Source organism: Glycine soja, chromosome 9, assembly GCF_004193775.1.
Source record: "Glycine soja cultivar W05 chromosome 9, ASM419377v2, whole genome shotgun sequence".
In the NCBI taxonomy this organism is placed as follows: domain Eukaryota; kingdom Viridiplantae; phylum Streptophyta; class Magnoliopsida; order Fabales; family Fabaceae; genus Glycine; species Glycine soja.
This window is the reverse complement of record NC_041010.1, coordinates 42,887,797-42,958,569: the sequence shown is the minus strand read 5'-3', so window position 1 is coordinate 42,958,569 and position 70,773 is coordinate 42,887,797. Positions and strand designations below refer to the sequence as shown.

At 34.7% G+C, this 70,773-nt stretch overlaps 6 protein-coding genes across 10 annotated transcripts; 3 read left to right on the top strand and 3 right to left on the bottom strand.

Moving 5' to 3' along the window:
- The first annotated feature begins 16,535 nt into the window (after positions 1–16,535).
- LOC114425017 (zinc finger CCCH domain-containing protein 53-like) lies at positions 16,536–21,401 on the top strand. 3 transcript variants are annotated; one of them, XM_028391738.1, is made up of 10 exons: positions 16,536–16,815; positions 17,157–18,348; positions 18,445–18,624; positions 18,733–18,912; positions 19,037–19,128; positions 19,231–19,476; positions 19,572–19,737; positions 19,913–20,125; positions 20,229–20,307; positions 20,434–21,401. In XM_028391738.1, exons 2-9 carry the CDS (start codon positions 17,387–17,389, stop codon positions 20,290–20,292), a joined length of 2,103 nt encoding a protein of 700 aa, XP_028247539.1. In that variant the 5' UTR covers positions 16,536–16,815; positions 17,157–17,386; the 3' UTR covers positions 20,293–20,307; positions 20,434–21,401. The 3 variants fall into 3 exon arrangements, with proteins under 3 accessions (XP_028247539.1, XP_028247536.1, XP_028247537.1); XM_028391735.1 differs by having other exon boundaries at positions 18,733–18,918; XM_028391736.1 differs by lacking the exon at positions 16,536–16,815 and adding an exon at positions 16,841–17,007 and having other exon boundaries at positions 18,733–18,918.
- Positions 21,402–25,342: 3,941 nt separating this feature from the next.
- Positions 25,343–33,670, bottom strand: LOC114367567 (putative calcium-transporting ATPase 11, plasma membrane-type). Its single transcript, XM_028324763.1, has 7 exons — positions 33,335–33,670; positions 30,153–30,207; positions 28,087–30,041; positions 27,833–27,991; positions 26,806–26,977; positions 26,406–26,707; positions 25,343–26,095 (listed from the first exon to the last, which is right to left on the bottom strand). Exons 1-7 carry the CDS (start codon positions 33,506–33,508, stop codon positions 25,787–25,789), a joined length of 3,126 nt encoding a protein of 1,041 aa, XP_028180564.1. The 5' UTR covers positions 33,509–33,670; the 3' UTR covers positions 25,343–25,786.
- A 5,493-nt stretch (positions 33,671–39,163) lies between these two features.
- On the top strand, positions 39,164–40,098 carry LOC114425687 (zinc finger protein CONSTANS-LIKE 1-like). The gene is made up of 3 exons (XM_028392635.1): positions 39,164–39,411; positions 39,500–39,683; positions 39,766–40,098. The coding sequence occupies exons 1-3, from the start codon at positions 39,170–39,172 to the stop codon at positions 39,880–39,882; spliced, it is 543 nt and encodes a 180-aa protein (XP_028248436.1). The 5' UTR covers positions 39,164–39,169; the 3' UTR covers positions 39,883–40,098.
- Positions 40,099–49,397: 9,299 nt separating this feature from the next.
- On the bottom strand, positions 49,398–52,400 carry LOC114425863 (cytokinin dehydrogenase 6-like). Its single transcript, XM_028392826.1, has 6 exons — positions 51,874–52,400; positions 51,523–51,751; positions 51,253–51,380; positions 50,886–51,146; positions 50,321–50,583; positions 49,398–50,223 (listed from the first exon to the last, which is right to left on the bottom strand). Exons 1-6 carry the CDS (start codon positions 52,273–52,275, stop codon positions 49,902–49,904), a joined length of 1,605 nt encoding a protein of 534 aa, XP_028248627.1. The 5' UTR covers positions 52,276–52,400; the 3' UTR covers positions 49,398–49,901.
- A 6,551-nt stretch (positions 52,401–58,951) lies between these two features.
- On the top strand, positions 58,952–59,850 carry LOC114368518. The gene is made up of 3 exons (XM_028325751.1): positions 58,952–59,134; positions 59,410–59,555; positions 59,694–59,850. The coding sequence occupies exons 1-3, from the start codon at positions 58,952–58,954 to the stop codon at positions 59,848–59,850; spliced, it is 486 nt and encodes a 161-aa protein (XP_028181552.1).
- A 4,819-nt stretch (positions 59,851–64,669) lies between these two features.
- LOC114425756 (protein IQ-DOMAIN 14-like) lies at positions 64,670–68,305 on the bottom strand. Of its 3 annotated transcripts, none has more exons than XM_028392712.1 (6): positions 67,769–68,305; positions 67,253–67,445; positions 66,829–67,179; positions 66,121–66,339; positions 65,564–65,695; positions 64,670–65,472 (listed from the first exon to the last, which is right to left on the bottom strand). In XM_028392712.1, the coding sequence occupies exons 2-6, from the start codon at positions 67,328–67,330 to the stop codon at positions 64,843–64,845; spliced, it is 1,410 nt and encodes a 469-aa protein (XP_028248513.1). In that variant the 5' UTR covers positions 67,331–67,445; positions 67,769–68,305; the 3' UTR covers positions 64,670–64,842. The 3 variants fall into 3 exon arrangements, with proteins under 3 accessions (XP_028248513.1, XP_028248511.1, XP_028248514.1); XM_028392710.1 differs by having other exon boundaries at positions 67,253–67,371; XM_028392713.1 differs by having other exon boundaries at positions 67,256–67,371; positions 67,769–68,304.
- Positions 68,306–70,773: the final 2,468 nt, after the last annotated feature.

Genomic DNA, 70,773 nt, shown 5'->3' with positions numbered 1-70,773 from the left:
AGATCTAAAAGTAGGGTAGATGCCCACACGTATGACAAAAGTGGTCGAATCTTTTGGGTTCTGTGGCCTTATGAATGTGTGTGAGACGGGCCGTGCGAGTTACTGTGCTATGCTTTTTTTAACTTGCTCTCTTTCATGTTTTCAAGAGCCCCCTAGGTGTCTCTGAAAACTAAATATGTTAAGCTCGACGTTGAAGTATGGGTAAGGAAAAGGTTTAAAATAAGAGTGGCACCTCGTGGTTAAGCACAATCCTCATTATTGGTTGGTTGGTTGGTTTTGACTCTTAGTTGTCTTTGAATTTGATTCTACAAGCTAGCATGCAGACCAGTTAAATTTCCTCATTGGTGGAGACAACAAATTAACTACTATAGCAACTTACAACTGGTTTTATGTATTTGTATTTTTTACCCAAATAAATCTAAAATATTAGTATTATCACCTTGTTGTGTTGGTGAGGTATTTGTGAGGTTTGCCATCTCTGAATTCCATTAATTCCATGTCATGTCTTTGTTGTCACCTTTGAGTGTCTATGCCTAATGGTCGACCCTGGATAGTGTGGATCAAGAGGACATTGATGTTTTCAGTGGGTTTATTGTATAATTTTAATATGAGAATCAATTCATGGGAAAACAATCTCCATATTATCCTATATTGCATCTGTTCCTTCGAACTTCTTTTTTTCAATCTTTTTCACTGCAACGTTTTTTTTACTGGTGCATACTTTCATAATGCATACGCGTGCTCCATTAGTCTGTCATTATAGAAGTAATCTTTATGACACTGACATTTGAGTATGATTATGATGCATGGAAACTAATTAATGTCTTAAATTCCCACGTGATATTATTAAATGCTTCATTATTCCTATATTTTAAGTCTAAATTAATCTTCACCTGTCACAGTTCAGCCGAACCTTGGATTTTAAATAGACAAATTAATTTAACTGATGAATGAGAAGATTGAATAAAGTATGTGAACTTATGTCGGAGCAAATTAAACAAAAGAACAATACATGCAGGTTGTTGCTGTAGTTAATTAATATCCCTAGAATGTTAAAGCCCAAGTTGAACCCTTGATTAGTACTTGTATGAATTTGATATCTTGCTCTCACGATTTTAGCCAGCCAATATGGAACAAGAAGAATTGTTGACACGACTTCATTAAGCAATCCTGCCAGATTGTATCCACTAACATAGAATTCGTTCATAACTGAACTAGTACAGTAAGGTTCTTAAGGTCACTAGAAATAGTCAAGGATGGCTTCAATATTGTTGAAGATAGTAACACCAAAACCCAATGTTCATAAATAATGATCTTGTCAAGTCAGAAAAAATGGGCCAGAACTCGTTTGGAATGCACAGTGTAGTTAATTATTTCAAGTGGAACAAGTAACGTGGGGAGCAGAGGACTAACTGATTGCAGAAAAGTTAAATGTTTTCTTAGGCAGGCTCCATGCCGTGACTGCAACTGCAACCATCCCTACATGCTTCGTTGAATTGTACAGTTATGATTAAATGGCTTAATAAGCGATAAATATAATGGCTAATTACTGCATGCAAGTTGTAACATTTTACTAGGACCAGTAAAACTTTGCGGAAAAAAGACCAATACTATACTTTGAGGGCCGCTAGAACTAGAAATATATAATTATTATATTACAAAATTTAAACTTAATATTGTTTTCATAGATATTTTTTGTCCCGAATCAGACAAGGATGGTTTCATATCTCACTGGATTAAAAATTAATTTCACTTAAATATGTAATTACTATTAATTCAAGAAAATTTTACATATAAAAAAAAATCAAAAAAAAATTTTTCGTTAAATAAATTATTTTTTCATATATAAACGTAACATAGTCTTACATTGCTTAAATTTTGTGGGTCATATTGTATTCATAGATATAAACATTGAATGTAATTCTCGAAATGAAATAAAAACAATTTTGTTTTAGGGACTGAATTGTATGTGGGTGATAAATAACTCTGTGCCCTTTATATATGATGAAGACATGTTTGCATATGTCACAGTCATGTACGTGCATGTGGTTATATTTTAGTGGCATGGGATTCTAGAAACGTATATGGTCAATGGGGAAACAGATGGTAAACCCCACCCCGATAACAATTTCAAGTGCGGTGTTTGTGGTCGGAATCGGGTTGGATATATACCTCGTATCACAATAAAATTATATTTTAAAAGTTACTCGTGCATCTTGCTTTTCGTAAATTTTTCAAAAATATCATGTCCAGTATTACAATACAGACATCTTTGTTTTCTTCACCCAGTCTTTAAATTTGGACTCTCCAGCAGAGAGAAAGAAAGAGAGCAGAAAAGACAAGAAAAAAAAACAGTAAAATAAAATAAGACTTATACTTTTATATTTTATTTTAATTTAAAATCTCATATTTTTATTTCTTTTCACTCTACCGAGAATACTCATATCCAATCCATCACTGTCTTGCTGGTTTTGCAAGATAGAGCGCCACAACATAAGTACATAACTAGGAAAAAATGTTCATGTTTATCACTTGACGACTTAAGTTAATGACTGATCATTTACATCATGCATTTTAATATTAAGGGAAGATTATCTGTGAGTGTGTTTCAAAAAAGAAAAAAAAAACATGTATTAATCATTACAATTTTAAAAATCTCTCAAATGATTTAATTTCAATTTTTTTAGCTCGTAACATTTTTTTTCTTTCGAAATATCAATTACTTGTACTCTCAAGTTAACTACTTCAATTTTTCCTTGGTATGTTGAAATTTTCTTTCCTTTTGAATCTCAATTGCCTACACTCTCAAACTAATTATGTTTTATATAATGAATCATTTTTTTTAGAGTTTCTTATCTTTTAGTATATTGTCTCAGAGTCTTAGATAATGTCAAATATCATTTTTTAATTAATCGTTTATATTTTTCATCCTCTAGGTATGAAATAAATCATCCTTTTAAATATTTTCCTTTAATATGTATTTCTAAGATTTTATATAATATATTTAAATGCTTTATCATTTTAATTATTTTTCTTTTAATTTATTTTGTTTAAGTTTTAGACTAATATATAATTTTTGTTACCCTATTTTTTCAAATTCACAATTTTAGTTTTCTATTTTTAATTGAGACATTTTATTTTTTATCTTCAAAAATCCATAATTTTAGCTACCTATTGTTTAATTGAGACATTTTTATCTTATTTTTAAAAGATATGTGATTTTAATCACATTTATTAATTTTAGACTTTATTATGTATTTTTTAATTCTTTTTTAATAAATTAAGCGGGTTAGTAATTAAATAATTTTAAGAAAAAATTGTCAGGTAGGTAAATAATAAATAGATACATGAGTGAGTGAGCATTTTTTATCGAGTACATACTTCCTTTAAAATTGACTACGAGTATTAAAACTACGAATTTTTTAAAAGTAAAAATGAAATTTCTTAATTAAAAATAAGGACACTGAAATTATATATTTAAAAAAAATAGAAAAATGAAAATTATATTTTAGCCTTTAAATTTCTTATAATCTTTAATACAAAAAATACTTCACAACTAGATTTAAATTCCTAGTACACGTGTGTTGATTTAATTAATTTTAGAAGAAGTTTGTTTAATTGGGATTTGGATGCAGAAGCGTCGGAGCCGATCGATCCCGGCAAGGCTGTGGCGTTTTTTTTTCCTGGATTTGGATACGGATTCTTTTCTTCTCTTTTTTCAATTTTGATTCATGGCCTGGTTTGCTTGATATCGCAACGTGAAAGATATGTGATTGTGGAAGGATGAATCTGTTTCTGGGTTGATTCAAGCAGTTTTATGAAAGATGAATATATATATTATATTTAAAATAATAAAGAATATAGTGACGGTTTTTACCTGTCACGAATCATCAATATTCATAATCCTAACGATATCTATTCAATTGGTTGAAAATGATCTGATTGAGATAATTTTGAAAATTAAAAGACTTGATTGAATTTTTTTAATAAAAATATAAGCACCCATCTAAACACTTAATTATAATTAAATGACCAAATTAAATATTAAGTTTATGCATAAACTATATTATATGTACAAACTCTCAAATTTCATGCCTCAAATCATAAATCTTTTAAGAGAGTTGAGTCATACTTTAGGATTCAAACATGAAATTTAAGAAAGTAGTCCTCCATATATTATAAATAATTATAAGTAGTCTCCTAAATATTGAAAAATCTATCAAATTCATCTTTAAATATTAGTAAAATATACCAATTTAGGAAGTAAATTGATAGGTGTTCAATACTTGAAGAATCATTTATATAATTTTATTAAGCATGTGATAATGAATTTAATTTTTGTTGTATATGTGAAAAAATATATTAAAAAACTCAGCTTCTTAAATAATTTTCCGTACGTTAAAATATTAATCTTTAGTTTTTTTTGCCAAAAACATTGAACAACAAATAGGCTTAAATGTGTTTTTGGTCCCTCATAAATACCAATTTTTTGTGTTTGGTCCCCGATAAATTTTTCATTTGGATCGGATCCCTAATATGTGAAATTTTTTGTCTCAGGTCCCTCTTGTTAGTCCAAAATCGTTATCTGCCTACGTGACCATTAATTGGACATATCATGTGTCATCCCATGTAGGAAAAAGTTTTTTTTTTTTTTAATTTTTAAAAAAGTAATTTTAAAAAAATGTTAGTCTTCATCTGTACAACTCACCAACTTGGTGGTGCCGGTTCCTTTGCCCCAATCGACGGTTGCTCCGACGGTGGCGTAGCAGGTGATCCCGTTCTCAGAGTCGGAGGGGCTGAACTGCATTGGGAGCGGGAGCGACGGGACGATGTACAAGGTAGTCCACCATACTTGCAAAAGTTGTGCCCTAATTAGATTTAATTTCACCATGGCAAAGAAGCAAGAGATGCATCCTTCTCCTCTCGACGAGCCACCCATCGCTTCCTCTTTCGATTCTGAGGAAGAAGAACCACAACAACAACAACCATCCTCCCAAAAGCATGAAGAAGTTTCCTCTGGAGAAGAAGAAGAAGAAGAAGTTGTTTCCTTCGAAGAAGAGGAAGATCTCCCACCACCACCAATTTCCAAAAATCCTCCACCCCCTCCCACAAACCCTTAGCCCCAACCAACACTCTTCCTTTGAATCCGAAATGAATTAGGATCCGAGATCGAATACACGCGATGTTCTCTTTGTGCAAACCAGCATAACCTAGCCACAACCTTTGTGTCGTGCACAACCTCTTCTCCCAACACCCGGCGTTGCTCTCTCTCCCTCACTTGAATACGCGCATGACCCACCCTATAATCTTAGGGCATGCACACAACCACGAAAAACCAGATCTATGAACTGTTGCGCTACCTCCACCCTCCACCATGTATTGTTGGGGTTGGGTTTCAAGAAGTTATGGAGGGCACCAGCGAATGGTTTTCCTAGTAATTTCTGAATTTTATTCCCATTGACAAATTATTTACCCAATTTTTTCAATGCTTGTTGCAATTTAGTGAATGTTCATTGGAATTAAACATTCATTTGAGATATACGAGATTTATTGATTTTGAAGATTGTTGATGGCCATGATGGTGGGAGGTGTCTAATGAGGCTGTGATGGTCGTGGAGTTCACACCAACTCACGTGATGACGACGACTTTTTGGTCAATGATGATTTCTTTGGTGGAGTCGAGGAGGGAGAAACCGTCGATGTCGTCAAGGAGAGGGGAAGCGTTGTTTTCTTCCTCAGAGAAGAATGACGTCATAATTATTTAAAAAAAATTAAAATAAATAAAATAAAATCATGTGTGTAATCCTTCTCAAGCAACAAATACATGTGGCACAACACATGGTATGTCTGCATGTCCAGTTAACGGTCATGTAGAAAGATAACATTTCGAACTAATGGTAGGGAACCTAAGACAAAAATTGTCAAATATTAATGATTCGATCTGGAAAAAAATTTCTGAGGGACCAAACATAAGAAACTAGTATTTATCAAGGGCCAAAAACATATTTAGGCCAAAAAATATCATTGTTTTGTCTCTTGAACCTATTAGAGAATCAGTAAGACTTTTAAGGATTTGTTCAAATTAAATATTGGTATAAAATTCTCTATATTGAAAGTAATAACACATCTTTATGAGAGATCGTGAGCATATATATAAATAAGTATCTCCTTTTTAATACGATTTATATCATATCCAATGATAAATTCAAACTCTAAATCACTTGATTAAGAAATAATCTGGTACCACTTTTATCAATCTTTCTTATTATAAGATATAACAATTTGAATCTCTCTCTTTATTTATTTATTTATTATCCGCGGTGTAGGGGTTTAAAACCCATTATTTATAACAATTTGAATCTTTCTCTCTATTTATTTATTATCCACGGTGTAGGGGGGTTTAAAACCCATTATTACAAGAACAGTAGGGGGCCATGCAACCACTGTAAAGTACCTCCATAACAGAGGATTACAAAAGAATGGGATCATTAAAAAGTGTAAACCTACAGGCAAAGGATGAGAAAAAGGTGGCCAAAGTGGCAAAGTTTCAGCTACAAAATTAGTTTCTCTGAGTTAACTTGACGTTGACGGACCAATGCCTTCCCATGAGTTCTCTGGCCATCTGAATATATAAGGGAACTCATGTGATTATTAGGTCTAGTTGGCTTCAATAGCCACCTTTGAGTCGGTCTCAAATCTCAACCCAATCTTTTTATGATCTAGTTTATAGCACACTTCAACTTAAGCTTGTTCCGTCCTCCTTAAATCCATATATCTTGACAGTTTCTTTTAGGATTAGTGTCAAATCCGCTTGATAAAAAATCAGAACTCAACGAATGGCAAACATAACAATTCCAATTATTTCACCAACAATTATGAGTATGTTTGTCTACACGTCGCAAGGGATTTTCTCTCATTCTGATGCATAAAACGCAAAAGTAACATTGCGTTTTATGTGTTTAATGTATTGGAAAAATAAATAAATTATGTTGATAAAGTCTACACAAACACATATGCTATATTTTGGGGTTTTCTTTTCATTTTAGGCTTTCCCTGTTGCATTTTTCAAAAGCTAATTAAGACATAATATTTGGTTTTAAAATATATTTTTTTTTTTGAAAACAAAAAATGAAACAAGAAAATAATAATAAATTTTTTTACTATTTCTATAAACTTCTAAAAATACGAAACAAAGTAAAAATAATGTGACACTTTCGAAAATTAAAAGTGAAAGCAATTTTTTTTTCTAACCAAACAATTCCTAAATATTAATATGTGTGTTACGAGATGAACTTGATAAAAAGAAAGAAAAAAAACCATTACCTTAAAACGATGAAGAACAAGGACTTTTGAAATATTGAAAATCTGAAAAAGAAAAAAAGAGAGAATGATAAACATAGCCTTAAAAGAATAAAATGATAATTAAATTTTACTGCAAAGAATTTGTTAGGATTCACATTCTATGAATCGGTTTTGCCTTACTCGTTCTATTTAAATCAGAAATGCGGTCCCGTGCATCAAATAATTGAAATCACCAATATTGTTAAACTGAAAATAGTGATTCAAAAAGATCTTGAAAATAGAGTATTCACCAAGCAAAAGGTGATTCAAAACAATTTTATTTGAAAGGAGTAAGAAAGCGCTCAAAATATTAGGAAATTGCAAAGGTCAAAGCTCCGGTACATAATGTGCATAACATGATAATGTTGGCATATTGTTTAGCAAGAATATTGGTTCCACATGTTATAAATGGATAATGGATTAGTTTAGTTCAATTGCACATGCACTCGACATAAAAGTCTCAGCACTTCACACAGCTAAAGTTGATGATAAAAAACAATGTACTATGTTTATGTATTGTTTAGACAGGATAATTAAGAAATATTTGTAGTGCATTTCTTTAGCAGAAGAAAAAAAAAATAGCAAAGTACAACATCATTCGTGCAAAAAAGAAAAACGCAAAAATAAAGTTTCCTGTTTATCAAGGTACGTCACATGCAGAGCAACTATCAGTAGGGAAATAAAATAAAAAAGTGATTCCCCCCGGCCCCCAAATATTTCCAAGTATTGAAAATTTTAACTAAGAAAAAATAGTATTTATAAATTGTGGCGGACAAGAAAAAAAGTGTGAAAATGAATTAAATTCTCAAACTCAACCAAACAAGATTGATACCTTTGATGCGGTATTTATCCATGGAAATCAAACTAAAATAAAAAAAGATTATAATAATTAAGACATGCTATTAAATAATTGAGTTAGACTCGTTTAACATTGAAGATCATTCACTTATTAATATATAAATAATAATACTACTTATATAAATAACAACACTACTTATATGATTGAATCATTGGGAAGTGTATCAAACTATCCTATAAATAGTACAAAATGGAAAATTTGAGTGTGGTATCCACATAAACTTGTTTGTATCAAGCTATTTGTGCAAATTCAACAAATAGACAAATGATATTTTGAGTTTTGTGTAAGATGATAAAAAAAAATAAAAATGAACAAATAAAAGGTGAGCAAAAACATAAATAATTGGTTGACAAAAGGAGCCAAATGCAAATTAAATTAAGTGTTGGGGATTTTGTTACACTAATCTAACAATCGGTAGTTTATAAATGTTTGATTTATCCAATGTTCATTCTAATGCTATATTAACTTACTATAGTGCTCTAACCATGATTATTCATATGAAAAAGTCTAAGTTGCTTAACTCAACCCCTAATCCCTTAGCAAGTCAAACTAAATCTTGTGGATTCAAAAACAAAAGTTTATCAAGGCTAACAAATGTTATTTTACCCCTAGACATAACACCCCATTAGGTACCAATTTTAATTCTTAGTCAAAAAACATTTTTCAATGACAATTTAACTAAGAAACATGTTTATATGGTTGATCATCAATGATACTAACAAACATCCCTTCATTCCTAAATGAGACATTCATTAGATGCTCTATTCAAAACTTAGTTTTCAAGCATTTCCAAATGATAATGAAAACAATGAATTGAAGCTAAGGTAATCAAATCATAAAACAAGCTACCAAAATGGAAAAAATTAATGACACAAGAATAAACACTAAATAAATATAAAGATTAACTACATACACCAATTTCTCAACAAAGGATAAACTAGTCTCTCATTGTCACTAGATGCCTCAAAATTACAAATTGGAAGGGAGAAAATGAAGGGACATAGAGGTAGATGGCAGCTCTAATCACCGCACACAACCCTAGGGTTATGCCCCCTTATAATCCCAGGAGAATGTCCTTTTATATCGAGCTCAAGACCTTTGTCTTGTTATTTTAGAGTATAATTTACTTGCTGGGGAAATTCTTTAACAATTAAAATTCTAATTTTTTTTCTTCACTCAGTGACCTTTACTTGTTGGGCAAGTTCTTTTGATGAGTTGAACACTTCTTATTCTCTCTTGAGTTGCCATGTGGCCTTGTTTGCACAATTACTCTCAATGGATGAGTATAGCTTGTTGGGCAAGACATCGTGAATGCCATCTTGAATTGGTGATCTAAAACCTAAAAAAAGAGTAAAAACTAAGAGAAAATTATTAAAATTTTATTTACAAACTAAGATTTTATAAAACTCTATTTCCTAACTAAATTGAGGTTAAACTAAAGCAAAAATTCAGGAAAAGTAGATAATTGTTGTGTTATTTGTAATTCAAATTAACATATGCACAACAATTATCATATATATAATAAACAAAAATTTAAATATGTTTAAGGTCCCTGGTGAATGACCAAATTTTGTTACGAGTCCCTAACAATTTGTTGTTGTCTTGAGTCTCTGATATATTGAAAGTTTTGTTTTGAGTCCCTATCATCAATTAAGTGATGATATCTCATCTTACAAATTGATCTTCCTAACACTGTCAACAATATTGATGATGTTACGTCATTACTTAATTGACGATAGTGACTCAAAACAAAAGCTTTAATATATTAGAGACTCACAACAATGTAAATTTTTTATTAGGAATCTATAATAAAATTTGGTCATTTATTATGAACCTTAAACATATTTAAGCTTAAAAATGAGCAATATTATAAAACGAGATAAAAAAAAGAATAAATAAGTTTATTCATAAATAAACTATTAACTTTGAATAGTAATAATGTTGATCATAATAAGTGGAGGATAAGTAAGGCCTCATAACTTTACTCTCCTAGCAATTTAATGCTTTCACTACAGACAAGAATCATACTCTTGTAGAGATTTTATGAAAGGATAGAAAGGGCGAAAGAGGGGGTTAAGGAATTAGGAAGGTATCATGCTCAAGATCGAGAATGATAGTGCAAGTGTGCAACCAAAAAATTAAATAAGACAAATAGAAAAAAAAATAAAGGGAGAAAAAAAGGTGGGAAGAGTCCAAACTCTAAAGTGAAAGACAACCAACAATATCAATTGACAAGTTATATATGGTATATCTATGTTTTAAGCTTAAAGGTTTGAAAAAAAAATGAATCAAAATTGTGATCACAACTTATATATAATTTATTGAATTGTGTTATCTATCGTATTCGTGCCAACTCTAATCCACTGGGATCAACTGGAATGCAATACTTTAGGACAACACCAAGAAAATGAACTATTGTGGATTGAAATTAAGCATATCTTTGTGCCAATGGCGATTAGAAAAACCCAACTACTTAACATGCTTTGAAAAACAATCATCTTTTCCATGTCATGTCACGACTCTAATTAATGGGTAGCTTAAACCTTATTAATATTCTGTCGTTGGAAGATACAAAGCAAACAGATAATCTCAGATGAAACAATAGAAATTGAGAGCAATTAATTCCAGCTTCTAAACATATGTCTTTTACCCTAAGCCTTACTGGATCCTTGATCCCAATGATAGCTATCAACATGTATTCCTTTGTTGTTTTTTCAATTCAAATAGACCCCTTTCAATAAAAGGGAGGATGCAAAAAAAGGGAGAGAAAGGGCAATATAGGAAATTCAATAAGAAATGATGTGTAAAAATGAAAAAAGGATATAAATATCACTTTGACATATAGACCTATTTATTACTAGGAGGCCTACGCTTAAGACTTGAATCATGCACCTTATTAAGTGAAAAGACCATTATACCCTTAATGGAAATTTCACCTCCCATCTCTTAATTCTAACAACCCCCCGACGACATCTCCTTTGTCGGCCAACCCTCGCAACAACATTTTCCTCCATCGATGGCCACCACCCGTGACGATATTTCCCTCTCACTCCCTCATTCTTGTTCCTCTTCCTGAGAAGGTAAGTGGGTTCTCCTTTCTCTTTTCTTTTCTTTCTATATGAGGGGTTGGATCTTGGTGGGGGGAGGCGCGTCTACTTGAGGGAAGGGTTGTGGGTTTCGGTGGTTATGAGGGTGTGTTGTGGTGTGGATTTAGGGTGGGTTGTGGTGGGGATGGGGTAGGTTGTGGTGGGGATTGGGTGGTTATAGGGGTGGGGACTTCCTTCGATTTTTGGGGTTCTAGAATAGTTATTCCATAAGCAAAAAAACCTTCTAGAATGACCTTTCGATAAGCAAAAGAAAAAAACTTCCAAAATAGCCTTTTCGTAAGCAAGGAAAGCTTCCAAAATGGTTGTTTTGGAAGTGTATTTTATATATTTCGAAAAGGGAGTTTGGGAAATCAGTAATGGGCTTACAAAAAGCTCATTTTGGAAGTAAAAACTACAATCTGGAGTAGCTTTTTTCTGAAAGTGTATTTCGCAACTTTTGGTAAGGTTGTTCTGGAAAGTACTGTTTTGGCTTATGGAAGGACCATTCCAGAAGAAAAAATGGCAATTCATAATAGTCTTTTTGGAAGTACAATTTGTACCTTCCAGAATGATTATTCCGGATAACACTATTTTTGCTTACGAAAAATGTGTTTCATAACAATTATCTTTCTAGAAGGACCATTCTGTAAGAGTATTTATACCCTTACAAAATTCTTATTCCAGAAACTGGTCCACAACGTGAATGTGAAGGTGTTAAAATGCACTTGTGGAGTGGAAAACTGGAGATGGATAGGGACTTTTGCTGTGTTAGGTTAGACTTGCTTGGGACCATCGATGGCTTTGAGGAAAAAGAGTTGAGTTGGAGATGAAGAGAGGAACTGGAAAAAGAGGTCTAGACTTGCACTGCAGGAAGAAGAGAAGAACAAGAATAGGCTGTGATGTGGGAGAAAGAAGAGGAAGAAGATAGAAAAGGTAGGTTGGAGTTTTTTGAAAAATGGGAGGTGCATGATAAATTTAGGGAGGTGCAAAATTCAATTGCCCCTATGCTTATTCCTGATTTTTTGGACTGGACTTTATTAAATGTAGTGAGTGGTGGTAGCAAATTATAGATGTGCAAGAAGCAACAATCGTCACATAAGTAGGTTCAAGTGATTAGGCTCATCATTTGGGCCAATTGTTCTTTTTCTTCATTTTTGTTTCCTTAATGATTTCAAGACATTTATTTTATATTCTTTCATGATTTGTAAACTTTTAAAGCTAAATGGATGACAATTTTTGGGCACTCCTTTACTTAGAAATCATTGTCTCTCTTTACATGTTTGGTAATTGTTTTACTTAAAAAATACACCTTCTTTTAGAAATTAAGCTATAGAAAGTATTCAATTATTCGTGCATAACCTAGCCATACTCCAAGACCCATAATGCACTAATATGCACACATTGATGCCACAATGCACACACAATATTGCAACACAAAACTTGAACCATCTCAAGTATCACCCCCTTACCAATCATATTGGTTTGATTTTGCATCCTCTCGTATCGTTGAATAAATCAAATTTAGTGGTGCAATATCTGCGCCTTATTGTCCATGTTGCATTTAATAAGTCTTGGTGTAGTAGAACAAACTAAGAAGACCTATGGATCTTTGGGTTGAATAAGATGATTCATAATCTCTATTTCATTGGTTTGTCATGATTGAATGGGTGAATTTGGACCTATTATTTGTTCGAATTGCCAAGCATGTGAGAAAATTGGTCAGTGTGTGTGCATCGACAACATTCCTACCGGGTATATTTCCTGTAGTGCTGGATGTGTGCGTGATAGATTTTCACGGGATAGATTCGTGGATACAATGGGCAAGTAAATAGTGTTTGCACTCTTTACCATATAAACACTTTCATGGTGCTCGATCATCTTGGTGTTTTTATCCTCCTTCTTCATCTTGCCACTATATTTGCAACCTTTGCAAACCCAAATAAATTTAGAGAACCATGGACTTTTGGATAAATATCCTCAAGATATCAATCACAATTTTTTTAAAGGATATAATTTGTAATTTTTATAAGGGATAGCTTGTGAGGGATTAGTAATGGAATAATGAGTACATATCAAAGCAATAGCGAGGGAACGTTTTGTAGCTAATTGACAACTTGAATTTAGCGAGATATTAGTTCCTTGCAAATTGGTCGCCAAACATATTAGTGTGGGATTTGCGGGAATATTCCCTCATTAATATGTAATTTTCTTGTAGTGTTCATAAATGTCTTTTTTTGACCAATCTTCATAAATGTATTTAACTTTATCTGCTGTTTATTATTTTATAACATGAAGCTTTAGCTTAATATATAAAAATAGTCAATTAAATAAACTCTATATTATTATTAAAATATTAAAAAAAAGGCTGATAAGCTAACCCAATTCACATGAGCTTATACAAATTTGAGTCATTTAAGTTCGGTTCATCAAATTTGCCTGATTTTAAGATCCTATATATTGAACATACCCTTTGTCGGTCATCAGCAATATAAGCTGTGAAATGACTAAAAATCACACGAGTATTATGAAAAGATGTTGATCTAAATTTTTTAAAAGTATAAAAATGCACTTTTTAATTTTTAAACTTTACTAAATATATCCAGATACGAGTTGTGGGTGTTTGGAATCGGAGGAGAAAGAAAAAAAAAAAAACAGACGGAGAGAGGCATCAAGTCATCATTTTTATTTTGTTTGTGGGGCATCTCAAAAACGACAAGTGAGAAAGCAAGATGCAGCTATCATACTTCTTATCTCTATACAAATTCCCTAGATTAAAAAAAATAAAATGAAAATACTCTATACAAACCCCTTATATCTTTTGTGATTTTCTAGCGTCAAAAGAACCACGTCTCTCTTTCCCTTACATAATAACACATTATATTATCACGTAATCATCACAACAACAATCATAAATAAATTACATATACTTGTGATAATTGTAAAGGGTCCCTTTGAGAATAATGATACAGGAGCTAGGGAAGCAACAACTTGTGGGACATCACCAAACAAATAAGAAATAATCCAAATGGCAAATGATGTCTTTAATTAATACTACTACGTGATATAACTTGTGGGACATCACTTAATTAATTAACACACACTTAAGATATGCGATTTTTTCACCAAAAAATTCAAAAAAAATAAATATTATCCGAATAATATAATTCAAAAAATATTTATCCCAAACTGATTTCTCACTTATTTTTTTTATATAATACTTTAGAGATCGATTTCTTAGAAATCAATTTAATAACATAGGTGTTTTTTTTTTTTTTTATACATTTATGATTTTTTTTTAATAACGAACAAAGGTGTGGTGCTTGTTTGTATGCTCGTGCAATTGCAATTTTCAAGTTGGCTAAAGAGACACTGCTACTAAAACCCATAAACTGTATCTTCACCACCTTCACACACCAACCCTCAGGTAATGCCTTCTTCTCAACATTGGATGCAGCATCCACTATGTTCCCTTCTCGTTTCATCGCCCCTTTCGTATTCTTGTTTACCCACTTCCCGTGATGGGTTTGTTTGCATTTTTGAGTCTTCTTAAGAGACTATAGTTGAAGCCTGAAGGGTTTGTTCTGTACTTTCACTTTTCCATGTGCACACATCTTGCTTGATGAAATGCCAATGTGGGGGGTGGGGGGTGGGGGGTGGGGGGGTTGGTTTTGCTGTGCTTGTTGGAATGTGAAATGGGTTGGTGGGAAATCAAAAGATCAAACATTTTTTATGTGTCTTTCTAGATACATTGATGTTTCCCACCTGCATCTCATACATGAGTTTTTTTAAAAAAAACTAACTTATGAAATCAGTTTTAAGGAATCGATTTTTAAAGTATTGTAAAAAAAAAATAGGTGAGAATAAATTTGGGAGGAATCGATTTTTTATTTCCTACAATATTTTGTATTATTAGGATAATTTTTTTTTGTGTTGAATTATTTGGATAAATATATTTTTTTTGGGTGAAAAAAATCCTAAGATATGTTTGAACTCTTTAAAAAATATACAGGTTTAAATTACTATTACCTCTAAAAGTAAGTAGGTTGAGAGTACAAGTAAATTTACATTTGTAATCCAAACGTGCACTTACTTTTCTATAAAAGCGATATATCAATGAGGTTTACCTTAAATGTATTTTAAAATAATCTTAATTCTTAAATACAAACTTTTTATTAAAAAAATAGCCAGATACAAAAAATTTATTAATTTACACATATTCCTCTACAATTTATTTTTATTTCATCCGATATTCTTCTATTTTTTTATATTATTTTGAGCTTTTCTGTAACGCTCTTTACGTTTAGGAGGGAGAATCAGGCTAATGAAAGTTTAAAAATTATAATTTTTTGAATAATAATACATTAATTATTCACAATTTATATACTTTAATAATATTTTTATTTTTTTTTATTTTTCTTTATATCATATCATAAATTATTTTTTTATTAATCACATCATAAATTTTACTGTACATTTTTTTTTCCTATTTAGGTGTTAAATAGCATGAGGTGTTGTTCACCAAACATTTTCCAATCTTTTTTACAATTGAAAAACAAGATAATATCAAGCGTAATATAAACAAATCTAGTATAATTTATTTTAAATTTCTAATAATTTTTTTTATTTCCTCAAACCTCAAATATAATAAAATTAATTAATTATATTTAATTACATCAATTTTAATTAAAAATATTTTATTTTAACGTATCTGAAACTTGTGAATAAGAAAAAATTATTAAAACAAGTTTTTCAATTAAACAAACGATAATAGTATAAAATAAAATAAAATAATTGAAATATTTTAAATAGAATATTTTTTCTTACGAGACTAGAAGGAATATATTATCCCACCAAGTTAGACTGAATTAATTATAAGCAGCTAACATATATATATATTTATTGAAAAATAAATAAATACAGTATACAATAAGAAATCTGAATGAATAATAAGAGAGACAGAGAGTAGAGAGTAGGGGGGGGAGTGTTTGATTGGGGTGGCATTGACTCCACCCAACGTAAAGACATGATGAGCCTATCAAGGCAAAACCTGGAGCGTGGTGGTCACTCTCCAATGGTGAGAGGGTCCCACAGAGGCTCAGAGAGAATGAGTTGGCGCGTGAAGGCCAAACTCTGAGGGAGGAATTGGAGTGAGCAAATGATAAGCAAAGGGTGTTGACTGTTGAGTTTTGCTGTGCTCGGGAAAAAGCAATGAAAAGCTCAGAAATTTGAAAGTAAATACTAAATACTAGTAAATACAGATGAGTGTCAGAGGTTTGGGGCAAGTGGGATCTGGATCCATAGCATAGAGAGAGAGAAGAAGAAAATCTTGGCTTGATAATTCAGATTTGAAAGAGAGAGAAAGATAAAAGGGCAAAATGACAACACTCTTTGTCCAGAAACCCATAAGAGCCTTCTTCTCTTCTGCTGCAACCATTTTATTATTACTATAAACAATTACTATAAGCAAGGCGGTGGTTTGGCTTTTCTAGTAACTTTGACCATTCTCATTCTCTCTTCAAACCTTCATGGGTAAGCCCGTACTCTTCTCCTCAGATTTCGATTTGGATTTTAATTTGGAGCTGCTCAATAAGTAGGAGGAGAAAGAAAAGGAAAAGAGTTTTTTTTTTTTTTTGTTGCTTCTGCAACTTTTGCACTCAAAAGTTCTTTATAGAGAAATTCAACCACCATCTTCTTTCTCTCTCTCCTTTCCTTTTTTCAAAGGTAACTCTTGGCATCCTCCTCCTCCTCCTCCTCCATTTGTCCTCTCCCATTAATCAACCACACGGGAATACTCCTTTTAACACTAAACTTTCTTACTCTTTCTCTTCTTTAACTTGCTTTTCTTCTCCCGTTTTGCTTTTTACTTGCAGGAATATAACAAAGAAACTCACTGTGCCACCACTCATCTCAACTTGGTAGGTAGGGCTTGTGTGTGTGGTTGAGAAAGAAACTTTACTTGTTACAGGAGTGAGTGAGATACATGACCACTAGAGAATAGAGAGAGAAAGAGAGACTCAACTTGAAAAAGCAAATTTCATTTTTAGGGATAGACTAGTTTGCCGTGGAATCAAGTAGCAATATTTTTTCTTTTTGTTCACCGATGGATGGTTACGAAGCTACACGAATTGTGTTTTCAAGGATCCAAAACTTGGACCCTGAAAATGCTTCAAAAATCATGGGTGTACTTCTTCTTCAAGACCATGGTGAAAAGGAAATGATTAGATTAGCATTTGGTCCGGAAGCACTTGTTCACTCTGTGATTCTCAAAGCCCGCAAGGAGTTAGGTTTACCTTCGAACTCTCCGCCCACACCCTCTACTCCTCCTTCTCCTTCACCCTTCCTTTCCAGGCAAAACTCCACTTCTTCAAGGCTCAGTGGTATCAACATCCCTCCTGCTCTCACTATCCCAAACCCTTCATCATGGCCTACCATGTCTGATGATTTGATGAGTCCCAACCATTTGGTTGTTGGCTCTTCTACTTCTTCATCTTCCTTACCCTACTATGCTAATGGAGGGTCAGATCCAATTGATGACTTCCAACTTCAAGACCAGCTTTCTTTCCTGAATGATGGTTCTCCAACTAGTACTGCTTTTGCACACAAGACCAACCCAGATTTGTTTTACCCTACTAACAACTCAGACTTGTCTTCAAGTCCTACTACTGCTGTTGACCCTACCCTTTTTCCTTCCTATGGTTGGGGAGGGTCTATTCACCGTAGGAGTTGTTCAGTCAATGATGCTTGTTTGGGCTCTGAGGACCCTAGTTCTGGGTTGGGATGGAAGCCTTGTCTTTACTTTGCTAGAGGGTACTGTAAAAATGGGACTAGTTGCAGGTTCCTTCATGGTGGAATTGGAGATGCTGATGGTGGTGGTGCTGCTGCGATGGTTGGCTCTCCTGGCAAGATTGAGATGATGGAGCAGTGCCATGAACTCTTGCGATCCAAATCTGTTCAGCAACAAAGATTGGCTGCTGCTTCTCAGCTCATGGCCTCTTCCACTTTTCCTTACTCCCCAAAGTCCATGAACTTCCTGTTGCAGCAGCAACAAAATGATACTCAAAGGTACACAGTACTGCTATGCAATCAAGTGTTTTTATTACTATTTTCATTGTAATAGTTGGGGTGCAGAATTTTAATCATGGTTTATAATAATTGCAGAGTGGCAGCTGCAGCTCTGATGATGAGTGAGGATTTGCATAAATTTGGACGATCAAGGCTTGAAAGAAATGATTTTTCTTTGAACAGTCCTGTTATGGTAAACCCAGCTTCCAGGCAGATCTACTTGACTTTCCCAGCAGATAGCACTTTCAGAGAGGAAGATGTTTCAAACTACTTCAGGTTATTATTGCTTAGGTTTAGCTGTAACTTTAGCTTCGACTGGGATCATTGTGCATAGTTGGTCAGCGGCAGAAATATTAACTTGAGTTTTTAATTCTGTTGTTGAAGCATTTATGGCCCAGTGCAAGACGTGAGGATCCCATACCAGCAGAAGCGAATGTTTGGCTTTGTTACCTTTGTTTATCCAGAGACTGTGAAGCTTATTCTATCCAAAGGAAATCCTCATTTTGTGTGTGATGCTCGAGTGCTTGTTAAGCCTTACAAGGAGAAGGGCAAAGTCCCAGACAAGTACAGGCACCCACCCCCTCTTTCTACTCTTATGTTATCTTTTTTTTTTCTTTTCTTTTTTCTTTTTGGTTATTGTCTTGAGTTTATTTTGAATGTCCTCATTGATGTTTCTTGTGATTTGCAGGAAGCAGCAGCAGCAGGTAGATAGAGGAGATTTTTCACCATGTGGTACTCCTACTGGATTGGATGCTAGAGACCAATTTGATCTTCAACTTGGTAGGTTATGGTGGAAACTTCCATTTTATTATCTTTTCAGATTGTGTCTTTGTCAAACCTACTCTACTCAACACGTGTACTTTCTTAATTGCATGCTTTTAGGTGGCAGAATGCTCTACAATACTCAAGACATGCTGTGGAGGAGGAAGCTGGAGGAGCAAGCTGATTTGCAGCAAGCTCTTGAGCTGCAAAGTAGGAGGCTAATGGGTCTGCAACTTCTTGACATCAAGAAGCATCACCAGCGTGCACTCTCCACTGGAAGCCCAATTCCTTCCCCCACTCACTCTCCTAACATGTTCAACCAAAATATTGTTCCTTCTTTTCACATCAATTCAGAATCCCCAAAGGGTATCTCTCTCTCACATTTTTAAATGCTGCTGCTTCTTCGATTGAACTTGGTATAATGTAATTAATTGGTTTTTATTTATGCTATTTCATTCCAGAGAGTGGTTCAACTTCTGCTCCAGCTAGTACTGCATCAGTTTCTGCTGGTCAACAGCCGGTCAACATTGCTATTGGCAAGGAAGTGGTTGTCAATGGAGAGAATGGATATAACGAAGGCAATGGCAAGCAGAACTCTAGTCATGACGATTGTGATTTGCAAGAATGGTATAAAACTTGTTTCTCATTTAAAACAGCTAAAAGGGCACCGGAATAGTAAACAACTTTTTGCAGCAATTTCTTTTTCAGTCCTTGCCAAAAGAAAATTGTGCATTTATTCAGGTTTTCCCATTTTCCCTTAATTTGTTTGTCAGCATTTTAAGTGGTTTATGAATAAATGCAGTTTGGAGCATAATCTCCCTGATAGCCCTTTTGCTTCCCCAACAAAAGGTGATGGAGACTTCCTGGTTGCCTTCTCCAATGGACCTAATGAGGCCAATGATGCAGATGCCTCAGCTGCATCTGCCAACTCCAAATTTGGTACTAGCACATTACTTCCTGCAGCATCTGCTCTTGACATGGGAACTTTCAAATCCTTTAATTGCCAAATACCAAGGTACTGGCGTGTGACATCACTTTTTAGCCTATTAGTCTTCTTTCCTCATACCATGAGTTTTATTATCTATTTTATTTTTTAAATGATCTGGGTTTGGATTTAGGTTCTCTTCTGGCCATGGGACTATTGGTATGTTCGCGGGCACCGGTGGACCAATTGGCATTTAGTTTCCTGATGTTCAGGTAAAGCTAGTTCGAATGTTTATGTTGCTGAGGCTCTGTTGCATGTTGTCTTCAAGGTGGATCGGTCTGCTGTTTAGTTTGTTAAATTTTGATGTCGGTTTGGCCTTTTTTGTTCAACATTTACAGGAAGTTAAAGATGACCAAACAAACCCGGACAGATATGTAGAGAATCACAATTATCACCACCACCACCATGACGGCCATCACCATCAATCTTCAATACTATACTACTTACTACATTACAAAATGCATACGTAAAAAGCAGTTCAGTAAAGGAAGTGGGGGCAGGCATTCGCTTTCTTTAGTTAGAGCATTATTATTGTACTATTTTCTTTTATCTGTAGTAGCTGAATGAACCACAGGTTAAAATAACACACAAAGAATCATCAGAGTCAATGTGTAGTAGGAACTCCATGGCACTGTAATTTCTTCTCATTACCCTTGGATGTAGTAGTTTAGATTGTTAGTCCTATGTTGTTACAGGTATAATTTCAAGTCTTTGTACAGCTGGAGCATTACCCAGAGAGAAAGCATGCATAGATGAAGTGGTAAAACCGTAAATGCGGAGTTGTATAACTACAAGGCTGATTGAGATCCCCCCATGATGGGTAACTTGAGTTTGGAGGCCAGAAGTGAGGAGGGGAGTGTATAATTGTCAATCTTAGCTGGATTAAAGTTCAAAGTGGAGATATTTAGCTTGGATCTTTATGTTTTCATCAGTTAAGTTTGTAGTTCTACTTAGTTGTTATACACAGTTATCAACAACCCAGACAGAAAAGAGAAAACAAGAATTAGAAAGAAGAATCAAAAGTGAGTTTTTAGACTAATTGGTCTATTTGCCTCTCCTCTTGTGTTTTGCTTTTTGATTTTGAAGGAGAATTTGTCTCATTGTTCCTTCAATTATTTCCCCCTTTCAAATTGTAAATTGGTGGGGTCTTTGCCATTATTGGAGAGGAAAGAAGGGGACCCCAAGGCACACCATCACATGGGGTTGCTGACACTGCAAATGGGCCACACACACATTTATAAAATGACAGGTTGTGAATAGGTCCTACCCATGTGAGTGATGCCAGTGCCACTTTCTCTTTCATAGATATTTCTCTCTCTACCCTTTAGATTCTCTTTCATGACAGGAAAGGACATGCACAGATCTAAAAGTAGGGTAGATGCCCACACGTATGACAAAAGTGGCCAGTTACTCGAATCTTTTGGGGTCTGTGGCCTTGTGACTGAGTTACTGTGCTATACTTTTTTTTTGTATTTTTTTTTTAACTTTCCCTCTTTGAAGTTTTCAAGAACTCCTAGGTGTTTGTGGAAAACCAAATATGTTAAGTGAGAAAAAAGGTTTAAAATTTAAAATCAGAGTGGCATATCGTGGATAAGCACAAGCCGCAATGTTGGTTGGTTGGTTTTGACACGTTAGTTGCCTTTTTAATTATGATTCAACTCAAAGACCATAGGCAAACAGAACATTATCTCAATGGTGGTGACCCATGCTTGGTTTCTTGGAAGTTCACGAATTAGATTGTGTTTTGGGACTGAATTGTATGTGTGATAAATAGCCCTGTTCCCTTTATGGTGAAGACATGTTTGCACATGTCACGGTCCTATGCGTGCATGCGGTTATATTTTAGTGGCATAGGATTCTGGAAATATGGTCACTGGAGAAACAGATGGTAACTCCTGATAGCAATTTCAAGTGCAGTGTTTGTGGTCGGATTGTATAACCTCGTTTCACAGGAAAATTATTTTAAAATTATCATCATGCTTTTCGCAATATAATTTATAAAATATCATGCGCAGTACTCTCTTCTTTCTCTCTCTCTCTCTCTCTCTCTCTATATATATATATATATATATATATATATATATATATATATATATATGCATTATGTCTTACTTTACCAAATTCTTCAAATTTGGACTCTCCGTCACTGTCTTGCAAGATTGAGCAGCACAAAATATCTAGGATATTGAAACTGTTCATGATTTATCACTTAATGACTTAGGTTTATATATTGAATATGAATCAAATAAGTCATTTAACATATATAGTCCACTTAATAGTAAGTTTCTAGAAACCATGAATTTTATTGATCCAACTTTTGGTTAGACACTTCACTTAAGTACATCAAATAAAATAAATCATATATTTTTAAATTATTTGATTTTTCATTAATTTGTTTTATTTGAATGTTCAATAATTTCACATTTTATAAAAGGTTATTAAGTAAAACAAATGGAGTAAACTTGAAAAATTTATTCTTGTAAAACATTTAAAATATTTTAGATAAATTAATTAAATGTTTGTCATTTTAAATATTTTCTGTTTAAATTTATTCTGTTTAAATTTCTTGTACTCTTGTAATGCAAAAAAAATACTTGCTAACTAGCATACTTGGGAGTTTCTCCTGCAGACATGCGTGTTTGATTTAATTTATTTTAGAAAAAAGTATTTTTTTTTCATCGATTTTCTGGGAAATGTTTAAAAACTAAGCTATTATTTCTCAAAAACTAACACTTTCAAACATGTAACTAGACATATTACTTTGTAGATGAGTGTTCAAAATCTAAATCGATCCGTGAACCCCACCGGTCAACGCAATTTGAATCGAGTATAAGCTTGTGCTTCAAGCATAAAGGGAAATAATGAAATATGACACCATATTCATTTTTGTGTTAAGGTTGTTTGCATACATATATTCATAAATTCTTCACTGTATTCAGTGTATTGCATATTTGCATTGTATACACTTTAAGTTTGTTAAGTATATGTCGTACTAAATGTATCATTGCATTGTTTGCTAAAAAAATGTTTGAGCTAAAGTAACTCTCTTAAAAAGGATTTGTTCAACTTAATTAAATAATAAATATGATAATTGACTAGTTAGATAAGATACATCAATTATGATCTAGTTTACCGCGCACTTCAAGGTTAAGCTGGTTTCGTCCTGCTTAATCCGCCTGATAAAACATTAGAACCGAATAAATGACAAGCATAAGTACATGTTCTAATTCATTTCACCAACAAAATATTGTGTTTTTTCTTCTTATTTTAGGCTTCGGCTAATGCATTTATAAAAGATTAAGAGATTATTTTGTTTCAGAAAACATTTTTTGTTTTAAGTTGATATAGGAAAATTGAAACAGAAAATGAAAACAGAATATAATAAAAAATTATTTACAATATTTTAATAAGTTTTTAAAAATAAGAAATAAAGTGAAAATAATGTGACATTTTTTTAATTAAAAATGAAAATAGAATTTTTTTTAACCCAACAATCCTTAAATATTACTACGCATATTACAAGATGAACTTGGTGAAAAAAAGACAGATTACCATTTGCACAAAAAAGAATGACTTTAGAAATCTTGAAGTCTAAAAAGAAAATAATGATAAGCATAAGCTTAAAATAAAATATATAAAAAACAGAAATGCGCTCGTAAAAAAATGACAATTAAATCTACTTGAAGAGTTTGTTAGAATTCACATTCTATAAGTGAACTTTGCATTACTCGTTCTATTCAAACCAGAAATGCGCTCCACATGCATAAAATAATTGAAATCACCAATCTTAAACTGAAAAACAGGGATTCTATAAGATTTTGAAAATAGAGTATTCACCAAACAAAAGGGTGATTCAAAACAATTTTATTTGGAAGGAGTAAGAGAGTGATCAAATTAGGAGGAAATTGGAAAGGTCAAAGCTACGGTAGAATGTGCGCCATTATAATGTTGGAATGTTATTTAGCAAGAATATTGGTTCCACTTGTTATAAATGGATTAGACAACTTCAATTGCACATGCACTTACATAAAAGTCTCCGCACTTGACACAACTCAAACTCGAAGCTGAAAAACAATGTACTGTGTTGGTAGATTGTTGAGACAGAAAACGAAAGATTTTTTGTCCCCTTTTTGTAGAAGAAGATGAGAAACCAAGTACAAGACCATTCATGCAAAATTTTATGGTAAGGAAAACTGATTGCAGGAATCAAACCATTAGAAGAGTTCTCTTCAATATATTCAGCTAATAGATCATTTGTTTAAAATGTGATATAAAGTTATTTTAAACTATTGATTTTTAAGAAACCTTGAAGTTAAATTATGTAAAATTTATAATCGTTGTTATTTAATCAAATCTTAAAAATAATCTCAAAGAATGAGAAAATTTTATCTCTTAATTGTAATAGCCATGTACAAAGTATAATGAGTTGATTAGTTCAGTTTTTTTTAGTACTAAAAGTGATAAATGTGAGATTAAAATTCATGACCTAAGTTGTTTGACTTTTTTGAGTTGATTAGCTCAGTTATCGACGTCAAATAGATGGAAGCACAAAAAGAGCCTAAGTTAAACATAGCTAAAGAAATAATGTCGGACAAGACAAAAGTGATAGATTGAGAACGAGGTGAATAATTAATTCTCAAAAGATGATCTTTGATACAGTATTCAAGGTCATTCACTTAATCATTTAATAAAAGTTAAACTTGAGTATTTTTAATTATGTTTAAAAAATATTTTTTTCAATCGGATTCTTAAATTTGTATTTATTTTTTAATTAGGTGTCAATAATGACTTAGTTAAAAAATAAATACCGAGTTCAAAAATACAATTGTATAAAAATAGTTTAATGACATATTTAAAAATTATAAATAATTCAAAATTTAATTAAGGAGAAGATACTGAGTTTAACATCTGCAGGAATGCAGAGGTGAAATATTGACATGGAAAAGTGAAAATATTGGCCTATAAAAACTTGATCTAGGACCTATTTGAATAACAAATACAAGTATAAACACTCAATTAAAAAATAATTTAGAGATCTAATTAATTTTTTAAAATAATTCATAGACTTGTAGATTAATTTTCCATTTAATAAACAGTTTTTTTAACAAATATATAATAAACATAGAGACACGATATTTAACATTAAATGAGAGACAAAGAAAAAGAGAAAAGCATATGATAAAATTAATAATGTGACAAGAAGAGATAAGCAGAATGAATAAATATTTAAAAATTGTTGTAAAAATGTATTAGAAGAATAACATTATTCATAAAAAAAACTATTAACTTTGAACAATAATCCGACCATATAATAAGTTGACGATAAGTAAGACTTTTTAAACTTAACCTCGTAATTTCGGTCCGGTACATGTTTACTAGCAAATTAATGTTTTCACTACAGACAAAAATCATCCTCCGAAAGAGTGAAAGGAAAGGGGGGGTTGGTTGAGGAATTTGGATGATATCATACTCAAAATCGAGAATGACAGAGCACCCAACAAATGAGACAGAGAAAAAAATGAGGGCAGAAGTTAAAGAATAGGATGGTGAGAAGAGTCGAAGTCTAAAATTAAAGACAACCAACGATGACAAGTTATATATGGTATATCTTTCTTGAAGGGTTTGAAAAAAAAAGAATCAAAATTGTGATCAAAGCTTAAAAAGTGAACTGCATAATCCAATCTATCGTATTCATGCGAGCTCTGGTCCACTGGGAAGTTGCTCGTAGCCATCATGGTGCGTGGCAACGTAGTTACTGGATGGAACTGGAATGCACTTTAGGATAGCACCTACAACTATACTTACCGCACCAATCATCACGCTTGTTAACCACAACTCCCTGCTCAGTGGCACTGTTTGAGCAAAAGCACCCAAATATTCAACTATTATGGCTTGAAAGCATATAGTTGCGGCCATCACCATCAGAAAAACCCAGCTGCTCAACATGCCTTGTAAAACATTAACCTTCTCCATGTCACGGCTGTTTATCTCGTTGAATACCTATTAATTAATCACACAAATATTGTTTTTCAATGACAGAACATAGTGTGTGCCTCAGGCTCAGGATGCATGAACATGACCAAAACAATAACATTAAGTAACAAGGCCAAGCATATAAAGTAACATGTGATTTCTTAAACTTCCAATTACTACAAAAATTGAGACTCCGGGCAAATAGATTCTGAAAATTAGAAAACAATTTTTTGATGTGAGAAACAGGTATGTTTTAATAAAAATATATCCAAGGTCTACAACGGGAGAATAAAATAAAAATAAAAATGCAAGACTGAAGTTAACTGATCTATATTACCTGGCAAAATACAAAGGTGTTGAATATGACGGTATTGAGAAGTAAGGTAGCATCATCCGGTCCATTAAGGTTGAGAATCTGTTTCCCACGAAACTTGAGAACCAAAAGGACAATAATTTGGTATATGCCCTGACCTATTATGTTCCTCCACATGACCCTGGTGATGAATTTGGCGTTCCTTCCAATAGGTGGCATCTTCATCAGCCCATCATGAGGAGGTTCTGTAGCCAGTGCCAATGCTCCCAGGGTGTCCATGATCATGTTTACCCAAAGCATTTGAACAGCAGTAAGAGGAGCTGAGCCTGAAATGGATTTCTGCTGTGATTAGTCATCTGAATTGAACCAAAAATTTATCTATGGCCTGAAAAGATAGTCTTGAAAAGCTAGCTGTATGTATTACCTGACACGCATGCTGAAACAAAATTCAGCATGAGAGCAACAACATTAACTGTTAACTGGAACTGGACAAACTTTTGTATATTAATATAAACAGCACGGCCCCATCTGGTAACATTCACTATGGTTGTGAAGTTATCATCCATTACAATCACATCCGCGTTCTCTTTGGCAACCTGGAGAACGTGGAGGTTAACAGTAATACTTAACAAACAATGCTACGTAAAATATTAAAATCAATTGATTAGAAAACATATCAAGTATGCCCATAAAATGATATAATTATTGTTGCCTAGTATATGAATCCTCTTCTCACCCTAAAACTTCAAATGGTTAATCCTTTGTATTCATGTATATGCTTAAATATCTAGACAGTGAGTTCAGCGATATTTTAACTTCATACAAAAATAAATGGTGTGGAATACTGTAGAAGAATGACAAAGGAGGCCTGTTCAATTTGTTAAACTTAGAGGAGCACGCTCTTCCTTATAATGTTTTATTAAAAACGAGATGAATTATGAATATGAATTGCAAGTTTAGACATTGAAATCAGATGCTAATTAAATGTGCTCTAATTAATGGGTGACCTAAGCCTTATTAGAGTATCTACAATTCATAATTGTTTAGATGGATTGTTTATTATAATTTTGTAGGGTCTTGCAATTTTACAAAGATTTAAGTACTCTACCTGAAATTCACTCTAATACTAAAGTTGCTGAAGTAAGTGATTAACTTAATTTTACAGGTTTTACAATACTAGAAAAATATTTTATTTATCATAAATTTGTTAAACAACGGTTACGGTGCTTATATATAAGCAACACCATATTATCTGTTCTAGTGGGATAAAAGGTTACTTAAAGTTAAACAACTCAAGCAAATAATCCCATTGGAGATGCTCTTAGTTATTCCACCATTGGTTACTAGTTGGAAGATACAAAGAAAGCACATAATCTCAGATGGCACGGAACAATATAAATGGTAAGTCATGAAGGATATTATACAGAATGTGGGTGTAATAACAAACTAACCTCTGTCCCTGCAATACCCATAGCAAGTCCAATATCAGCCTCATGCAAAGCTGGAGCATCATTGGTCCCATCACCAGTTACTGCCACAACCTCATTAAAATCATTCCTCAAATGTTTCACTAAGGTGTGCTTGTCAAGAGGCAAGGATCGGGCCATTACCTACACACATAAAGAAACCATTTTTATTAATGCATCATCCTTGCTAAACATCAATTAAAAGGAGTATCCAGCTGGGAACAGTAATTAATCAAGACCTGTATTTTTGGTATTATGTTCATCAATTCTTGGGGGCTCTTGTTCCTGAAATCTTGTCCCTCTATTGCTATTCCATCTGTCAATATGCCGCATTCTCTGGCTATTGCTTTAGCGGTATTTATGTTGTCACCAGTCACCATTCTAACGACAATGCCAGCTTCTAAGCAAGTCTTAACAGCTTCTTTTACTCCAGGCCTCACTGGATCCTTGATCCCAACAATAGCTATCAACGTGTACTTATCCTCAGGAATACTATTACTATCACTTCCAGAAGATCCTTCAATATCCTTGAAGGCAATGCAGAGTGTTCTCAGAGCCTGAGAAGCAAAACCACTGATAACTTCTGTGACGCTATTCCTTTGTTGTTCGTTCAATTGGACGACTTTGCCGTCTGCATTCACAACTTTTTGACACATTTTCAGAACTATTTCTGAGGCTCCTTTGCAGAATGCTCGATACTTGGTGTTGGTGCCATCGGGAAGAGCCACCAGCACTGACATCTTTTTTCTGATTGAATTGAAAGGCTCAACCTTCACTATTTTATACTTGTCGTTATAAAACTTGGAATCACCTCCTAAAAGCAAGCCAAACTCCAGCAACGCGGACTCTGTGGGAGTACCCATGATCTTGTTCCTTCCATCTTGCCCTTTGACTATCTCTGAGCCAGTGTTCTGGAATATGGATTGCAAAAGGAGATCAAATATGTGTTCGGAAACTGAGGACTTGAACACATTTTCACTGTTGCCGATATTAATGACCTTAGTTTGTTGGCAAATCCATATTTTGTCCACAACCATGTGGTTTGTAGTCAAAGTCCCGGTTTTATCAGTGCAAATACAACCAGCAGAACCCATTGTCTCGCATGCTGAGAGGTGCCTTACTAGTGCCTTGTCATTCATCAATTTCTTCATTGCAAATGCAAGGCTTAGTGTGACTGCCAAAGGAAGCCCCTCAGGAACTGCCACAACTATTATGATGACAGCAGTGGCAAAGAAATTGAGAAGGCTAGATGCATCATTTAGCGACCATTTTGTGATCTCATGGTGAGCTATTTTCTCGCACAAAAACCTGCCCGTGAGAACCATGAATGTGACTACTGCAAAACACAAACCTATCTTTCCAATAATGGTAGCAACCCCATTTAGTTTGACCTGGAGTGGTGTCTCATCATCTCCCCCTTCGTTCAGAGTATCCATCAATCTTCCCCATTCAGTCCTCACACCAACGGATGTCACCAGCATCTTAGCAGAACCATCTTGCACTGTCGTCCCTGATAGAAGAAAAGGCTTCTCTTGATCAACATTCACAGCCGCACTCTCACCTGATAGGCTTGATTCATCTATTAATAAACCGAAACCTGACGTGAATAACCCATCTCCAGGAACTATGTCTCCTATTGACAGATGGACTATGTCTCCTACTACTAGATCATGAATTGAAACTTTTTGTCTTTTGCTGTCTCTTGTAACTTGAATGCTCACATTTTTCTTTTCTTTGTCCAAATCCTTAAATTGCAAAGACTGTTTATAGTCACTGATTGAAGTGACAAAGACCACTAAAAGGATGCATAGTATGATTCCAACTCCATCGTACATACCTTTTGGCCAACCTTCTGTTAGGATTCCAACACCTACTGAAACAAAAGAACATACCATAAGGATGATTAGAGTTAAGTCCTGCATTGCATCCCAAACGAACATCCAAAAGCTTTTTGGGGGCTTCTCGGCATGGCGGTTAAAACCATAGATATTTTGTCTGTGGTGAACATCGAGTGTGTTAACGCCCTCTTGCAATGACACACGAACAGCTCTTGCTACTCCTTCAACTCCTTTATGATGTTCTAAACATTTGGTGTCATGGGATCGAACAATGGAGGCTAATTCGTCGGGCTCAATTCCAAAGCCTGCTTCCTGAATCTCTTTGGAGAGCATGGAACCACCACCACGGTTCCCAGCTGCTGGATGAGAAGGAAAAGGAAAAGAAGAAAAAAAAATGTAACAGAACAACGTTAGAGTGAATAACCAAAATTAAGATGGTGAATATTGAAAGCGGTTAAGTGATATACCGTTAATAAAATGCAACGCTGCTTTTTGCACATAGAGAGCAACCCGTATCTTTTCCTGGTCAAGATAGGTAGAGTATATGCAAAGTGTGTTAGGGCGACAGATAATAAATGCACGACATTAAAGGTTTAGAAGGGTATATATTGCAGTTTTTTAATGAAAAATCTTGTATGTGCATTCTTTCAGCTAACTGCTAACTGATATATGTCGCAATTTTTTTCACTTGAATAACAATTTTCATAGTGCCAGAGATTAAACATGAGTATTTTAGTTCCTTACCTGAACAAAAAGCACACAAATACACAAAAAATTTATTTCAGTTCCCTAAAAAAAAAATATACATAAAATTTACTCACTAATTCATACGCACTAAAAAAAATGAGATATGTGGCACTAGATAACTTCAAATTGATAACCTCTCTTCGCTTTAAAGTTTTACTCTAAAAAAAATGTTACTTTTGTAATGAATTCCCCGTGTATATACAATTCTTCAAAAAAGAAGTGTGAGCATGGAGGAAAAGAACAATTTTGCTATCAGGATATTATTTGACTAAATATTTTAACGACTAAATACATGCATATGGTTGATGAACAACATACACTATTATCTCTAACAAATATGACCATGTAAAAATAATTAATTTTAATGGCACGGGTGACAAATTTAATATTACTGTTACAGTTTTTGTAAAGTTTAATCTAATAAAGAATATTTAAGTAAGCATCAAAAGTAAAGGGTTGCTTTTATAAGAAACTGATCCTCCATGCGATTATTGGACACTTCAAGATAGAAGGAGAAAAAAAAGAAAGTCTAAATATGATAAGTGATATGATACAATAAGAAAAACATATATAAATGCAGTAAAAAAAGAAAAGAGAAACAAAAATAAATAAATAATATCAAATAAGTATTTATGTTATATAAGTGTCCATATCTTATTATGCTTAAATAAATAAGTCCAAAATCTAAGATAGTTTAGTTGATAATATTGGAGAATAATTTTAAGTCTAATAAGTATAAGTTATTGTCTTCACCCTCAAGCTGATAAAGGGTTAGATAAGAGGGCAAGTTGATATGACTCCGAAGAAGGATATATTTGAAAATTGAAAATACTGTTACATATTACAATTATAATTATAATCAACATCTTGAAACGAAAGTAGAGAAATACACCCTCTTTTTCTATCACACATTAAATGGTAATATAGCAGTTCTATCATACATTAATTTCAATTAAAGGTAAGTTATGTACATGAACCAATTTCCTAACGAAGTAGGAAAAGAAATTTAAATTATTCAAAGCATCAGGTATAGCAATTATATATGTGTTGTTTGTTATTGTATCTATTTCCTAACAAATACAAAATTGAGATGACAGATGTCAAATTAATCAGGATGGTATATAACGTAATTTTGTTGATATTCTAAAGCAGGGGTTTGTATGAAATTAATTCTTAGGACTCCTAAGCATACAACTTCTAACTGGTCATTTTATCTAGTTTATGGTAAATTAGTAGTAATATAAATATTACGATTATGATAATAAATTTTATAAAATCAGAACGTCCAAGTGAAGTTGCTTTGGAAATATACCGGAATTGATAGAAACACTAGTAAAGACTAAAGAATAGGGCACCAAAGACAAAGAAGAAAATGACTCAAAATAGGGTAGCACCACCCACCACGTACGAATCTTTGCTGTTTTACATTGCATATAGCATCTAATGGAACAAGTGTTCATGCATGGTTGCATGGGTTAACTTAGATATACGCATGAATGATATCTTAATTTCATGAAGCTAATTCGATTGAGTTTCCGAATGGAAACAATAAAAATATATGTCGAACTAGGAAGTACAAAAAGACGAACTTTGTGTTGAAAAACTACAATTCAACGAGACAAAAAAATAAAGATTAGAAGCTTTAACAGTTGGTGGATGGTTTTTTTTTTTTTTTATAAAAAAAAACAGTTGGTGGATGGTGGATAACATGTGCGATCCTATTGACAGCCATTTGATTTGACTATATCAAATTGTTTCCCGATTATGGCAACCGGTATGAAAAAAGTTTGCCTTTCTTTAAAAGATTGAGGCTCATTAGTTTGAACGGTATTTGATGGAATGGGCATCATAAGTGTTAGATGTAAAATATCATTGAGTCAATTAAGCTTTCGAGATATTTGATTTCTAACACAAACAGTTTCAATATTTGTCACTCTCATTTTTAATTTTAATAAAAATTGAATTCTTAAGTCGAGGCAAGTCCGTGAAAAGCAGACCGAAAAATTCACGGAGAAAGTTAGGAAATTTCTTCTACATTAATTTTAATGGGAGAAAGATTTATTTTGAATTTGACATACAATAAAACACTAAATATGATAAACATATTTTTTTCAACAGATTTGAACCTTAGTTTATTAAATTGTGAGAAACTAATAGCATGTTTAGTTTGAATTTTGAGATGCTATTCTTCACGTCAAATGGAAGTAGCTCCTTGTAGCTTCCACGTAAAATTTGATTTGAACGTGGAAAGATTAGAGCCATGTGCATACAAAACACCGAAGCAAACATGAACTAACCCTTGTATTAGACTCAATTCCTATGTTTGTCTATGCCACAGTTATATTTAATCAATAATTAAATAAGTTTTGACAAAATCCAAGTAAACTATATCAAAGAGAAAGTAGGTGAAAGAGAGAATTTTTCAATAACTTTATCAAAACCCTGTAAGTTTTGACAAAATCCAAGTAAACTAAAAAAGAATGTGATTTTGATATGGCGGAAGAAAATTACGCTTCGAAGAAGAAAAAAAGGAATTTCGCGAAACTGTGTGAAGAAACCTCACGAACGTCGGCGACATCCCGTTAAAGATTTGTCTGATCTGTTAACGTTTATTTTAGGAGGAACAAATTCTCCGGTCTGGATCATGTAAAATTTGATTATTAAGATTAATTTAAATGCATGATAATTATAGCTCAAAAAATAAACGATTTCTAAATCACTATGTACGTAACTGGTTTAATAAGAAGTTAATTACACTTAAAACTAGCTTTCATTGCACGCTACGAATGTTATGTGTGAGCATTAATGAAATACGGAAATTTGTAAATTAAAGGAGCAAAAGCAATCGGATTTTGATCTACTGTGAGTTTTATTAGGTATTGCAATTGAAATGAATACGTACCTGGAGCTTCGTGCGCTTTTGTTCGGCGTCGGCGCGTTGGGCGAGATTGGCCACCATGCGGAAGCGGCGGCGGGGATTCTTGACGACGGAGACGGCGGATCTCCATCGGAGGAGGGCCGCCTCGGAAGGGTTCTTCGGCTGAACGCTAAAGTTTTCTCTAAGGTACTTCTCCATTATTCACTGATCGATCGCTAAGCTTGCTTCATACAATATACAATAATATCACTAACTCTCTCTCTCTTTTTCTTAATCGCAAATTCAATTGATTAATACGAATGAAAGGAGGAAGAGGAAGAAAGTTTCAAACGTCGCCGAATATGGCGGGAACAAGAGAGAACTGCCAGAGACACGACACTCAGAAGTGAGGAGAGGAGCACACAAATATATATACCTCTTCATTTTCTTCACATTTTTTACTTTTACTTTTGATATCATTGACAGAAAAATGAATATAAAATGATATTTTTGGTCAACATAATCTCAAAAATGTAAATAATTTAAATTTTTTGTTAGTATACAAATAACTATTTTCCATTTTTAGTTTACAAAAATGTTTAATTTTATTAATTAAAGAGCAATTATAATCTATATGTTTTTATGATTTAAACATTTAGATTGATAATACAAATATATAATAAACAAATAAAACAATATGTAAATATATCTAATCAATGAAAACTATAATTCTGAAGTTATAATTAATTAATTAAAATAAATATTCAAACTAATCGCTCAATATTTATTACTATAATTTGAATTAATCAACTTTGAATGAACATTTGCTTAAAAAAAGAAGAAAACTTTGAATGAACATTGATACGAGTTTTTTTTAGAGAAGCGGGTAAGAGTCGAATTACCATCATATCTGTGTAAAATTATTTTACGTTAATAATCAATTAAATTTTATAATATTTTTAGTCAATATAATCTGATAGGAGAAGGGGATAGAAGCTAGTTTCGAGGACCAAGACCTCCAATGAGCAAAGAATAAGGGAAGAAAAGATTGTATAATTCATTGATTGATGTTGTTATTATATAGTATTATTTATCCAGATTTTTCAATAATCGAATTTGTCTTAGTGCTAGAGAATATCAAGAAATCATTAGGCTGGTCTCCCCTTACACGACCAGCATCATTCTTCCAGATATGGTGCACCTGCTTGCTTCACATGTAATCCTTGAAGTAAGTGGACTTTGTAATTGCTCTCTTGGTCTTGCTTTCTAATTGCACCCTTGCTTATTTTCTAATTGCACCCTTGCTTATGTTGCTTGCCTACTTGCTACATTCTCATTCTCTGTTTCTTCGACTGGTTCCTTTGCTATGTTATCACTCTTCGGTCCTTGCAAAATCACCTTGTCCTCAAGGTGATAGTCCGTCTACAATTGGTTCCAATCTTCCCATGATGTATCATCTGGGGGCAATCCCTTCCATTGAACTAGAACTTCCCAGGGACTCTCAGCTGATGATGATGACTTACAGTAAACCAAAATGGCCAAAGGAGAAACGATTGGCTGATCCTGTATGAAGTCATTGGGAAATTGAGTTGCTTCCTTGAATTCTGGTGAACCTCGAAATGGTTTCAACACTGAGCAATGGAAAGCAAGGTGTATACGGCTACGCGATTGGTGGCAGTGGTCGGCTGAGGGGTGGTAGTAGGGGTGTGGGTGGTATCACGCAAAGAGTGAGAGTGGGCAAAGGTGGTGGTGTGCGGCTACGCGATGTCGGACGAGTATCGAGGAGCTTCTCCTCCTAGAGGTGAGCAAGACCAGCAGCCTGAACCAAGGTTAATGGCTGGTGGCTTGGACTTCGTGGCCGATTTCTGGCGTCAACCCGGAGACAGAGCAGCTGAGGAGGAACGACGATGGGAGGCCAATGATCCTATTGGCGAGATCCTCGAATTCAGAAAGGTATTGTGCGACTATCCCTCTTTGTGTTAATTTAAATAGGGCTTCGATGGGTCCTCATATTGGGTGTGGGTGAAACGGGTCTGAAGTGCCTGGAGGAAGACCAAGCACGACGTGAATTGACCATTGTCGATCATCCATTGGAACCAGGCCAAGGCTCTGCCATCCATATAAAATGAGGCTAGCGTCAGACGCTCATGTTCTGGGGTACCGTGGTACTCAAAGAACTAATTAATTTTAAAAATCCAACCCAAAGGATCAGAAGCATCAAAACATGGAACATCTAATTTGATTTTGTGGTTTGATGCAAGTGGAGGTAGTCGTGGTTACAGAATGGACGAAGAAGGTGGGTGTGGTGGAAGCAGAGGGGAAATGCGATGAAGAAGGTCATCGATGCAAAGAGTCATGGTCTGCATAGTTTCACTGAGGGAAAATTGGTGGTTGGTGAGACGGAGGATGGCCTCCTTGAGCTCATCCGAAGTGTTCGTGGAATCGACCATGTGAGTACGGAACGAGAGCACCGAAATGATAGGGGAAGGGGATAGAAGCTGGTTTCGAGGACTAGGGCCTCCACAGAGCAAAGAATAAGGGAAGAAAAGATTGTATAATTCATTGATTGATGTTGTTATTACATAGTATTATTTATACTGATTTCTCAATAACTGAATTTGTCTTTTTGTGCTAGAGAATATCAGGAAATTGTTAGGCTTGTCTCCCCTCTACACCACCAGGATTATTCTTCTAGATATGGTGCACCTGCTTGCTTCACACGTAATCCTTGAGGTAAGTGGGCCTTGTAATTGCTCTCTTGGTCTTGCTTTCTAATTGCACCCTTGCTTCTGTTGCTTGCTTGCTGCATTCTCATTCTTTATTTCTGGGACTGATTCCTTTGCTATGCTATCATAATCTAAAAAATGTAAATAATTTCATTGTTCATTCATAATGGAGAGAAGTTTAATAGATTATTAATGTAAAATAATTTTCTTCAACTCGCATCTCTGTAAATGATATTTATAATTCAGTCATTACTATATATCTATTTTGTTATTATTTTAATTAATTGTTGGTCTTAAATTTCATCTTTTAAAATTTTGTTTTATCCTTTTTTTCTCATATATAAGTTTTTCTATTTTTATTTCTTCTTTAGACATCTTTAATTTTTTTTCTAATATTTAGTATTTAAAGCTTGTTTGTTGACATTATTTTAGAATTTTAACACTTTTAATTATTAAGATAACAAAAATGACTTAAAAAGGGGAACTTCTAAAAAAAATCCTTCCGTCACAAAAATGTTTATTTTATTTTATTTTTACATACAGAGACCCTGTTACATAAACTAGACCAATGACTAATAGTTATAATTTTTGCACCACGTATATCAAAGTTGCATTGATAAAAGTATTATTCATGTTCAATTTTTCATACGATAGTTAATTATCTTTTTATTTAGATATTTTTCTAAATATCAAAATATAAAGAAATTTTTTGGAAAAAATATATTTTAGTTTTTATATTTTATTTTTTCTTGTTTTTAGTCTTTTGAAGTTTCATATCGTTTCAATTTAATTCCTGTATTTTATTAAAAACATGTTTTTATTTCCTCTCACATATGATGTTGATGACTTATTATGTAAGGCATAGATGATTTCACCTTAATCATTATTTTTTTTTATAAACATCACAATGCATTGTTTTAAGTGGTATCTTAAATTAAAAACTTAATCAAAATTAATGGTTTTATTTATAAAGAGAATCAAAATTGAAAAAAACTTCACTCTTTATATGTTACTATCTCCGTGCGCATGACTCTATGCAAACCGAGATGGGAGCTATCATCCTTATTCAAAAATTACTTTAAATAAACAAACAAAATTAGAAGATGTAAGAATATATCAACAACACGAATTATATATTGAAGAATAAAGGTGAAAATCAAGATAGAGATGAAGTTGTTGAAAGTTAGGTTCAATATGTTTGGAGGAGACATTTAATAATTTTATTTTAAAAAAGTAATCAATTTTCTGTGTATTTTTTAATTATTTTAAAAAATAAAAAATACTATTTGTCACATTGGACACAAGTTAACGTACTTAGTGAAAATTTTATAAAAAAAATTAGAAACAAATTTTTTCCAAAATTTTGGGTTTTGATTTCATATACCACACATGTAATCTCGATAATATTTCTTTTCAAATGTTTTTTTTAAATTATTTTTTATCAATCTATTTGATAAAATAATTAATAAATGAATATTTTCACTTAAATTAGTCATGCTTGTGTATACCTAACATATACGACCTAAAAAAAAAAACCTAAAATATAACATGTATACATGCCAAATTCCGAGGTACTACTCCTCTATCACTATGTATGCTGATCTTCAGACTTCAAGTTCGTTAATCTGCTATGTTGACAAATGACATGCATGCTTTTCTTTTGAGAGTTGTTGATATTATATTCTTTCCAGAGCAGGAGGGTATATAAAATGATATTTTGACGATTAAGTCATAAAAGTACACTGTATGCGTTAGTGAATTATGTTTTGTTATGTCTACGTACTTGATTTTTTACTCCATCTTAGCACCACTGGGTCTAATATCGTTATTATTATTTTTTTTCAAAATGAGTAACTTACGAGAATGACAACATGGTCCATTTTCTAAATGACTTTAGGTGGTAAAAATATATTTTAACATAGATTATAACCTGTTTTAAAAAACAGATTAATTATAACCATTTTTCTTATAGAAACAAGCTAATTCGTATCATTTTATTAACAATAAGAGAAGAAATACATTGTAGAACATCATGATAAAAAGTAAGGACCACCCCTAGGCTGTTTGTAGTTATCCTTGTAAAAGTGTGAGCAACTGCATTACGGTAAAAAATAAGGACTAGTAACAAACTTAACACCAAAGTTTGAAAAATGATGGAGAATGTTCTTGTAAGTTGTATTTCTGAACAGATATAGCCTACTTCAGAAAGATCTGGCTTGGAATTTGTTAAGATTATCAACAATTGTGTTGCAATCCATTTCAATGATTACATGAGACATGTCCAGATCAACTAACCATTGGAGTGCTCGAAGGAGATCGACCCGCAGACTTTAACATAGATTATAACCATTAAGTGTATGTTTAATCCTAGCTTCTAGCTCTTTTCTTAATTTGATTTTATGGCCTTCATCTTAATTTTTTATTTTATTTGGAACTCGAGTCTTTAGGAATTCTCACATCAAAACAACAGAGTAGTTTCTGGACATACATGGATCTATTCTTTAAGAAACAAATACAAACATGTTGTACTTTTTTTAAAATTAAAAAAAAATGTGATTTTGTATTTCGGTAATTTTTTTTTTGCCCAAATGTGATAGAAGGAGTAACCACATTAACCAAGATAGATGCAAATGACATTCTGGAATACTCAAAAGAAACTACTATACAGGCATAAACAGCAAGCAACTTTTTTCATTTTTGAAAATCTCATATAATTAAATATAATTTTTTTTAAACATATCTTTAAATTAAAAAAAAAGGGTCTACGAAAGAACGTCTTACCCAATCTCAGAATCTATTTCCAACCTCACAGATTTAAAAGGCCTAAAAATTAGTAAAACATATCTTAGTCGTGGCGTGCACTTGTCTTCTCCGGAGTTAATTCTTATCTAATCCTAAATTTTCACCCACAAACAAACGAACTAACAGAGGTAGCATTCATGCTTGATTGTCGGTTCTGTTCTATCAGGCATCACACGTGGCAAGCCCCACAGGATGAATTCGTGTTCCACCAATAGCACGGTTCCGCATAAGCAAAACGGGCACTGAGTTTTTTCACGGGAAAAAAATCTTCCGAGAAATCCGAGAAAGATATATTAGAATTATTTTACTTACGAGTAACAACAACCTGCAACAAGGTGAAGAGAAGAGGGAAATGGGGGAATATTCATGCGCGTTGTGCAAGAAGAGGGCGATGATGCTGTGCGACTCGGACCAGGCTAAGCTATGCTGGGAGTGCGACGAGAAAGTTCACAGCGCGAATTTCTTGGTGGCTAAGCATTCGCGTGTGCTTCTCTGTCGTTTATGCCATTCCCCGACTCCGTGGAAGGCCTCCGGCACCAAACTCATGCTCACGGTGTCGTTTTGTCAGCGTTGCGTCGCGCATCGACACGTGAGGTTGCACCAATTTTTGAATAATGATAATAATGAATGAATATAATATTTTATCTTATATTAAACTCTATAATGTTATAATTAATTGCAGCTTAACCGTGCATCCATATCCATCATATGGATATCAATCTAGTAATAATAATGATGATGTTGACCTCGATGTTGATGATGGTATCGATGATTCGGATGAAAGGGAAAGTCATCAAGTCATGTCTAGTTCTGCCACCTCACCATTCAAGCGACTAAGAAATAACTCTTTTTCTGTCGATTCCAATGTAACTAATTATTAGCCTTCTCATCTTGTTAATGTTTGCATTTTCTTTTTATGTCAAATATTCATTAATGTTTACGTTGCAGGACGAGACAGTGAGTTCTTCATCTGAGATGTTTAGTGCTACATGGCCCGATGATGATGAATCAACAACTTCTCTCTCCGTATTGAAGAGGCACCGAGATGATCAACCAAATTATTGACCCAAATCAGAAAATCTGAACCTTTCGTTGAATTACAGACTATACTAAGTGCTAACTCCCATTTTATATGGAAATTACCTAGTTTATAGTCATCTTCAATTTAAGGTAGACTTAGTTTCGTTTTCCTGTTCAATTTTGTACTCAATCCCGTTCATAATAACTCTGTACTTCGCATTTCATGATGTATATGGAGGTTGTATATATTTCAAATTCTTACTTTTCATTCGCCAACTATTTCATTTGTGTCTTGTTATCTCCTGTTGTGTCTAAAACTCACCGCAATATTATATGCAAGGTTAATTAATTACTTCTTTCTTTCTTGTTTGTTTGTCCTTAAGTTTATCTTTTTACTTGTAGGGTTGAATATTATTTTTCGCCTTCCATTTTGGGCAAACGTTGTTGCTCAGGATTCGTTCAGTAGTAATTGTTGTAACAAACTAGCAATAGTTGTCAACTTTTCATTTCTAGTGATATATTTAGTGTACTGAGAAATGTTTTTAATACTCAGCTTAACGCTCTTTTAAACACCTCATTTATTATTAACTGAAATTCACTAAATTTTGTGAAACTTATTTTTAATTTTATAATTTTCAATAAACAGTAAAATATACTTAAAGAATGTATTAAAGAAAATATTACTGTACTAATGGAATTGTTCATTTGAACACGGGAAAAATAGAGTTAAAGTTTTGTGAGAAATATACGTGGTAGTTGAAGAGTTGTTGCTGTTAGGCGTTGGTATCACCATACTTGAAATTAGTAGTATTATTTCACTTGTTAAGTTACTTTGCCTCCATTAAATTAATCTTAATCTAAGTCATCCCTCATTTTACTGTCTCGCATCTTCATAACCATCGTTCATAAATCACAAGTGACATGAGCCATGCAACTCTTGATGCCATGTGCCACCTTAAATTCCTATAATACCACGCACAAACATGCAAGTTTTTTTTTTCGTCTGCCCAAGTTTGGCTAAGTATGTTAGATAGATAATTTGATAGAGCACAGCAGCACCGTCCCAAGAGAGAGACTCGCAAACCCGCTCACCTGCATGATTATGTGCAACCGTAGGGCATGGCATATTGTTTTTGCCATTCGTAGCTTAGTGCGTAGAGTAGTGCGCAATTAGATATTTTGTTGTCAGAAATTGTCGGGTTGTTATTCTGTGCCGCGTGTTTGTTATTTCCGTGCCTCGTGTTTGTTATTGCGAGCCTTATCTTTGTAATAGAAGGTTCTCGTACCTCGAGAACCCTATATATAACAAAAAGCGCGCAGAATAAAGGAAGAACATTCACTCTCCTTCTTTCTTCCATGGAGATTTCCCTTGATCACGAAGTCAAGGAAACGCCCCTATCAATTAGGTTCGACCTGTCGGCGTGCCAATGACGGAGCACAACACTCGCTCCAAAACCACCGATCGCTTGGAGGAGGCGATTCTCCGCCTGACCCAAACACACCAAGTCCTCTCCCTACGTCTCGATTCCATTAAGGAACAGCTACAACTCCTTTAACTCCAACACCAACAACCTTCACCCTCCCCTTCTCCTTTGCCTCCACCCCTTCCACCACCATCTCCCACTGCCTCCCGCCACCACAACAAACTTGACGTACCTCGCTTCGACGACACTGACACCATGGGATGAATCTTCAAGATCTCCCAATTCTTTGATTATCACCATACGCTGAATGACGAGCGCATCACTGTTGCTTCATTCCACATGGACGAACTCGCTTTGAACTGGTTTCAATGAACGTTTCGCAACGGGTGCATCACGTCATGGCCAGACTTACTACAGGCCCTGGAGACACATTTTGTGCTGACGTTCTATGATGATCCCAAAGGAGCTTTGTTCAAGCTCACCCAGCATGGGCCGATCAACGAATATCTACATGAATTGGAGCGTCTTGCGAATCGCATCATCGGCATGCCCCCCTCATTCCTGTTAAGCTGCTTCATATCAGGTTTGACATCAAAGCTGTGTCGTGAGGTATAGGTGCTTCAACCAGTGTCTCTCCCTCAAGCTATCTCCTTGGCGAAACTACAAGAAGATAAACTAGAGGATCGATGTCGTGGTTACTGCCCTCGCACACAAGCACCAACCACCATCCCTAACCCCATTCACACCCCTCTTTTACGTTTGCCGATAAACACCCCATCACCACCCACCCGCCCCCAGGTCCGCCGCCTGACCTCAGAAGAAATAGCTCACAAACGAGAACATGGCCTGTGTTACAATTGTGACGAGAAGTGGGCTCCTTCACACAAATGCAAGGCTTGCTTCTTTCTACTTGTGGCCGAGGAAAATGACCCAGGACCCGATAATCCTACGTCTCACCTTCTTGACCCAACCCCACCACCCACCATACCCACCACCCAGCTCATGACCCCAGCCCAAATAAGCTTTAACGCACTCTCTAGCACATCTACCCCGGAGGCACTCAGACTCTTTGGCTTTATCCACAATTTCCGCGTGACAGTACTCATCGATGGTGGGAGTACTCATAATTTTATCCAGTCTCGCATCGCCAAACACCTCCTGTTGCCTACAACACAGACCAACCCTTTGCAGGCAACAATAGCTAATGGTACCGTGCTTCCCTGCGACCATATCTGCTCCTATACTCCATTATTGCTCCAGGGTTAGGTATTCACTGTCGACCTCCATGTCGTGCAGATTAGCGGTGCCAACATAGTCCTCGGAATCCAATGGCTTCAACAGCTCGGGCCCATTGTTACGGACTATGCCTCTTTGACCATGCAGTTTGAATACAATAGTCGTTCGATCCTTCTCCGGGCATACGCACCCACAGTTCCTATCGATGTCTCCTCGTTACAATTCCGACATTTACTGCAAACCCACTCCGCCTCAGCTTTCTTCCACATCTCCATTACCCATCATTTCCCACCTTCCACCCAACCTTCCCCAGCTTAACCATACCCCACCATAACCAACCTCCTTCACCATTACTCCCACTTATTTCAACCACCCACCACCCTTCCTTCGCTACGGCCAATCACCCACCAAATCCACCTTCTACCCAACACCCCGTCGGTCAACGTCCGCCCATAACGCTACCCCCATTTCCAGAAAATAGAAATTGAGAAGCAGCTCAACGAAATGCTTTCCTCAGGACTCATTCAGTTGAGTCACAGCCCGTTCTCCTCACCGGTGCTGTTAGTGAAGAAGAAGGACGGGACCTGGCGATTTTGTGTCGATTACCATGCCTTGAATGCTTTAACGGTTAAAGACCGTTTTCGGATGCTGACCATAGACGAGCTTATCGACGAGTTAGGTTCTACAACATGGTTCTCGAAGCTTAACCTCCGCCAAGGCTTTCATCATATTTTAATGGTCGATCACAATGTTGCCAAGACGACGTTCCGAACACACCACGACCACTATGAATACAAGGTAATGTCGTTCGGCTTTGTAATGCCCCCTTCACCTTCCAGACCACCATGAATGAACTCCTCAAGTTGTTCCTCTGTCGCTTTGTCGCTGTGTTTTTTGACGACATTCTCATCTATAGCCCGTCCTTTGACGATCACATTGACCATCTACGGTAGGTGTTTGATTGTCTCTCCCACACATAATTCTTTCTTAAGAAATCTAAATGCCGATTTGCGTAGCAACAACTTGAATTTTTGGGTCACATCGTGTCCGCCTGCGGTGTAGCTCCTAACCCCTCCAAGATTGAAGCCATGGTGAATTGGCCTACTCCCACCACTCCTCAGGCCTTGCGTGGCTTCCTCGGCTTAACTGGATTTTACCACAAATTCATCCGTGGATATGTTGCCCTCGCCGTGCCGTTGACTGCCCTTCTTTAGAAGGATAATTTCCATTGGGATCCTCATACGCAATCAACCTTCGACAACCTGAAGAGAGCAATGACTCAGGCACCGGTATTGTCTTTACCAGACTTCTCTATTCCGTTCACCCTTGAGACGGATATGTCTGGCACAACCATGGACGCCGTCCTAACACAACACGGTCACCCCTTGGCTTTCTTCAGCAAGGCTTTTTGTCCATGCTTGTAGCTTGCATCCATATATGTTTGTGAGTTGCATGCAATTACGATGGTCGTCCGCAAATGGAGGCAATAGTTATTGGGCCATCCATTCACCATCCTCACCGATCACAAAAGTCTGAAGGACCTCATGAATCAGGTCATTCAAATGTCAGAGCAACAAACGTACTTGTCGAAGCTGTTAGGGTACGAGTACAACATTCAATACAAGTCCGACAAATCCAATATTGTTGCTGATGCTTTATCCAGGGCTCCCTAGAACACCAGTGGCCAATGCATGTTGTTATCGGTACCCCATTTTGTCTTCCTTGATGCCATGCGCGACCACTTTATCACCAGCGCCCCATTTCAACACAAACTCACCCAAGTCACCTCGAACCCTGGTTCCCACCCTGGTTTTCATTCGCGCGATGGCCTATTATTCTTTAATGATAGAGTGTGGCTCGAACCCGGGAACCCTTTCATTGTTCCGTTGATGGAAGAGTTTCATTCCACTCCCCTTGGTGGCCATTTGGGTTTCGCGAAGACCCTTCATCGACTTCAGATGAACTTCCACTGGGCCAACATGCGTGCGGATGTCAAGCAATTCATACGACAATGCACCACCTGCCAACAAGTCAAATATGAACCTAAGGAACCCACGGGACCGCTCCACTCATTGCTTATTCCTACTTCACCATGGCAAGACCTGTCACTGGATTTCATCACTGGTCTCCCTCCCTCTAAGGGTTATACTGCAGTTCTGGTAGTCATTGATCGCTTCTCAAAGGGAGCTCATTTCGGTGCCCTCCTTACTCACTACACAGCAAACAAAGTGGCACTTCTTTTTCTCGATATTGTTTGCAAACATCATGGTTTTCCCAGAAGCCTTGTTTCTGATCACGACCCTATCTTCATAGGGCACTTCTAGCATGATTTATTCACTTTGAGCGGCACCAAATTACGCATGAGTACCGCATATCACCCTGAGACTGACGACTAGAACGAAGTGTTGAATCGGACACTGGAGCAATACCTTTGATGCTTCATCTACGACACCCCTTCAAAATGGTCCCAGTTCCTTTCTCTTGCGGAATGGTGTTACAACACCGTCGCTCACTCCACCACGGGCATCACCCCTTTCGAAGCTACATATGGCAAGCCCTCTCTATCTCTTGCCACTTACTTTAAGGGTCACCCACTGTTGAGGCAGTTGATAGTCTTCTGACTTCAAGGTAGGACCTATGGAAATCTCTGACCACACGCCTGCATAAGGTTCAACTAGCCATGAAGAATCAAGCTAACACTAAACGTCGTCATGTTTCATACAACGCGATGGCGGTGAAATTGAAGCTAAGATGGGAGAGGTTGGTGTCTATGTTCTATGGTTCCATTATTATGGTCTCCACAGGTGGGGGTGATTTAGGAGGGGATAAAGTGGGTGTGGAAGCGGATAGGCGGACAAGGATGACATCGAGCTTGGCGTTCATCTCCAAAGTCTTGGTGGTCATGGTGGATAGATTCTGGGTGAGGTGGTACACAACCTCTTCAAGGCGGTCCATGGTGGTTTGGTGGCTGGAATGATCGGGCATGGTTAATGGTAGGGGTAGAGGTAGAAGTTCCGACAAAGATAGTTGCTGATGGATGACTGTGTAGAGAGGATGTCGTGGGAAGAGATGGTTTGCGCTGGCATGGTAGCCATGGAAGGCAGCCATTGGAGCTCAATGAAAGCACCAAATTGTTACACAATGGAAAAGAAGCTGACTTCGAGGCCCAGTACCTCCAGAGACAAGATGGGAAAACTCAAGGAAATTTTCATTCATATCCTACCTTATTACACGGCTGCTATATTTATGCAGATAATTGAAATAATAGAATTTGTAATTCTGTTCTAACATATCCTAACAAAAATGAAAACGCACAAACAAATGACAGACAAGGCTATAGTGGTGCGGTAGTGGTGGACCCTACAAGATGCGCCAGCTCAGCTCAAGTTAGTTAACAATATCCTTCTTTTGGGTCTTGCTTTTGGTGGAGCTTGCGTAGTGTTACTGCCTCCATAACAATTGTCTACGCCACAAGAAGTGTATCAAGACTCTAGGTTTCCAGGGCTCATTTTGATGTTGTTCAAGATGTCTACTTGTGAATTCAATATTGAGAAATTTAATGGATCCAATGAAATCATTCTTTGAAATTTGAAGGTGGAGTTCTAGTGTAGCAAGGAAGTAAGGGAGAAATTTAATAAATAGAATAGTTTCACATTTTGAGTTACTTCTTGAAGCAACGAATGCAATACATGGTGATATACTTTTCACAAAACTTAATATAAAAAACCTCAAATAGTAATCCTGTTAAAGCTGGCCGTAAGTTAAAAAATAGAGTCACAGGGAGGGCAAAACTTAAAGGCAACAACAACAGGGAGTAGATTAGTTTTCTTTATGTGTTATTTAAATGAATAGATAGAAATTGGAAATTTTTTTCTTATGTGGCCGAGTAGAAAAGTAGGTGAAAATAAATAAATAAAATAATAAAAAACATTTTATACTAATTAAAATAATTAACTTAATTAAAAATTAATTATATTATTTTTTACTCAAAAAAAATATTTATTATTTTATAGAAGTTTTATTTAATTTTTCAAAACTAAAAAAGATAAATGTTACACTTCTTTCTTCCCAATTTCATGCTTTACTATGGAGGAAATAATTTTATACGTGAGACCCATAAAACATTTAACATTATTTCCTTCTTTTCCATTTCTGCTTTCAAATAATGAAAAAATTGATAATTTTATCATATCTTCCTCTCTCTCTTTCTAACAACCCCCCCCCAAGATCCAAGCAAACAAACACACCTTAATGGGAAGCTAATTAAGCAAAACAACTAAACAAGCAAGCTTAATTCTTACACCGCTTAGTATACATATATCTTCCAACTTGCTGGACAGGTTCGTGTCACTTGTAAAAAAGAACCTCAATGGGCCCTCTTTGCATACTCATGAATTATATACCTTTTTACTAGCAAATTAATTATGTGAAATTTCAACAACTCTCAGATGGAACAGTGAGTATCGTAATGTGATTTCTGGTAATTCAATTGTAATATCATTGTAATTAAAGGACTCATTCTCAAAAAGAAAACAAAAAATCAATATAAAAAGACAAGATATTATTGGTGACCAAACTCTTGTTCGGACTTCGGAGTTTGCATTTATTCTTGTTTATGCTGCCAAAAGTGCTGTGTCTGGATTTCAAATGCTATCTAAGAAATTTGGTTGATTTTCGCTATGGTGTCTGAACCATGAACTCAAGTAGTATTTATTTGTTTTTAGTGATTTGAATTTAAAGGTTACATCACAGTGTACAGTGGTTGAATCTTGTACAATATAGTTTCCATGTACTCATTACTGGAATCTGGACCCGATATAACATTTAAGAGACAACTTCCATATCATATGCTCAGCTGTCTGTCAGCCCATAAAATTCCCATTGATCAATAGATTCTTTCTTGTCTTCCATAATTGGTAGGGACTACCTATGTCCGGTCCATTACCATTTTGAGGGGAGTTATAAAACTATGATATTATTTCACGTGCCAACAAAACAAAATAAAATATTTTGTTCTATTCTATTCTCTTAATTTGGTTCCACCATTTTCAGTCGAATCAAAATATCTACCACCTTTTAACACTCCAAGTTCGATAGATATATAACTCTATTTTATTTTTAAAATGCCATATATAAAATAGAAATCATATTATTATTAGCATGCTTTTTTTTTTTCTTTTAACAGTTTATCAAAAATGCTACCTAGCTATATGATCCGGTTTTTTGTTTTTCTTTTTGATATGCATCCTATATTTTGCTTTTATATACATTAAGATTCTTGTCCTGAATAATTATTAAAGATGTACCTACCAATCTGGCACTAGTTGGTTCTTGATTACAAGGTGCTTTATGCAGATGGTCCTCCCCACCCTTGCTTTTCTTTTCTGTGTATTATCCTCCAATAAGCAACTGTAATAATTGGCCATATCAAGAAACTACATGCGGTATAAGGTAAACGATTTGCGCACTTAAAAAGCTATTTGTTACAGTTTCAAACTTCATATATGGTGTTTATTAATTTCAAATTTAATATTCATGCAGATGCAAAAGATAACTTGCTAATTGGACTAGTTTTACTACCATAAAGGCGACGACAGACATTCATAGGACACATAAAACAACTTGTACATTTATCTTCAACTTTCCTTTCGTACATATCTTATAAAAAATGGGTCTTTTTCTTTAAAAGATATGTCAATGCTTTGCTTTTTTTATTTGTAACTATGGTCATCTATGTAGCTCTTTTTGAATGCTTTCAATTTAATTCCAAGCCAGCAGCAAATCTTCTGAACCGATGCATTGTGGTCTCATCTACGTGGAAAGGTTGAGCTTTACTATTTGGTGAGATAACTTTAGTCCATTTTGTGTGGTTGTCTGGTGAGTGGTTCAAAACCAGAATCCAGAAGCAAGCTTTTTGAGCCAAAACATTCTGGAGCAATGAAGGTGATATGCATGTGGTGCAACTTTCACTGGGTGTGATGTGTATTCAAGTGAACAATGGAAATGGTCTAGAAGCAACCAAATATCATTCCCCCTCTAATTCTGACACACTATGATGGAATCTCTTGAACAGTAACACATTTCTCCCTTTTTCAGTTAACTTTTTAATAGATCTTTTCCTTTTTAGTGATGGGAACAATTATGCATTTTTATAACCAAATAAGGGAAAATATACCCCACTGGAAGTAGTTGAAAAGCAGCAGGGATAATAAAATCGCAAAACGTTTAATGATTTCCAGTAGTATTATGACATGAACGTGCATAACTTCAAAATTAAGAATATGGTAGGGACTAGGTTTAAGAAATAATTTCACTTTTTAGTATTTTTTTTGCCATTAATTCCCTTGACAAGCCACCAGTGGCTGTGGTTCCTAATTATGCCCATATTGTTCTTATTCTGACAGTAGCAAAAACACACTAGATTAGTTCTGCCTTCACTGATGAGTTGACTTATGTTGCTTCATTTAGACAAAGTGCAGCCAAAAGAGCAGAGGTTAAAACCTAAAAACAAACTTTGTTGTTGTTAGTTATTTATCACATTTTTCATGAATGGTTGCTTTTGTGCAAGAAGTAGACCATGATTTATGAGTGTATAATTGTACTAATGCTACGATTTTATTTTTTAGTTTATCAATTATATATCACCAAAACACACACACACACACACCTTATTTTCAGTGATATGGATATATGGCATCACTATGTCGTATCTGCTCTCACATACTATCACTGGCAGTAAGTTATAGATTGCCGTGGACTGATATTGATCATCCTTCAGGGTAGGCATACCCATTTTTATATCATTTTCCGCAATTTTCTAGAATAGTAGTATTTGTTACTCAGCATTATATATCATCTTATCTGTATTTGTTGCGAACGTATTGATATCTTTTTGTGGTGGATGCATAAATATCTGTATTTAATTATAATCTTAATGAATTTGGATACATGTGAGACAGAGAACAAATAAGGGAGTGTTTACAAAATTGATAGTACTATACATTGGCTCTAGCGCTGATAATATTTATAAGTTCTTTGGAAACCCTACAATGATTAATGTGTTTTGTTGATCTAATCTCAGCCGGACCCTGCTGCCTTGGTGCTACACTCAGCACGTAAGGCAATTTTTCCATCAGTAATGGTACATACCTACATACACTGACAACTTTCCTCATTAACCTGCAAGGCATACAAATCTCACCAGTCATCATTTTGTAATCTCTTTTTCTCCCTCTTTTTCTCTACTATCAATGAACCTTCTTCCTTTGCAATTGCATTCTGTATGGTCAATGTCAAAACCTGTCTGGATCATATAACATTTTTTTTTCATTTTGGCACATGCCATGAAGGACTTTTCTTCTCTTTTTTTTTTCAGATTTTTAATAATTAATAATAAAAATGTGGTCATGAGAAGGTTATTGCTTTTTGAAATATACGTTGGCCAGGGGCGAGTATTGCTAATGGATCATAAACGGACTTTCTCTGCAGAAAAGTCTCCCATTGAGGACCAAAATGGGCCCTCCATTCTTGCTGTGTGTTGTAGTGGGGCAAATACTGCTTCACTCCAAGTTGTGCTCTTTCACAGAATTCTAATATTCTTTTGTTCTGACTTAGTATGTGTTCTAGGCCATCAGTTCCATTTGAAGATGGAACTGCAGATGTAAGAAATGCCACTAAGTAGAAAATATCTTCCTCTGGAATCACAACAGAAGTTCTGTTGTCCCACCTGCAAACAAAACAAAACATGTCAATTAAAAAATATTGACGGCTAAAATATTTGTTTCTAGAGTTAATAATATATTTTTTTCTGAACCATTCATTACTTTGATTTGTTTACTGGGTAGATAAGGACGGGGCCGTTGCTAGTTTCTGATAGGATGTTCCCGAAGACGACTTGTGCAAAGTTGAGTATTTGGCTTTTGGGTATTAGAAGATTGAGCCATGGATGTGGAACATCCCACAAGCCTTTTGAACGCAACTTGACCTCGGATATGTGCACCCTGTCTAAGAAATCTACAAATGTGACTTCTGTTGAAAAAAGAGTTGATGGGATGTAGCTTAAACGGGACAAATGTTCCTCAACTTCCTGCACACACAAAAGTGAGATACGGTTGATTTAGCCTCTTTTATTTTCTTTCCTAAAGAAAGATTATCACTAATGAGTTAATCAAGGTTTTAAATATAGGTCGCAGTCGCATGTGGTTTGGTCGTGTTTGTTGATATCACGGGCAAATCATAGACAAATGCTATCGACATAGTCTCAATTCGGGTCGCAAAGAGTTAGAAAACTTTGATGTTGCAACCCACGGTCTCATATTTTAAAACATTGGAGTTAATTATCCCTTTATTTTCAAAAAAATCTATTAGATTGAGTGTTGCTGGCCTCACCTGATTTGCTGCATCGATTTCTTCCACGTTAAAGTATTTGGCCATTTCAAGGCAGAAGAGAGTTCTTCCATCCGACTTGAAATGACTAGCTTGGACCGGGTCTCGTGGGTTGAAGGATAATCGCCAGTTATTTAGAAGACCAGTTCTGTTTATTATCACAAATCCTTCAATGTAGTCAAAAGTCTTTTCTGCAGATATTAACCTCTCTTGGTCTCTTGTGAATGCTGTGAAATCTGAGTACAGCACTCTAATCCATTTTACCTGTTCCAATAAATAGAAAATTTTCAGTCATGACCCAAAGCACACATTAAAACCAAAAAAAAGAAGAAGCTTGTTTTCGTATAGTCACTGATGAGTGATGCATTACCATGGTAGGTGCTGGTTCTAGGACAATTCTTGCCCGGGTTATAATGCCAAATTGGCCAAGCCCCCCTAGAACACCATGAAAGAGATCCCCATTATTCTCCGCGGAACAGTTCAACACCTCCCCTGTTCCTGCATCCATTCATTGACCATGTTTTACTCATCAAAGTAGGGGAAAAAAATTCTTTATTAGAAAACTTATATGCAGCCAGTATCAAATGAATTATTATTCAGAAAAGACAAACAATTATTATTCATTCTCTTTTTCACAAACCTGTAACAATCTCGAGCTGCTGTACATTACTTATCTGGGGACCATGCCTAAATGTCTGACCACTGACACCAGCGTTGGAGAGAGTGCCACCAACTGTGAGATGCAGGTAGTCTGTCCACGATCTTGGCGCCAAGCCGTATCTTAGAGTCTCATGCAATATGTTTATCCACAACTCGCCACCTGAGACATCCACGTATGGAGGAGACTTGTTTCCCTCATCAACATGTATCTGCATTGGAGTTATAAGGTTAGTTTGGTTGTATAAGAAGAAGGAAGAGAGGAAAAGATTGTGGATTTGATTGCCTAGCTAACAAAAAATTAACGATTAACAATTAATATTTAGCGATATACCTGCATTTCTGGGACCTTGAGTGATTCCATGTTGATCACAAGTCCTCCATGGGCTTGAGCCTGACCCTGCAGCGAGTGGCCGTGGCCCTTCGCTGCAATGGTGAGGTGGGAGCCAGGACCCATCAGCCAGATATGCCTTATGGTGGCTACAATATCAGAAACTGATTCTGGTTGCAGCACTGCCATTGGATTATATTGGTACCTGTTGCCAAAGTCCCTTGCTGCATGGCTTAGGCTAACTTGATCAAGTTTTAAATGCCCTTCAAGGGGAATTGATTTCAGTGAAGAAGGGATGCTGGAAAGACACAAGTTAAGCCGAATGGCTATGCAACTAAGGAATAATATCGTGAAGGCGAAGCTTTTGAGGAACAGAATGTTGTGTTCTCCAAGGATGTATCTCATTTTTATTTTTATTTTTCTGTTGAGAAGGTATGATATGATGGTAGTTGAAGGAATAATTAAGCAGCGTGATTTTGTGAACACGAGGAAAAGGAGAAAGTGATGGATTGGAGAATGCAGGAACTTAAGGGTTTGGGCCAGAATTTAAAGGAGTTTGTGGGTGGTGGCTTGGTCAACGTAGCATTGTTGATCAGTCATGACTTATGACATACGATACGAGGAGAATGCGTATGTGGACTGCTTACTTGGAAGGAAGAGAGACGCCAAAGGCATCACATGTACAGTGACACAGAAGCCAAGTTGAAGAGGAAAAGTAACATCAATGAGAGATCTCACAAATCTTCAACTTTTTCCAAACAGTGGTAACCACAAACAATTACATGTTATGTTATAAGTTACAACAAAAACATGAAGGAAAGACATGTTTCAAGTTTTTGTTCATTAACCAATTTAAGGATATATGCTTTTTCCGGATATAGAAATAAGTCCTTATTGCTTTTTTTCTTCTTTCCACAGTAGTGCGTATTTCTTTTTCTTTTGCCCCTATGGACACATAACTAGTTGTTTATTTTTTTTTATGGTGTTGGTACTGAGTCCACTATTGTCGGAATGTAAACATCGCGTATCCTGCTATTAGATTGGATGAGAAGGACTTGCGGGGTGATTTGAATTCATTAGAGAGGGAGAGATGAATTGTTGGTGGGGTATGTGTTGGTCCATGAGACACGTGAAGTCTTCATTCATTCGTTTGTCATGTAGCTAGGGACCTCTTCTCTTGTGTAGGCCATCCATCAAAGAAGAGCAAATGGGAAACAAATGAAACACAACATTGCTACTTACACTTTAATATCTGCTCAAGTATGCACAACTACCACTGCTATATCTATTCTGTCGAATCTTTAGTACCAAGCTATTGGACAAGTCTCGAGTGATTCTCTTGTCTATACTTTCTTCATTTTTTATTCGGGTGGGTATTTTTACTCTGATATATGCTAGTACTACTACTATAACTTTATCCTTTTTCATGTATCTTGGTCCGATGAGGATTTTTGCAGCTTAATTCATAGAGTGCCATCTTGCATCTATTATGGCCAAATCAATTTGTCACTTCATTAGATTGGCAAAAATGCTTTTCGTGATCTTCTGTTCAAATTATATTGGGTCACCAATGGGAAAAAACCTCCATTGCTCCCTCTAGGAAACATACACCAATGGGCAATAGCCTGTAGGCTGCAGGATCCATGTCTCGTGTTTTTCAGAAAGAAACATAAACGCAATAATTGATGGTGTTGTTACAGCTTTCTCTCTTCTTCTCTTTCAATTCCTTCCTCTTAGTGAATATTCTTTTTAATTTTTGTGGATTCTTTTTTCTCTTTTTGAGAGAAATCAACTCAATTCATTAGTTAAGAGATTAATTCGCTCCTAACACGTGATTGCTACTTATCCAATAAAATTTTACATACGATGAAAATCAAGCACAGATTATCCTACTGAATAGATTGTTCTCACTCATATGAATATAATGAAATCTTATCCTATTATGTTAACCTTAAGTTAATTTTTTTTTTAATTCTAGGCTAGTTATATACTTATATTACTATATTTTTGGTTCCTCTTTCTTTATATTTATATTATATTTACTTACCAACGCTACATTATTTCAAGTGAATGTAAATTCAGATTCTTCAACTAAAGTTGGTCGGTTAAATTTTCAGAAGAATTTAATAGTTGATAAAATTATTAAATATTATTAGCCACTCCTTTGTTCTTCTACAACATTTGGAATACTGCATCGGTTCCATATCAAATATAATAAGACCATTCGAATTAGAATCATGGATTCATTATATGTACATAACCTATATTCAACTGAATAAAAGGACTATGGATACATATCCCTGTTTTGGTATTTGACGGCTTCCTCATTGGGAGGATAGTGGAGAAACTCGTTTTTCGTGTGTTGAAAGTATACACAGAATCTATTAAAGGGTTCGTTGGTATGAAAAAGACATTAATCATATTACATTTTAAAGACATACAGGCGACCTCAATGTTCATGCACATATTTCAATCAAGATTTAATTTTTTTAAAAATCGTCTTTGGTTGCCATTATAAATAATAGATTAAGGCTGTTAGAATTTGACTCGGGCAGAGAGTTATTATAGGGCATGGCTAGTAGTAGTCTCTAGTGTGAAAATGTTAACGCAATTGACATAGTCTTCTCATCTGTGGAGGAAAACCTAATCTAATAATCCTTTTGATGACTTGCTTTATAGAAGGAAACCGAGTATCATCAATAAAGAAAATAAATAATTGTTATATTAGTAGAGTAATTATCAAGACACGTATAGTGATTGATAGCCACATCATGGGGCTTTCAGTGCCCATTGATGCTTAGATTTTGGAGAGCAGAATGACCTTTTAGGCAGTGTAAAATCTCAAAAGACTGAACAATTGTCATGTTTCACAATCCACGGGCGGCGATTATCTCTTACAAATTCCATTATCATCCCCTCGTTAAATCATTTAATTAACAAAATAAGACAAGAATGCCACATCAGTTTCATTTTGTTCCATAGTACCCAGAAATTTCTCACGGACAAATGTTAATATTTGCAAATAAATTACAATGTCACATAACGGTGCTTTCAGCTCTCATTATCTTGCTATGTGGAGTAAGGATTGTATTTAGACGGATCCATAGGACACATAATTTAGAATTTAGATAAATCATCAAAACCATTAGATTAATAATTTATTCTTATCATATTTCATATCCCACTTTCTCGCACTTTAACAGATGTCTCCTTGTCGTATCCCAAACATATGAGATTAAAATACTAATGTTAAATCCATTCTTACCCATTGTTATTGTGAGTAAAGTTCACCAATTATCATCACCAACATAGAATCCACAAGTCTCTTTGTCAAATTATAAAATAAAAATCTTTAATTAGTTTTGTAAACGCATAAGACAAATAAGATTAGGACTAAAAAATTCATTCCTCATTAACAATATTTACGCATTATGATAAAGAAAAATGTTAACAACACATTTTTAACATAATTTTTTTACATACATTCTCCTGTTAATTAACTGAAATTAGTTGAAATCACAAAAATATATGGAGGCTTCACTTCATATTTAATTTATAATGTTATAATTTTTAATAAATTTATTAAAAATATCGCATCCTTCCACCTAAAAGAACTAACAAGAGTTCTCGCATATGTATGCTAAAGTTTCGTCTCAAATTATATCTTTTCTAAATATTTTAATTTTACTTAAAATACTTGTTATTATAAAAAAAATTAAGATAGGGTTAATTATATTTTTAATAACACTCTTATTTATTGATATCTCAAATATTTTAATGAGTTCACAATTATATTTTAACTTTCCAAGAAAGATTATATTGCAAAAAAAATATCATTTGGTTATAATAATTGATATAATATATTCAAAATATTCTTAAAAATATATAAATATTAGATGGGGAAAATGGTTTAAAATATTACTAAATTGAGACTATCACTTCAAGCATAGATTGAAATTTCTCCTTGTTAAGAAATGTGATTTAATTTGAATGGTTCGAAAATAGGATTGTGTTTGTCCTTATGAGGCTCATTGATGCAATTGTCACTTTGAGCATGTTTTCCATGCTAAATGCAAGGGTCAACGTTGTTCCTCTGGAATAGATCTAGACATATATTAAAAAAAAAATTAAAATGATATTGTTGCATACCAACTCTATCACTACCATATGAAAATGAAAAAGGGGACTGAAGGCTCCATTGAGGAAGGTGATCTGGGGGAGGACAATGGTATATATAGCGTAAAGAGGAAGAAAAGAGGAAGAAGAAAGGGAACGAATGACCACTTACATGACAAGCAACAAACATATCTTATGACATATAATGTAAAAGTAAGGGGAAAAAATACCATAGAATGCTAATATCAATTGACACGGAGTTAATTTAATTTAATCAATATTAAATACTTAGACAAAAAAACTTTATATATATATATATATATATATATATATATATATATATATATAAATTAACGGACTAATAACTAACTAACTAAAAACCGACCACTCAACGTGTGGCAATAATATAATTGGTTTTGTTGGCGTGGTTACATTTGAATGTCAGGTATTTCACTTTGCCAAATGCTTTAATTTAATTTGCTTGCATCTTATTAAAATACGAGAATATTGTAGGATATTTATAAGTTAAAATTTCATATTCGTAGATGTTTCATATAGATTTTAAACAATTATTAAATATCGTACCAAACGCAAATATACTAACCATAAGTATCAACATCTCCTTCCATTCCTCCTTGGTGGGAACTTAAACGAGTTTCGAAAGATTCAAAAAAAAGAATTTTGAAAGTCTGGCTATACAATTTTTATGTGTCCTCTCTTTGCATTTTGTCTTATGTAATTTTTTTCCTGCCCATATATATGTCTTTGTTATCCTCGTTGCATCGAAATGTGTATATCATGCGTGGAACTCACCATGAACCTGGAGGCCCCCGCTAGCCACTTCAACATATGTCCAAAATTCAAGTAGGCTGTAAGGAAAGAAACTTTGAAAAGAAATAAATATTTCTAATTTTTCATTCCAATATTAAAAGCTAATTTCAAGATTTTGTTAAAAAATAAATTATATAAGGGAAATCAAAATGGAGTAAAATTAATTAATTTTAGCTAGCTAGCATAACAAATATTTATCAAAATACCACTAATTTTTCTAATTTATCTTTAATATTATTCAACACCAGTTCAATTGAGACAAGAATATTCGAAACAAATTTAAAATATAATTAAGAGTCAGTATTTGCAAGAAAATTAATTAAGAATCACGTGATCTTTTTTTTTTTTTTTTGCGTGTGTTTGGTGATGATGATTTAATATTATCAAGTTTGATTATAGCTGACCGAGGTCTAACGCCTCTAAGAACTCGAGAGCATTCCTATATTTTATTTTTTATTTTTTTAGAGGAGAGCTTTTCTATACTAATTAAGCACTAAAACTTGTATGGATATGCAAATCCTCGGGTCATATATGTATATAATTTGTTAACAATGGATACCGCAAATTACAGGATTAGTCTCAAAGTGCTATCACTCACGCAAGAAAATAATTAATCTAAAAAATTTTATATTATCAATAAAAAATTATCATTAGTACGCATAACTTCTAAGATAATTATATAAAAATTAACTTATATTATAAGTGATGATTTGTGTTTAGTGTTTAGAGGTGCAAACCTGTAACGCATAGGTTATTTTCTTTTTTTATTTATTTACTTATTCGAGCCTAAATAGCTTTAGTAAGGTTCAGAACAAATCTTTTATCCATTTTTTTAACGTAATGCATTAATACTTTTTCCCCCAGCAATTATAAAATACAATACTTACTCATCAGATGAAGCGAAATGATCTGTTTGCCATTTACGAATGTCACCACCTTTCCACCTTTGGTTTGTCGTTACATTTCCATTTAGAACGTGTTCTGTTATTGATAGGACAACATATTTATCCTCTGTTATAGTCATGTATGACAGCATATTAACCAGTATCTTATTTATATGTTTAACATTTTGTTATCTTGTGTATGTAATGTATATCTATCTTGTTTAGCTGATCCACCTGTATTTAATTTATGTTGAATTAGAATATTTTTAAAGAGTATTTATATAAGTTATTTAATTTTAATTAACGTTACGAGAATATATGATATGATGTTGGTTATATAATAAATAAAATATTTTTTAAGTATCGTAAGATCAAGAAAATTAAGTTAATCATTTACTTTAGTAATTTTAACATTGAAATGAATTTTATATATAAGTGTTTAAATTTATGTGAAATTATAATTATTAGACTCATAAAATTATAATTAATTATGTATTGTAGATATTTTTAGTATCATAGAGAAAATCACTTTGATATTCCATATTTTTTTATGGTTTAATTATCTTTTCAGGAAGTTCTCATAGATCAATGAATGAATGTTCTAATTATATTAACAGCTACGTGTTAGAAACAAGAAGTTAACGCTGCCTGAGAATATGACTGTAAAAATATGAGTAATGTTGGTTCATTATTTCCTTGGAAACTGATTAGACTATATATTCAAACTGGACTATATATGTTGACTAAATGTGCATTGTCTCTTCGCATTAAATCTCTTGAAGAATCTTTTTTAAACAGAAGTTCGGCAACATCTCCAATCAAGTGGAGCTAACTGAGGCTGAATATAACAGTATACTTAATTCTCTAAAATAAAATTTCCAGGATCATTCCCTTCTTGCTCTGGCAAACCGCACTAGAGACCGGAGTCTATAAAGTTCGCTCAGCTCATCAAAAATATATATCTCCTGCAGGCTGATAAATGCTCCAAATTTTTTCATGTTTTAATCAAGCGCAACAGATACAACCGATTTATTACTGCCATAAGGCTAGAGGATGGGCATAACACTTCCTCCCAAGAGGAAATTGTCCTTGCTTTTGTGAATCACTTTAGCAATTTGTTTAGTGCTCATGAGCTAACCCAAACTCCTTCCATTTCGATTTGCAACAGGGGTCCTAAGGTTCCCACTGATTGCTTTGCAGTCTTACTTTGTCCTACTTCTAAGCAAGAAGTTTGGAACGTTATTTCTGTGATGGATAACAATAAAGCTCAAGGGCCAGATGGTTTCAATGTTTTATTCTTCAAGAAGGCTTGGAATATCATTGGTGATGATATCTTTGAGGCGGTTAATGAATTCTTTACAACTGGAAAAATTTTAAAGCAGATCAACCATGCTATTATTGTGCTTATTCCTAAGCATGATCAGGCCTCCCAGGTGAACCATTTTATACCCATATCTTGTTGTAATTTGTTATACAAGATTGTGTCTAAAATTCTGTCAACCGCATAGCCCCAATGCTTGAGACTATTATTGGGAAAACTCAAACTGCCTTCATTAAGAACAGAAAGATGATGGACAACATCTTCCTAGTTCAAGAGATTTTGCGCAAATACGCATAGAAAAGATCCTCTCCGAGATGCCTCCTGAAAATTGACTTGCATAAAACTTATGATTCCATTTCTTGGGAATTCTTGGATTGGATGCTTAAGTCCATTGGCTTCCCAGCCCAGTTCTGTACTTGGATCATGGAATGCGTTTCTTCCACTTCCTTTAGTGTGGCAGTCAATGGATCCATTTATGGCCACTTCAAAGGGCAGCGAAGTCTTAGACAAGGGGATCCTTTCTCCCCTTATCTGTTTGTGCTTTGTTTGGAGTACTTTTCCAGAGATATGAGCAGTCTCAAGGATGATGCCAATTTTAAATTTCATCCCAATTGTGCAGGTATTTAGCTATCTCATTTGACTTTTGCATATGATATTATGCTTCTATCTAGAGGAGATATCCCTTCTGTGTCAACTATGTTTGCCAAGCTTCAGCACTTCTGTAGGGTTTCAGGGCTTTCCATTAGCTCTGATAAATCTGCCATATACTCAACCGGTATTAGGCCTCATAAGCTTTCTCATATTCAGCAGCTTACTGGATTTAGCTAGGGTGACTTCCCTTTTAGATACTTGGGTGTTCCCATTTTATCATCTAGATTAAATGTATGCCACTATGCTCCCTTGCTTTCCAAGATTACTGGCCTGATTCAGGGATGGAGCAGGAAGTTTTTATCTTATGCAGGTAAGCTAGAGTTTATCAGAGCAGTTATTCAAGGAATTATGAATTTATGGATGGGGATTTTTCCTTTGCCTCAATCAATTCTGGACCGGATGAACGCTTCGTGCCGTAATTTTCTTGGGGCAAAGCGGATATTGGCAAAAACAAGCCCTTGGTTGCTTGGTCAGTAGTTTGTTCTTCGAAAAAAAAAAGGTTTAGGCCTTTTTAATCTCAAGGACTGAAACCTTGTGCTTCTTTCTCGTATCCTGTGGGACTTTCATTATAAGAAAGATTCTCTGTGGGTTCACCATTACTATTTCAGAGGGAGCGATGTGTGGAATTACAATACTTCTTCATCATATTCAATTTTGATAAAGAAAATTATTCAAATAAGAGACTTTATTATCTCCAAAGAGTAAAGTACGAAAGAGGCCAAAAAGAGGATTCAATCTTGGAGCACCAATGAACAATTGCTTGTTGGCAAAGTCTATGAATACATTAGAGGTGCCAAGCCTACTGTTAGTTGGTGTTCTGTTATATGGAACCCAGCAATCCCCCCTAAGATGTCTTTCATTCTATGGCTTGCTAAAAGGAACCGATTACTTACTCTTGACAAAACTGCTTTTTTGAACAAGGGTTCCCTCTACCCTTTATGTTCAAATGAGGTTAAGTCAAATGCTCATTTGTTCTTTTCTTGCAGGAAATCTTTCCAAGTTTGGGCTCACATTTGTGATATGGCTTCTTTCCGCAGACGTTTCACTTCTTTGCAGTGCAATTACTGACTCTTTAATTGGGGGCAGATCCACATCAGGTGTTCAAGAAAAATTTCGTTGTCGGACTATAGCAATTACAGTCTATTGTATCTGACTGTCTAGGAACAAGCTGATTTTTGAAGATTATTAATTTTCTGTAATAAAGGTTATTAACAAGATTAAGTTTCTTATGTATAGACAAGCGCACCTGTTGCATTTGTTTTAACATCTTGATATAAGCCTTCTTATATTATGAAGACTTTTAATTTTTTTCTAGCTGTGAGGTATGCCCCGTTTATTGTTGTATCATTTTGGGTTTAATATAATTTACATTTTTCCAAAAAAAAAAATTGAAAATGCTTTTTCTGCTCAAACATGTGATTGTTTGGAATTATACACAATTATTTGTTAGACATAGAGAGTTGAGAAGAAGAAAAAAAAAAGTTATAGTTTTGGGTGGACAAGGCCATTTTAATTAGCACGAGGTTTAGACATCGATGCCTGGTTAGTATGGACCAGAAAGTGAGTGGTTGTCTATCATGCAACTAGAGTGTAGAATACTAGAAGAAGCCTAGTTAGTAGTGGCGGACCAATCCATCAATTCAACTTTTCAAACTCTGATTTTATTCATATTTTTAAAAAGTTGCATAAATGATCTAGAACTTAATGTCGTTTTCGAACAATAATGGAATCAGTAGTGACTGGTAAGCGTCTTAAATTTCAACGCGTAAATTTCTTGGATCCAAGACCCTCTAGAATGATATGTTACTTTAATACTATACACATAATATTGCTTTGGAAAGACTTCTTAAAAGGCAGCCTCCAATAGGCCAGTATATTTCTTCATGAGTCAATTTCATATATATTTTTTAATCATATAATTAATATAGAGTGTTCATTAGTTTTATTATTAATTGATTTTCATTGAAAAATCTGATTAATCATTTTTAATTATATTTTTTTCATTCATAAAATTTCAAATTTAAGATTTTACTTAAAAAAAAATCGAATTCACTGCTACATGATTACTTGTTGGTAGTCAATTTCGTATATATATGATATTGCTTAAATGTTTGTGGGCCGTGTTGTTGGATTTAGCTCGTCTGATAAAAACTCATGAGCAAGCTTGGAATATATTGGTTAGGTCTAAGTCAAACGGCCAATACGTGAGTTGAACCCATGCTTGAAAGTCACATGCCACAACCATAGTGGTGGACAACTTCGCGTTAAAGCATCAAATTATTCGTGCAAAACTGCAAAGTGCAACCGTGTAACTTTAGATAACATGGAAGTTCTATAGAACCGAAGACTTGAGCACTAAATTTTAGCACTAAATTTTAGCCAACGCATGCTAGCATTCCACGTGTAATAAGAATGGTCAAACAAATTATGTTTTCATCTATGCATGTACTATATAGTTACACTGAAGTGTCTTGCTTATTTTCTTAACTATTTCACTTTTTTCTTTTTCTTGAGAATGGAGATTGTCGGCAACACATCCTATTTTTTCACGATAAGACGTGTTTAATTTGTTTTATGTATTTTTGTTCTTATGGTCTATTTAGAGGAGTTTATTTATAATTTATTTATTGGATTTATCTTATTGCATACACAGGTATTTGTTTAAGTGTTTCAGAGAGTGTATAAAATTTTATATTCTCATGTTGTTTTCAGCTTCTTTAGGATAACTTATAAATATACCTCTCTTGTATTCTCTCTTTGATTATAAGTAGAGTAGTTATAAATATACTTAGTTATTCAATATAAAAATATTCTATATTTACAAGTTGTTAGAGGACTAATGTATTCTTTTACTTCAATTTGATTATGATATTTTTTTATTAATTACTATTTTTCTCTGTTTTTGTAACTCTAGAGTACGTACGAATTTTATGCATTAATTCTTCAGTGTAAACTTATTAAAAGACTTTCAATGAAAAATAAGTAGCCATATATATTAAGATTGTGTGATTTCTATGATATTAATTAATTAGGTAAAAGGGAAATGGGTGTAGATATTTTCAACTCTTAAAAAGCTTCACGAATCTCACAGCTATTGGTGCAGCAGTTTTCGCATATTGAGGTAGAGAACCACTTCAAGCAGGTTCATTTGCTACTCCAAATGCATTTGTACCTGCTTGGAAAAATTCTGGAGACCCAAGAAGGAAGGTTATTAACGGACATTGCTTCTTCTTTGATATGTAGGATTCTGAGAGTGCCTGAATTTGGGATTCTGAACTTAAATTGATGGAAATATATATCGAGAGAGATACATTGTTTATATATCAGTCATCAGTGGCCAATTTGGCAACTGACTAGCTAACTTGAGCAAACAAACAAAAGTAACTAATAACTTTATTCCTCTAACTGCTAGCTCAATTCTTAATACAGCATCAATAATATATTTACATGTATACGAAGAATAATGGAAGAAATAAGAATAATAGAATTAGTGGGTGTACAGGCTCAATACCTTTTTTTGCTCCGTAACTCAAGGTTTTATATAGCCATGAATAGTCAAAGAATGGGTTTTGTTTCCTGCATCTCTAAGTTGCTTCTCGCACCTTCTTTTTTTAGCTTCCGGAATGATTAATCAATAATGTAAAATAACATTCTGAAGTGATTATAGATTTTGGCTTTCGGAATGGCCAAAAAATTCCAAAAAGTGCGGGGCAATCATCTTCCAGATCTAAAGAAGTCCTATCACAGATCTCTTTTCCCAATATTCGTCGTCGATTGAAACAAATCTGAGTAGACTCCCCCGTTCCGACGGTCAATCTTGCGCACCTCCTTCACTTTTGGCTTCGGTGGCTGCGGAGGCACGGGACAGTCGGCGGAAGTTTCGCCATTTCTGTGATGCGATTTGAGGTGGTTTGCAGTCTACTTTACGGTTCATGGTGGGATTTACTGGGTTCGCGGTGAAGATAGAAGGGAACAGGGGTGAGAGAGAAGGGAACAAATTGGGAAAGACAAAGAAAAAAAAAAATCTCAATCGTTTTAATAAAAGTTAATAGATCTAAGGGTTATAAAAAACTTTCGCACGGTGAACTTCCTCCTTGTTTGTCTATCAAATCGAATATCAATTCATTTGTTGATGTTTGAAGGAACATAAAAAAGCTGATTTTCAAAGATCAAAGAGAAAGAGAAAACAAAACTTAAGTACGATAGGGTATGTTTTATTATGTTTTTGTTTTTAGTGTTTAAAAACTATTTCACAAAATAATTTTTAAAAAAATACTAGAAGGGAAGAAAATGTAAAATTGTAAGAAAAATGAATACTATAAAAATGAAAGTAAAAAAACTAAAACAACACTATAGTGTTCCCGGATTTTAATTTTAAAAATGATTTTACTCTTATGAAGCAAGTTTTTTTAATTCTTTTTTAAAAACAGAAAACAGTTTTAAAAAATACTCAATAAAGATATTAATTACAGAGACAAAACTTTTTATTAAAGAATAACACAATAACCCTTTAAAACTGCTCGAAAGAGAGAGATGGTTTTTTTATCCTACTAACTGGGTTAGACTATGACTAGAAGAAGTGAAGCATATATTCATTTGTTAAAAGTAAACAAGTTTTGGTTTTTGGATGTTTAATTTTTAGATTAAAGCCATGAAAATGATCATTCCAAAAATATCTCTTAAGTTGAGTAACCAATATTCCAGGCCAATTGACTGGCCAGACCTATTCTTCCAAGTTACAACTATAGTTATTTTAGATGCTCAAATTTTCAGGCTAGGAATAAAGATATTATTAATTTTTTAAAATTAAAAAAAAATATTATAATAAATTGTAAACCATGAAAAAAAGAACTAGTTTGAAAAACGAGTCTGATAAAGCTTTAGAGCATACAACCAATCATCCAAGTTAGGCTTGATGCATGTTAGGGGACCCCAATGTGCAGACCCAACCTTGTTTTCAAAATAAAAATAAATATAAACAAACGGTCCCCTAATGTATCAAGGAATTAACTACTTTATGTCACATTAATGCTCAATTCCCAACCAAAATAACATCCAATAGCATAAAGTATAATCATACATAGTTATAAACAGTTCTTGCTTTGAAGCCTTCACATGATACAAGGAATTGTGTTAATGCAAGCAAGAGTAACATGAGCATTCATAGATTCATTTGAAGGAAGCTTGTCGATCCCAATTAGGCAGTGAGCAATCTGAATTAATACTGAGATCCTTGATAGTAGTTCTGCTTGATTTTATAGGCACTGAAAGGCCCTTAAAGCTTGGAGATCTTTGCTGCTGGTTACTACTACTGAGCTTGCCCATCCTACCACTATTAAGCACTTCACTGTTAATAGAAGATGAAATTGATAGCTTTTTCTTGCATGGTGAATAGCTATCAGAGTTCATGTCCACATTCCCCCCAGTCCTTATTTTTGGGGAGCTTGTTGATCTTGCTTTTGCTTTTGCTGATTCTGTTGCAGCCATGTATGCTGGAGTTGCAGGAGAGCTTGAAAATGAGTGGTCTTCTCCCACTGAACACTGCCTCCTATGAGGAAAAGATCTTCTTGAACCAAGTGTAGGAGAATCCAATCCTTCAACTGGACTTTGTCTCTGATTGTTAATACTTGTCAGCTTAAGTTGTCTTCCTCCATATTCCTCCCCAGCCCTAGAATGTGAGCTAAAAACTGAGTCTAAATCTTCAAGCTCTTTACTCTTTGAAAGTTGTGTATCTACCCACTGCTCTAGCCAGTACCTCCATCTTCCATTTACCTTACTTCTTTCTGACTCTGCTGACCTCTGAGAGGGGTTTATGTAGGTTAGTTTGAGATCCTTAATGGGCAAAAGAACCAAACATAAAAATATGAAAGAGCTAGGACTAGGAGCATACTCTATGGTTAAATGAGTATTCTTTTATTCTTTCTCTCTTGAGAATTGTTTCTTTCTTGCTAGTGCAGGAGGTGTCTACCTCTTCCTTCAATACAGTGCTTTCATCCCACTTTCTTTCACTGTTCGAGTCCATCTGAAAATGAGAAAACCATGTTTCAAATTCTAAATTGTACAAGATTAATTAACAGCTGCTCCCTCCGTTCACTTTTATAAGAAAAAAAAAGTTCAATCTCTTTGTTCTCAGATATAAACAAAATTCAACTACTTTTACTTTTGCTTTATGTACGAAACTATGTTTAAAATATCCTTTCATAAAATCTGTACTTGATATCAAGTTTTAATTAAGAATAGTTAAAAAAATAATTTTTAATTACAATAACACAATTTAATAAAATTAACTAATTTTCTTGTAATAAATGTGAGGTCAGTTTTTTTTTTTCTTTCTTATAAACGACAAGAGAGAGAGAAAAATATAATTGATAAAATGCAGAATGAGGGTATGCTAATGGAACTGTGTTTGCAATGTGAACTATAGAGCTAATGACCTGTGACGCTCACCCTAATTATTTTGTCTTTAGAATCTTGCATGTCTTCATTTTCAGAGTAATCACATCTCCCTTCAACCATTTGGAGCCTCCTTGCACAGACCTGTGACTGGATACTCACAATGGACTGTAAGCACTTAAGAGTACTCATAGCTTGGCGTCTTACTGCTCGGCCACGAATGATAGCTTGAAGCTTCACTATTCCCTTCAATGCCCTCAAAGCCTTCTTTGCCTGTAATGTCTTATCAGTCAGTGAACAAGAGAAAACAATGACAAAGTAGCTGACCTTGGTTTCTTCTTCCATTTATTAATTTCTATGACTACTAGTACTTGATTTTTTTTTCTTTGTTGCCAATTTTCGTTATTTCTTTTATTCTCTTTGAGTTGAATTTTTGAAATCACTAAATGTTGTGAGAAATCTTTTAATTTCTAACAAATTTCAGCATATACTTGATTCACATTTAGTGTGTCTGTCATTAAAGTCATGTTTGGATAAAATTTTGCATGAGCACTTATAGAAAAGAGGCGAATTTCCATAAATTAAAATCAATTGATACACTTGATTTTAGTAGAAATTCTCTCGTCTAACTTCTCCTAAATCTGAGGTGCATAAATATATTAATATGAATCCACGAGTGAGGAATTTAGCAGTGAATGTAAAGATTATGCAAAGAGGTCTTAAGGTGACACAAACAAAAGAAAATGGCTTGGACAAACTCACCAGGTAACCCCGAAATGCAGTTTGAATTTTGATGGCGGCAGCAGATTCTTTAATCTCCCTCTGGCACTGGTATGTGGATTGAGGAGCACCATTCCTAGTTTTAACAGGTTGAGATTCTTCTGAGTTTTCCTTGCGTTCCCCAGTGAGGCGAACAACCTCCGCAGCAGCATGAGCAACAGTAACAGCAGCTTCAGCAGCTGCTGCTGAGGCAATGGCCACTGTTAAAGCATGCTTGCTCTGTTCTTCCTCTGCTTCACTTAGTATTGTTTCTTTTGATGGTAGTGGAGCTTTAATTGAAGGTATTCTCTTGCTCTTTAGCCTTCCAAATATCCATTTCCTTCTTTTCTCCTTCTGAATAAAAAAGTTTTTTTTTGTCTCATGAGAAACAGAATCCAAGTTAAAGGCTTAAGAGTTTAAGACTTACCACCTTATCTTGTGTGGAATGTGTGTCCCATATAAAGAGCCTCTTCACCAGACTAAACCAGCTCTTCTTTTTGGCCATTTAAGAAAATCACCACATAGGTCAACTTCAATGTCCGTGATCTGAAAAATTGCCCATAAGCATCATCCTCTTATACACAAAGATGATAAGCTTGTGGTTATCTAATTCCAAACATCTAACATCAAAAGTAGATGTGTGAAACGTACGATTGGTTAGTGAGCAGGCATTGATTTATTTAAGTCATGTAATTGTACAACTTAAACGTTAGACGTGTCCAAAAAGACGAAACAATTTGCAGAACTTGTCATAGATTAAGATTCTTATGTGAATAAGTAGTGACAGCAAAGGCCAAACATAAACACATGTACATGTATCAGAACCTTGATTTTGGAGCAAAGTAGTGTTAAACATGAATGCACCCAAGCCAAGATAGTTGGAAATTCTACATGAGGAATGTAATGCAGATTTGGAGTGAGATCCAAGTTAATTACTACTTACCCAATTTTTGAAATCCCATAAAAATAATAAAAGAAAAAGGACAAGAGCCACCGTTTCAGAGAACTTGGTGCATTGGAACAAGTGCAGTGCTGTCATTCATTAAATTCAGATGGAATAGCCTTGGAACCAGCAAACATTCTTTATAATATCAGTTACCAAAACCAAGAACGTGCAACTTTGGCTGGATTTCATCAGTGAATGTGCACAAATACCAAGACTCTTTATTTCTTTCCTCTTGAGGAGCAGAAAATTCTCCTATTCCTATCACTGAAAACCTCTTGTGGAGTGGATATGACTTTTTATGTGGGTGCAACTGTAATCATTCACAAATTTTCCATATCTTCACGATGAGTTTCTCCTGTTCCAAAATGTGGGGTCTCCAAGCAAGAACAAGCATTGCTCGGGATAAAAGCATAGCCACTTTGTTCTCATTAGCAATTCCTCTTAGTAAGCTTCATGGGGCCCTCCCGTTTTTATTTTCTCTCCATCTCTCTTTTTTCACACTGTAGCAGACATGTTCATATGTCTGTTGGGTTTGAAATGACAGCACTGTCCATCATTGAGCTTTGATATAATCATGAAATACCAAGGAATAACTACCCTTCATTTTCATGTGTTCGTCAATTAGCTGATGGAGGGTAGTATAGTCATGACCTTATGTGGTACACGTATGACTACCAAAAATACAGAGAAATAGAGATAGAGATATCTCAAGATATGTATGGCATTGCTTTGCACCACTTGTCATATCCTTATATCATATATATACCTTTGGCCTAAGCATAAATTCAGCTTGCTTTTGTATGTACGTAAAAGGAACCGTAGAGAGTAACACTTATATATATATGTACACTCACCACTTGATATTTTTCATCCTGAACAGGTAGCCATGTGTGCAGAGTAGTCAAATCAACTACACAGATGTGAATATATGTACGATTAGCATTATTAGAAATGTAGTAGTATCACAGTGTTACACAAGTATTAGGAGACATTGTTGACATTGTTACAGGTAGGTGTGGGGAAGTGCATAATTGAGTAGTAGTAGTGTGGACACTGGACACATAATGTGCAAAGGGTAGGGAATGTGGGGGAAAAAAACAAAGAAGATTTGGGTTATAAGAAGGGAAGACAGCTGTAAAAGGACCCAAAAAGAGGAATTGTCATAATACATTCTCACCTCATCTTTTCAAAAAAGAGTGAAGAGAAGAGACCCAAAAGCAGAATGTGTCACACACCAGAGTTTATTTAAAAAACGACTGTTCGGTGGTGATGAAAAACGATGGTTCTCTAGTTGAAAATAGACTAATCAAGCAGGTTTTGTTAGCTTTGTCGATCAGGACCAACTCTAACGGTGCATTGCAATTTATGAGAGGTTTTGGGGACACCATTTTTAAGCCACTGTAGAGATCAGAATGTGGCACGGGACAACTAATGCTGAATGAAAACGAAATTGCCTCTACACCACGGCACTTGAAAAATATTAAGCATAAACTATCTAGTTAATGACAAAATGAATCCAGGCATTTAATTAGATGGGAAGAGAGTCAAAAAAATTTTACTTAAAAGGATCCAACCCCTTCTTAATTACTTCCGCCAAATCTGGTAACTAAGTACAACTGATATTTGTGCCTAATTAACAACAAGGTGACTAATAAATAAACTAAAAATTAATAATCATTAATGGACGGATATCAATCCTTCAAATATGAAAGAACCTTTTTTTTTATATCAGTTGTACTTATTATTTGAATGATAATGAGAATTTTTTTAAAAAATATTGAATGAAATATTCTATTAATCTTAAAATAGACTTTGAATTTAGCGAACATTAATTTGATATTAATGGCTTTACTTAAATATGTTAAAGATCTTTAAAATATATTTGAATTTCATTTCTAAAATTTTTTTGTTTTTGTTGGATTCTTGAAATTTAAAATTTTTTTTAATGTGAAATCTCTACAGTTAAAACGTGTTGTTAGTTACACATGTCAGCAATCGACTTGTGGAGCAAGTGAGATGGTGGTACGCGTCATTGGATGTTACTCTCCATCTTTCGCTGTTGCCGTTCACCTCCACCGTGACCACCGTACTCCTCCATTACCAACCGATAGTGTTCTCCCTTCATTTCAGAACCACCCACGGAATATTTTTCAGAATTAAAACAAGATTCGAAAAAGGGAGATCAACGATTGAACACCATGCTCATCCAACAATTCAAACCCAGATATGCTCTTTCAATTCTTAAAAGAAAACGATTCAGATCACAACAACCAGCAAGCAATTTCAATGTTTATGCTGGAATTTTTTTCCTAAAAATCAAATCCACACCAACAAGCAATGTTTAACACGCACCACAAATCAAACCCACGAACCACCATAGCTATCACAAGCTACTAAGACCGAAAGGGGAAAATACAATAATGAACAATAATTAAATAAGATCAAAAGGAAGGAAAAAAAACATCAAGAACGCCCACTTGAAAAAACCTAGATCTAAACGCTCGCTTGTCGTTCACAAACGCAGCGACTACAAAGTCTTTCGCGGTGGCTTGAAAGCTTGGCACGACGGAGGAGCTGGTTTGACAGTAAGAACAAGCATCATCTTCATCAGTGACCGTAACATCTACAGTAAAATCTCACAACCTGTCCTCCTTTATCATTGAATTTTCCGGTGCAGACCCATCATCCCATAACAACCCTTTAAGCTCCTTATGCACCGCGGTGTGGAGATTGGAGAGAAGGTAATCAAGTACATCAGGTCCACTGAAACCATCATAGGTCCCCACAAAAACCCAATCGTGTTCCTCAAACACCACAACACGAACACGATCCTCCCCTACTTTCCCCTGCGCCCATTGAAGATTCTGACTCTCCACGAATCATCGTCCTCCAAACTCCCCTCGCTGCTCAAATTCTCATTATGCTTCTCCTCCGTTGTCGCCGCAGCCGCCACCATCCACTTCGGCTCCTTCACCACTACGCCCTTGATCGGAGCCACAATT

What these genes read in the sequence shown, in the direction of transcription:
- LOC114425017 (XM_028391735.1), top strand. Translation starts at nt 17,387, where the DNA reads ATGGATGGTTACGAAGCTACACGAATTGTGTTTTCAAGGATCCAAAAC. An exon ending in AAAGTCCCAGACAAGTACAG is followed by an intron (nt 18,919 to 19,036) that starts GCACCCACCCCC and finishes TGTGATTTGCAG; the next exon opens with GAAGCAGCAGCAGCAGGTAG. An exon ending in CCAATTTGATCTTCAACTTG is followed by an intron (nt 19,129 to 19,230) that starts GTAGGTTATGGT and finishes GCATGCTTTTAG; the next exon opens with GTGGCAGAATGCTCTACAAT.
- LOC114367567 (XM_028324763.1), bottom strand. Translation starts at nt 33,508, where the DNA reads ATGGAGAAGTACCTTAGAGAAAACTTTAGCGTTCAGCCGAAGAACCCT. An exon ending in AAAAGCGCACGAAGCTCCAG is followed by an intron (nt 30,208 to 33,334) that starts GTACGTATTCAT and finishes TATCTTGACCAG; the next exon opens with GAAAAGATACGGGTTGCTCT. An exon ending in ACACCTTTGTATTTTGCCAG is followed by an intron (nt 26,096 to 26,405) that starts GTAATATAGATC and finishes ATTAATTAATAG; the next exon opens with GTATTCAACGAGATAAACAG.
- LOC114425687 (XM_028392635.1), top strand. Translation starts at nt 39,170, where the DNA reads ATGGGGGAATATTCATGCGCGTTGTGCAAGAAGAGGGCGATGATGCTG. An exon ending in GTCGCGCATCGACACGTGAG is followed by an intron (nt 39,412 to 39,499) that starts GTTGCACCAATT and finishes AATTAATTGCAG; the next exon opens with CTTAACCGTGCATCCATATC. An exon ending in CTTTTTCTGTCGATTCCAAT is followed by an intron (nt 39,684 to 39,765) that starts GTAACTAATTAT and finishes TTTACGTTGCAG; the next exon opens with GACGAGACAGTGAGTTCTTC.
- LOC114425863 (XM_028392826.1), bottom strand. Translation starts at nt 52,275, where the DNA reads ATGAGATACATCCTTGGAGAACACAACATTCTGTTCCTCAAAAGCTTC. An exon ending in TCAAGGTCCCAGAAATGCAG is followed by an intron (nt 51,752 to 51,873) that starts GTATATCGCTAA and finishes ACTCCAATGCAG; the next exon opens with ATACATGTTGATGAGGGAAA. An exon ending in AAATCGATGCAGCAAATCAG is followed by an intron (nt 50,584 to 50,885) that starts GTGAGGCCAGCA and finishes TTGTGTGTGCAG; the next exon opens with GAAGTTGAGGAACATTTGTC.
- LOC114368518 (XM_028325751.1), top strand. Translation starts at nt 58,952, where the DNA reads ATGGATAACAATAAAGCTCAAGGGCCAGATGGTTTCAATGTTTTATTC. An exon ending in AGCATGATCAGGCCTCCCAG is followed by an intron (nt 59,135 to 59,409) that starts GTGAACCATTTT and finishes TGGATGCTTAAG; the next exon opens with TCCATTGGCTTCCCAGCCCA. An exon ending in GATCCTTTCTCCCCTTATCT is followed by an intron (nt 59,556 to 59,693) that starts GTTTGTGCTTTG and finishes GCTTCTATCTAG; the next exon opens with AGGAGATATCCCTTCTGTGT.
- LOC114425756 (XM_028392712.1), bottom strand. Translation starts at nt 67,330, where the DNA reads ATGGCCAAAAAGAAGAGCTGGTTTAGTCTGGTGAAGAGGCTCTTTATA. An exon ending in CTAAAGACAAAATAATTAGG is followed by an intron (nt 65,696 to 66,120) that starts GTGAGCGTCACA and finishes TCTCATTTTCAG; the next exon opens with ATGGACTCGAACAGTGAAAG. An exon ending in AATACTCATTTAACCATAGA is followed by an intron (nt 65,473 to 65,563) that starts GTATGCTCCTAG and finishes AACCCCTCTCAG; the next exon opens with AGGTCAGCAGAGTCAGAAAG.